This window comes from Bos javanicus, chromosome 7 (assembly GCF_032452875.1).
Source record: "Bos javanicus breed banteng chromosome 7, ARS-OSU_banteng_1.0, whole genome shotgun sequence".
NCBI classification, from domain to species: Eukaryota; Metazoa; Chordata; class Mammalia; order Artiodactyla; family Bovidae; genus Bos; species Bos javanicus.
In genome coordinates, this window is record NC_083874.1 from 9044699 (window position 1) to 9107372 (window position 62674).

Here is a 62674-nt window from a genome sequence, read left to right on the forward strand (position 1 = left end):
ATCTACCAGGCTCTTCCATCCATGGGATACTCCAGGGAAGAATACTGGAGTGGGTTGCTATTTCCTCCTCCAAGGAATCTTCCCAACCCAGGGATCAAACCTGCGTCTCTAACATCTCCTGCTTTGGCAGGTATATTCTTTACCACTGAGCTACCTGGGAAGCCTGGTTTATGGTCATATTAATATCATATCAGGCTTCTCTGATAACTCAGTAAAGAATCTGCCTGAAATACAGGAGACCCTGGTTCAATTTCTGTGTCCGGAAGATCCATTGGATAAGGGATAGGCTACCCACTCCAGTATTCCTGGGCTTCCTTTGTGGCTCAGCTGGTAAATAATCTGCCCACAATGCGGGAGACCTGTGTTTGATCTGTGAAGATTCCCTGGGGAAGGGAATGGCTACCCAATCCACAACTCTTGTGTGCAGAATTTCATAGACTGTATGGTCCATGTGGGACAAAGAGTCAGACACGACAGCAATTTTTACTTATCATATCAACATATAAATATTTTTCTTATAGTTATAAACATTTTATAATGAGAAACTAAAGGGCAGCTGTTGACCTCTGATATATCTGAGAAACTTGTAATTGGCTTGGAAAAACTAGCAAGAATCCAGGCAGTATAATACGCACAATTTTATACTGAAGGAGCAATGTTAACCACAGTTCTGAAGAGGGAAATAGTTTTAAAGATTTCCGTAGTTTTTTTTTTTGTTGTTGTTATTGTTTTCCTGTACCACAAATCAAAGCTTTGGAGACCCAAGGGACCTCGTCAAGACAAATCCTCAGTGTTATAGTTTAAAAAAGAATTAGATCTCAGGGGTTTGATGAGGTTCTGGGAGCCTTAGTGCTTTAAAAGCAGGAGAATTAAAGGGGGAGGAATGACAAAAACTGAATCACCCAACTTATAATGCAATCACCTAGTAACAGAGAATCAACAGAAAAATAATTGCATTATGTCCAGCCCAGTGTCCCCAAGGGAAATCATGTACTTGGAGGCTGGAGTAACAAAAGGAAAATATGTCCAATTAGCTGAAATGTGTGCATGCTTGCTAAGTCCCTTAAGTCCTGTCCAACTCTTTGAGACCCCAAGGACTGTAGCCCTCTAGGCAACTCTGTCCATGGGATTCTCTAGGCAAGAACACTGGAGTGGACTGCAATGCAGTCCTCCAGGGGATTTTCCTGACCCAGGGATCAAGCCCCCATTTCCTGTGACTCCTGCATTGCAGGTGGATTCTTTATCACTGAGCCTCCAGAGAAGCCCTGTGAGCTGACACAAGAAGCTGTAAATATCTCCTCTGCTGCAGCCCCTCAGCCTGTGCCACTTTGGTTGATGAGAACCTAGTCCTTAATTTAGATTTCTGAATCTGTCTGGGAGCCAATGCTTGATTTTATCCCTTCCTGTTGTCTTGTTTCGGTACAAAACTTCGGTCTGTATCGTTAATCATTTAGAAAGGAACTTGGACTTCTACAGGGAAAGCCTTCTCTCTCAATCTGCAGGCAGGTTAGAGCTCCACACACATTTCAGGAGAGGGTCAGAGAGGACGGAAGCCAGGAGCATGTACCCGAGGTAACCTGAGGACCAATCTAGCATAGTTCAGAGGCCAGAGGTCACTGTGGTTATTATCTGGCTTTCCTGATATTAGTGTATCTATTTAGGTCTAAAAATAAAGTGAAGCCTTCACTCATCAGTGTTGACAAATGGTAATAAAGGAAGTTCAGTTAGAAGAAATGGTGGTGGTTTAGCTGCTAAGTTGTATCTGATCCTTTTGCGACCCCATTAACTGTAGCCCACCCATCTCCTCTGTCCATGGAATTTCCCTGGCCAGAATACTGGAGTGGGTTGCAATTTCCTTCTCCAGGGAATCTTCCTGACCAAGGGATTGAAACTTGGCCTCCTGGATTGCAGGCGGATTTTTTACTAATGAGCTACCAAGGAAGCCCCATTAGAAGGAATGGGAGGCATAAAAGGCTTCCAGTAAAAGTAGACAATAAGTCTAATAATCTCATTTATGGACTGAAGTAAGCAAATAGGAAGACTCCTCAAGAAAAAGAAATATTCTGCTTCTTCATGTAAAATATATTCAATTTTTGTGGATTTCATTTATTTCTGATTTTGAATTGGTAGTTTATGTTCCATTTGCTTATTCTCTTGGGATAATTAAACTCTAAGATATAGCACATCATGAATATATCCCTGTTTATGTCCTTGGAAAATATATTTTTATCTTTTTTTTTTGGACTGTAATAATTTATTACTTGAAGGAGAATGTTTGCAAAACCAATACAATATTGTAAAGTAAATAATAATAATAATTTAAAAAAATAAAAGAGGGAAGAGTAGAGTATTTTTCTTTATTATTTTTTGGGCATCAAGGAGATGCCACTGGAATTGGAATATTGATGAAGCAAGGAAACTTTTCTTTGATGCATTGTCTCAGGGGTCATTTGAGTTTATTGCATATTTTCCCTCTTAATTTGCCTATGTCCATTTCATTTCTCTTTTTTCTTTCTCTCTCATGCTTTTCATTCTTCTCTAAATACTGAGAAGAAATTGGCCTTACCAACATTGATCCCCAAATTTATTGTTCTATAGGAAGCTTATAAACTGGAATTTGGGGGTGGGATGTGTAGGGAGATAGGAGGGAGGTTCAGAGGGAAGGGGATATATGTATGCCTATGGCTGATTCATGTTGAGGTTTGACAGAAAACAACAAAATTCTGTAAAGCTATTATCCTTGAATTAAAAAAAATACATGCATTTAAAAATCTTGGAATTTCTGAGTAAAAGTGATACATTCTTTTGGAGAATAATAATTTGATCTGAGAAGCTCGATGTGTTAACCATTCATTGCCTAATGAGGGTGGATCTGGGTGACCAGTTTATGATAGTAACACAAGCCAGAAACATTGTGTGTGTGTGTGTGTGTGTGTGTGTGTGTGTGTGTGTTTGCCTGTGCCTTGTGAAGAGAAACCAGTTCTTAAAGCAGAGGCATCTGTACTCATATGTTAAGATGACTTATAATACAGAGGTCAGAAGTTGGTCAATAGATGGAACTAAGTAGGGAAACTGACATAATTCACAGGATGGTTTTAAACTAAATTCATAAAGTGCAAGGAACCACATGGAAGGAGGGATTCTCTATGTGCTGAAGGTTCAGCTGTAGCAGGGAGGTCACCTTGCTCTTCAGCATCCTTGACACCATTGCTGATCACTCCTCCTCCTACTTATCCCTTTGCCCCACTGGCTTCCTTGTTTGCACTTGAACATGTGGAACAAGCATCTTTGTCAGATTCTTAGCAGTGGCAGCTCCCTCTGCCAGGCACACACTTCTTCTGACATCACAAAGACTTCTCTCTCTCTTCAGGAATCTTCAAACATCACCTAGTATGAAGCTCTTCCCTGAACACTCAGGACAAAATAACACCTCCTACCACTCTCTCCTTTATACCTGGTTTTGTTTTTTTTTTTTCAGAGCATCTGTGATATTCTGAAATATTTTATCATGTTTTATTTGAATATCCTCATTCACCATCCTTGGATTGGGAGAGGTTTAGTTTTCATCACTTTCTACTGGGTCAGCACTAAATATGTATTTCTCAAATAAATGAAGAGATATCTCTTTAGAACTCTAGAGTATATGAGCTCTTTGCCAATGTGATGAGAATGGGACAAAAATCTTTGTCAGGGATGAAATGGAGTATACTTTGGAAGAGAACTGTTCTATAAATAAGGTATTAAGTTCAATTACTTCAGGGCTAAATAGAAATTGCAGTATTTAAGCCATGTGAATTATGCCAGTTTGTATGCAAATTAGTCATGTTGTTTTCCTTTTTCCTGGTAGTCATTTCCACCCCATGGAATCAGAGGATAATACATGAATTTCAGAATTTCTTCTTCTGGGGCTTTCAGAAGAACAAGAACTGCAGCCTCTCATATTTGGGCTCTTCCTCTGCATGTACCTAATCACTGTGTTTGGAAACCTGCTCATCATCCTGGCCATCAGCTCAGACTCCCACCTCCACACTCCCATGTACTTCTTCCTCTCCAACCTGTCCTTTGTAGACATCTGCTTCATGTCCACCACCATCCCAAAGATGCTATGGAACCTCCAGACAGAGAGCAAAGGTATCACCTATGAAGGCTGCATCACCCAGATGTATTTTTACATGCTGTTTGCAAGATTAGATGACATTCTCCCGACAGTGATGGCCTATGATCGGTATGTGGCCATCTGCCACCCCCTGCACTACATGGTCATCATGAGCCCCTGGCTCTGTGGACTGCTGGTTCTGATATCCTGGATGCAGATTGCCTTGTATTCCTCGGTACACAGCTTAATGGTGTTGCTATTGTCCTTCTGTCCAGTTGTACAAATCCCCCACTTTTTCTGTGAACTTACTCAGGTGGTAAAACTTGCTAGTTCTGACAACTTTCTCAATAACATAGTGATGCATTTTTCAGCTGTCCTGATCGGTGCTGGTCCTTTTGCTGGTATCCTTTACTCATATTCTAAAATAGTTTCTTGCATATGTAAAATCACATCAGCTCAGGGGAAGTATAAAGCATTTTCCACCTGTGTGTCCCACCTCGCAGTTGTCTTCCTATTTTATTTTACAACCTTAGGAGTTTACCTTAGCTCTGCTGCTTCCCACACCCCACATACAAGTACAGTCGCCTCGGTCATGTACACTGTGGTCACACCCATGCTGAATCCTTTCATCTACAGTCTGAGAAACGGAGATATAAAAGAGGGTCTAAAGAGGTTGTATTTGATGCCAAGTATAAAAGACCAATTGTACTAGTGCTCTGGATTACATAACTCAAAGTATCAAAACCAGAAATTGTTCTTTGTTCATTGTGAAATAAAATTTGCTCCTTGCACTTATTTCCTGGGATTTCCATTTTCCTTTCCTTTTTTGAATTCAGCATCTTTATAGAATTTTAGGAATCTCTCTTTTTAAGCTTTATTCTCAGTCTATATATAGACTGTCTATATAGAGAGAGTTTTAGTTTTTTCCTACCCACCATTTTCCTACCCACCATTTTCCAACCTTTGAATCAAAAATATTTGGAAATTCCATTTCTTTGATGGAATATCATAGAATTATGAATAATTTATTAGGTGTAATATATTTTCATGAGAACATTTAGTCTGATGTTGTTCAGTTACCCTGTTGTGCCCACCTCTCTGTGACCCCACGGATTGCAGCATGGCAGGCCTGCCTGTCCCTCATCAATTCCCAGAGCTTGCCGAAGTTCATGTTCATTGCATTGGTGATGCCATCCAGCCATCTCATCCTCTCATGTCCTCTTCTCCTTCTGTCCTGATCTTTCCCAGCAGCAGGACTTTCCCAATGAGTCATCTGTTTGCATCAGGTGACCAAAATACTGGAACTTCAGCTTCAGCATCAGGTAGTTCAGTGAATATTCAGGGTTAATCTTACTTAAGACTGACTGGTTTGATCTCCTTGCTGTCCAAGGGACTCTCAGGAGTCTTCTCAAGCAGCATAGTTGAAAGGTGTAAATTATTCCACATTCTGCCTTCTTTATGGTCCAGCTCTCACAACCATACGTGACCACTGGGAAGACCATAGCTTTGACTATAAGGACCTTTGTTGGCAGAGTAATAATGTTTCTGCTTTTCAACACACTGTCTAGGTTTGCCATCTGTTTCCTGCCAAGAAGCAATTATCTTCTGATTCCATGGCTGCAGTCACCATCCACAGTGATTTTGGAGCCCAAGAAGGGGAAATCTATCACGGCTTGCACCTTTCCCCCTTCTATTTGCCATGCAGTAATGGGGCCAGATGCTATTATCTTTGTTTTAGTATTTAGTCCTAAGTCGGCTCTTCAGGAGATCATTTAATTTACTGGCAGTTAAAGAGGTTTTTTGGTAGGTATTACTTATTTCCAAATTGTTAACTTGTTTTCTGTAGTGTCTTTCTTTTTCTTTTTTGTATTTCTTATGATTTGATGATTTATTTAGTGATATGCTTGTGTTCCTTTCTCTCTAGATTTTACCTTGTATAGATTTTTGATGTATGATAAACAAAGGGTCTTCATATGATGACATACAATGTTGTCTACTTTTAAAAACTAGTTGTCTTTTAAGTTCATACACATATTAATAGCACTACATTTTCACTCCCTGCCCCACATTTTGTGCCTTTGAAATCACATTTGATACCTCCCTATTTATCCCTTTAATTCTTATTGTAGCTATACTTGATTTTAGAATTATTTTGTCTATTAAGTTTTCATACTTGCTTAAGTGATTTGATCCTCAGCCCTTCTACATGTTTGCCTTTACTAGCACGATTTTCTCTTATAGTTTCTTCCCACTTGTTTTGCCTTTTTTCTTTCCTTCTTTGAGAAGGTCCTATAATATTCCATGTAGAGTATGTTTAGAATTGATAAATTCTATTAGTCTTTGATTGGCTGAAAAATTCCTTATCTCTCCTTCAATTCTGAATGTTACTCTTTCTGAGTAGAATGCCCTAGTTTGCACGTTTTTCCCTCTCAACAGCAAGTGAGACACAGATGTATAGAACGGTCTTTTGGACTCTGTGGGCGAGGTTGAGGGTGGGATGATTTGGGAGAATGGCATTGAAACATGTATAATATCATATGTGAAATGAATCGCCAGTCCAGGTTTGATGCATGATACAGGATGCTTGGGCTGGTGCACTAGGATGACCCAGAGGGATGGTATAAGGAGGGAGGTGGGAGGAGGGTTCAGAATGGGGAACATGTGTACACCTGTTGCAGATTTATGTTGATATATGGCAAAACCAATACAATATTGTAAAGTAATTAGCCTCCAATTAAAATAAATAAATTTATATTAAAAAAAGGAAAAAAAAAAGAAATATATAATGCCTCCCCATTTTATCGTACAAAGTTTCTGCAAAAAAAAAAAAAAAAAAAAGGAAAGAAGTCAGCTGATAGACTTATGTGCTTCCATCTTACATGACACTGTTTTATTTTGTTGGCTTTAGAAAACTGTATCTTTAACTTGTGGTTTTAATTGCTGTATCTTGGTGCAGGTTTTATTGCTGTCATTTTGGGGGGACTCTTTTTGCTTCTGGTATCTGAATTTGCTTTTTTACACAGGTTTGGGAACTTTTCAGACATAAGTTTATCAGATGTGTTTTGACTACGTTTTTATCTGTCTTTTCCTTCCTGGATACTGAAATTGTTCTAGTGTTGGTGTTCTTAATGTAGTCAAACATCTCTCAAATTATTCTCATTTTTAATTTTTTTTTCTTTTCTGATGGAATCATTTCCATGATTCTATATTTCAGCTAGCTTATGCATTTTTTGGTATCACCTGGATAACTGTTAATTACTTCTAGTTGTTCATTTCATTTAATGTAATGTTCAGTTCAAGCTAGCTTTATAGTTCCCTATTAAAATTATAACTGATTCAACAGTCATTTTTACAGAAAATTAAATATTTTATGATCTTCCACTTATTAACAAAATGCACAGGGTGAATACTGGAAATAAAACTTCTTTTGGAAGATTTATTGAATCATTTTAGCTTGAGAAAATAGAGTTTTATATCTTTACTAATGCATTGATTTCAAACCTGGTAAACTGTTTGTTTCTCTTTCATTAGCTGTTTATTAGGCATGATATCTTGTTATTTAAGTTGGGACAATTCCCCTGTATTTTCATTTTACTTACCTTTGTCTGTTTTCTGAAACTATTTGCCACAGTTAATTCTCACTGTCTTAGAATGGTGTCTTTTTGTGGGAACAGGCATGTACTGTTGATGTGTGCTCAGTGGCTTTACCGGAAGAGCTAGATCTGATGTTATCACAATTCATGCCTTTCTTTGGGGTGTACTGATTGCAATCATCTTTCTAGGAGGTATGGAGGGCTTGGGCTTGAGTCAGGTATGAGATATGGTTTCCTCTTTGTTTAGAGGCCAGAAGGAAATGGCATCCCACTCCAGTATTCTTGTCTGGAAAATTCCATGGAGGTCACAAAGACTCAGATGTGACTGAGCACAGCACACACACATATAATACGCTAAGATAGTTTATGGTGCATATCAACATATAAATATCTCTCTTTATATACGTACAAACATTAGTAATGAGGCATTAAAGAATAGCTCTTAACTTCTGATATAACCGGAATTTTCTAATTGACTTGGAGAAACTATCATGCATCCAAAGAGTATATTAACTGTGGTTTTATTCTAAAGTAACAAAGTTATCCCATGTTTTGAAGAGGAGAATAGTAATGTTTAGAGATTTCAGTGGTTCTGTCCCTGCCCCAAGTCAAAGCATTAAAGACCCAAGGGACCTAGTCAAGACAAATCCTGAATGTTACAATTTAAAGAAAATCTTGTGCTCAGGGACATGATGATGCTGGGAACCTTAGGGCTTTGGAAGCAAGATAATTAAGAGGAAGGAGTAATAAAAAATGAATTCACCTAACTTATAATGCAGCATCTTAGGAACAGAGAATCAGCAGGGGAAAAAAATTCCATTGTGTCCAGAAAAGTGTCCCCATAGGAAATCATGTAGTTATAGATTGGAGTAACTGGAGGAACCATGCCTAATGAGCTGACACAGGAAGCTGTAAATATCTCCTCTGCTGCAGTCACTCAGCCTCTGCCATGTTTGTTGGGGAGGACCTGGTTCTTGCTTTTGAAGTTCTGCATCTGTCTGGCAACCAATGCTTAATTTAGTCACTTCTGTTTTCATATTTGGGGACAAAATTTCTGTCTGCATCAGTAATCATTTAGGGATGAGTTCTGAGTTCTACAGGGAAAGCTTTCTCTCTCAATCTACAGGCAGGTGATTCTGATAGTTCCACAGATGCTGCAGGAGAGCATCAGAGAGGATGGAAGCCAAAAGTGTGTACGTGAAGTCAGGAGGCCAGATCACTGTGTTTTTTTTTTTTTTCTTCTGGTTTTCCTAATGTTAATGTACTTATTTATGATCTAAAAATAAAGTGAACATTTCACTCGAAAATGCAATATTGTAAACTAATTAGCCTCTAATTAAAATAAATAAATTTAATTAAAAAAGAAAGAAAATGCAAGTGTCAATGTTGACAATTAAATGATAACAGTGGAAGCTCAGAAGGAATGATGGTGGTGGTTTAATTTCTAAGTTTCTCCAACTCTTGTGACCCTATGGACTGTAGCCCACCCAGCTTCTCTGTCCATAGAATTTCCCAGGCAAGAATGCTGGAGTGGGTTGCCATTTCCTTCTCCAGGGGATTTTCTCTACCCAGTGATCAAACCTATGTCTCCTGCATTTACAGGCAGATTCTTTATTTTCTGGCTACCAGGGAAATCCTGTTAGATGGAATAGGAGGGATAAAATGCTGCCAGTAAAAGTAGAAAATAAGTATAGGAATTTTTTTCTGAACAGGAGGAAACAAATAGGGAAAGTCCTTCAGGAAAAGAAGCCTTCTACTGCTTCATATGCTTCACATACAACATATCCAATTTCTGTTGTATCTTGACTATTTCTGATATTGAATTAGTAGTTTATATTCCAATTGCTTATTTTCCTATTAGGATATGCAAACTGTAAGATGTTCCATGTCATATCATTTTTTATGTCCCTGGACAAAAGATATTTTTCTTTATTATTTTTTTAGACATCAAGGAGATGTCACTGGAGTTGGAATGTTGATGAAGCAAGGATATCTCATTATTGCATTGTCTCAGGGGTCATTTTAGTATATTGGGTATTATTTTCCCTTAATGTCCATAGGTCCATTTCATTTCTCTCTGTTTCTTTCACTCTCGTCCTTTTAATTATTCTCTAAATACCAAGCAGAAATTAGCTATACCAAAAATGAACCCCACATTTATTGTTCCATGAGAAGTTTATAAACTGGAATTTCATGGCAAAAATTACATATCCTTTTGGAGAATAATAATTTGACCTGACCAGCTGAGCTGTAATCACTCACAGTGTAAAGAGTGTGAATCTGTCTGACCAAACATGGTAGTGACACAACCGAAAAGAACATGGTGTGGGTATGTCTATGTGTGTGTGTGTTTGTATGTGTATGTGTATGTGTGTGTGTGCATGCTTGTGCCTTGAAAGGGAGAACAATTCTTAAAGCAGAGGCACCTGGACTCATATGCTAAATGACATATATACACAGGTCAGAATTCAGTCAACAGATGGAACTAAGAATGAAATCTGATATAATTCACTGCATGGTTTTATAGCTAAATTGATAATGTGCAAGGAAGCACATGGAAGGAGGGATTCTCTGTGGACTGAAGGTTCAGCTGTAGCAGGAAGGCCACATTGTTCCTCAGCATCCCTGACACCATCTCTAATCACTCCCCCTCCTGCTTATCCCTCTGCCCCACTGGCTTCCTTGTTTGCACTTGAACATGTGAAACAAGCAGCTTCCTCAGGTTCTTAGCTTACTGGCTGTGTTTCCTTTTGGTTTTTATAAATTCAACCCCAAGGAAGGTAGAAGCAGCAGGAGAGGTGGCACCAACTGTGGCATACCAGCATCGGGTGCCTGCAGCAGAGGGAGGAGCAGAGGTGGCAGTGGGGCATGGGACCCCGCCCCCAGCTACCTAGGTGTCCATGACCCTGTGCCCCCTTCTCCCACCTCCATATCTGCAGTGTTACAGCTGGTCAACCTTTCCACACTGGACATGCCACAGCACCCCTACCACCCCAGCTCCACCGACTACCATCATCCTGCCCCATATGGCAGCAGAAGCTGTGACTCAGGAGATCTCAGAGAAGTTACACAGAAAAGCATCACAAGCATATCAGAAAACTACCTACCCTGCGTCCCAAGCAGCACGCCAGAAGCACTGACAACAGCAAGGTACCATACCCCAGAGGCACAAGAAGCAATAGTTAGGGCACAGGGTAACTCCTCTGACAGAGGCCATGGAGGGTCTGAAGTGCAGATTCATAACCATAGGCAGCTCAGATAGAATTGGGGGGAAAAAAAAAAAAAGCTATATTATGTCGCCACCTCCTGGACAAATATAGAAAAACATGAAGGTTCTAACCTGAATCCTTCAGCCTGCTGAGCCCCCAGGATGTTAAAACTCAAAGTAACATTAAGGGTATTTAAACATTTTTTTTAAAATATCACACACATAATTATATTGAACAATTCAAATATATTACCATATGCGTGTCTTCAGGTAGAGTTTCCAAGAGAACACAAGTTTGAATAAATATATTATATAATATTATACTATATATTATAATATTATAATAATATAATATATATAGAACAGTCTTATGGACTCTGTGGGAGAGGGAGAGGGCGGGAAGATTTGGGAGAATGACACTGAAACATGTAAAATATCATGTAAGAAATGAGTTGCCAGTCCAGGTTCGATGCACGATACTGGATGTTTGGGGCTAGTGCACTGGGATGACCCAGAGGGATGGTATGGGGAGGGAGGAGGGAGGAGGGTTCAGGATGGGGAACACATGTATACCTGTGGCGGATTCATTTTGATATTTGGCAAAACTAATACTTATGTAAAGTTTAAAAATAAAATAAAATTTAAAAAATATACAATATATATTTAATAATATAATATAATATTATATATAATATATAATAATATATAATAGATATGTGTGATATAAAAAAAGAATGTTTAAATACACTTAATGTTACTTGGCAAAATATTTCATTTTCATGTTGTCCATCTGTTTCTTGAAATTCCAAATGTTCAAGTTGGATTTAGAAAAGGCAGAGGAACCAAAGATCAAATTGTCAACATCTATTGGGTCATTGAAAAAGCAAGATAGTTCCAGAAAAACATCTACTTCTGCTTTATAAACCATGCCAAAGCCTTTGACTGTGTGGATGACAACAAACTGTGGAAAAATTTTCAAGAGATAGGAATACCAGACGACCTGACCTGCCTCTTGAGAAATCTGTATGTAGGTCAAGAAGCAACAGTTAAAACTGGACATGGAACAACAGACTGTTCCAAATAGGGAAAGGAGTGTGTCAAGGCTTTATATTTAACTTATATGAAGAGTACATGATAAGAAACACTGGGCTGGATGAAGCACAAGCTGGAATCAAGATTGTCTGGAGAGATATCAATAGCCTCAGATATGCAGATGACACTACCCTCATGGCAGAAAGCGAAGAAGAACTAAAGAGCCTCTTGATGAAAGTGAAAGAGGAGAGTTAAAAAGTTGGCTTATAGCTCAACATTCAGAAAACGAAGATCATGGCATCTGGTCCCATCAATTCATGGAAAATAGATGGGGAAACAGTGGAAACAGTGTCAGACTTTGTTTTGGGGGGCTTCAAAATCACTGCAGATGGTGACTGCAGTCATGAAATTAAAAGACACTTGCTCCTTGGAAGGAAAGTTATGACCAACCTAGATAGCATATTAAAAAGCAGAGACATTTCTTTGCCAATAAAGGTCCATCTAGTCAAAGATATGGTTTATCCAGTGGTCATGTATGGATGTGAACGTTGGACTATAAAGAAAGCTGAGGGTCAAATAATTGATACTTTTGAATTATGGTTCGGAGAAGACTCTTGAGAGTCCCTTGGACAGCAAGGAGATCCAACAAGTCCATCTTCAAGGAAATCAGTCTTGAATATTCATTGGAAGGACTGATACTGAAGCTGAAACTCCAATACTTTGGCCACCTGATGTAAAGAACTGACTCATTTGAAAAGACTCTGATGCTGGGAAAGATTGAAGGTGGGAGGAGAAGGGGACAACAGAGGATGAGATGGTTGGATGGCATCACCGACTCAATGGACATGAGTTTGAGTAAACTCCAGCAGTTCCTGATGGACAGAGAAGACTGGAGTGCTGCAGTCCATGGGGTTGCAAAGAGTCAGACATGACTAAGCGACTGAACTGAACTGAGCGTGATGCCTCAGGGGCTTTCCAGCTGACACTAGTGGTAAAGAACCCCTGCCTGCCAATGCAGGAGACTTAAGATATGGCGTTTGATCCCTGGGTCAGGAAGATCCCCTGAAGGAGGAAATGGCAACTCGCTCCAGTTATCTTGCCTGGAGAATCCCATGGACAGAGGAGCCCGGCAGACTACAGTCAAAAAGGTTACAAAGAGACATGACTGAGCAAAGCATGGACACACATGATAGGTATTGTGGAAACAAAACTGAATAAGGAAGAGAATCCTAAAGAGGCAAATAAAATACAGTGACAACTAGCAAGATACAGTGTATGTCAAAGTTCAAAATATCAGAAAAAGCAGCTAAAGTGATAATACAAAGGAAAGATGTACACAAACATGAAATCAATGGTCTGAAATTTTCCTTGTTATAAACACACAGATAGCGGTGAATGTCTTCAGTAGTTTTCCCTGCATAGGAGCAGTACAACTCATGACTATCCTTTATTAAAATAACTCTTGAATAAGAGGGAAATCACTAAGCTTAATCAAATGAGTTACATAAACTATATGAAAGAGGTGAGATCAAATAAATGGAAATTTCAAGAAATAAAGGACAGAGCAACATCTGCTTCCACAATCTGTTCTCAAAAATTGCAATTTCTGCCTGTGAGGTTTTAAATCTTCCAGTCATGCTCCCTTCATCAGCTTAGGACAACTGGTGTTTTAATCATTGTCCTCCTAAAGAATGCTTTCAGAGCAGTCTTTATGTCCTTGTTCCTCAGACTGTAGATGAAGGGGTTCAGCATGGGTGTGACCACAGTGTACATCACCGAGGCCGTTGCACTTGAATGTGAGCTTTGGGTAGCAGCAGAGCTAAGGTATACTCCTAAGCACGTACAATAAAATAAAGAGACAACTGAGAGATGAGATGCACAAGTGGAAAATGCTTTATACTTCCCCTGAGCTGATGAGATTTCACATATGGTGGAAACTATCCTAGAGTAAGAGTAAAGGATACCAGCTAAGGGAGCACCTCCCAGCAGGACAGTAGCAAAATACATCACCATGTCATTAAGAAAAGTGTCAGAACAGGCAAGTTGGACCAACTGTTTCAGTTCACAGAAATAGTGAGGAATTATCACCTCTCTGCTGAAGGACAAACTCAACACCATTAAAGTTTGCAAGAAGGAATGTAGGACATTGATGACCCAGGAAACAAGAACCAGCAGTCCACAGAGCTGGGCACTTATGATGACCTTGTAGTGCAGGGGGTGGCAGATGGCTACAAATTGGTCATAAGCCATCACCGTTAGGAGGAAGTCATCCAACCCTAAAAAAAGTGTGAAAAAATACACCTGGGTGATGCAACCTTCATAGGTGATAACTTTGTTCTGGGTCTGGATGTTCCACAGCATCTTTGGGATGGTCATGGAGGTGAAACAGATGTCTACAAAGGACAGGTTGGAAAGGAAGAAGTACATGGGGGTGTGCAGGTGGGAGTCTGAGCTGACGGCCAGGATGATGAGCAGGTTTCCAAACACAGTAATCAGGTACATGGAGAGGAAAAGCCCAAATATGATGGGCTGCAGGTCTGTTTCCTCTGAGAATCCCAGAAGAAGAAAACCTGAAACATGTGTTAGGTTCCTTGGTACCATGTGGTGGAGGTGACCTAAAGGAAAGGGGAAAATATCATGTCTAATTTTCACAAAAAAAGACATTGCTCACATCATTGAAAAACTATTATTTATATTTTGCCTAATTGTATTTAAATATATTTGCTTAACTAAGTTCTGCTTTGTTTATGGATTTGCTCCCCTTTAGGGAATTTCTGTGTCATCTGGAACTGACAAGGTTGTCCCACTTGCTGCTTCTTTCCTGGGATGTCATCTATTCCACATAAGAAATACTTTCATTCATTTGGGGATTATGAACTGAGTGATGATCATGTTCCAGGTGATGTCTTGGCAATGAGTATAGGGTTCTAAACAACAAAATCTCTAAGAATCCAGTCACAAAGTAAACCTAAGTCTTATATGTGTGTGGGTATGTGTGTGCTCAGGGGCTTCTTTCCCACTCCATGCACTGTAGCCCTCCAGGCTCTTCTGTCCATGAGGTTTTCCAGGCAAGCACATTGGAGTGGGTTGCCATGCCTTCCTCAGGGATCTTCCCCACCCAAACATAGAACCCCGGTCTTCTGAGTTTCCTGCATTGCAGGTGGGTTCTTTACTGCTGAGCCACCAGAGAAGTCCATATATATGTGAATATATATTGAATATGTATATATATATATATATATATATATATATATATATATAGCTTATAAGTTAACTTTTGAATGTTGACTGTTGCTATGAAGAAACCTGAAAGGTTTTATGGAAAAAGCAGAGAAGGCATGCTGTTTTTTAGATTCAAGGATGAAAGAGTAGGAGCCATGAACATATCAGGTGAAGTGTATGCTTGACAGGGAGGATAGCCAGTGCAAATGCACTGAGGGAAGTGCTTGTTTAAAGTGTTCAAGTTTAAGAGAAAAAAGGAAACCAATGTGGGGAGGGCATAGGGCAAGAGGGAATGAGGAGAGATCGTGTCAGAGGAGGCTGAGGAACAAGGTGACTTCCCTGGTGGTGCTGAAACTTCAAATCATAAGACTTTCATCCACCGCATGTAACTAGTACTTTATGAAATTGTTGCAGGGATGTCCAATGTGTTTAAATGGATCACTTTTGTTGACCTTGCTGTGCCCAGCTGCTTCAGGCATGTCTGACTCTTTATGACCCCGAGGACTACACCCCGCCAGGCTCCTGTGCCCATGGGATTCTCCAGTCAAGAATACTGGAGTGGGTTCCCATGCCCTCCTTCAGGTGATCTTCCCAACCCAGGGATTGGCCCCAGGTCTCCTGAATGCAGGCAGATTCTTGGAGTCACCTTGGAATACATGAACTCAGTACCACCACTGTGAGGACTTCTCATACTCCACCAGGCACCACACACACACACAGGCACACACACACACATACACACAGGCACACACATGCACGTGCACACACACACAGGCACGCACACACACACAGGCACACACAGTAGACACTGGCCACCTAAGCTATGTTACTTCTATGTTTTTCACCCCTCATCCCTAGCTACCTTGATTAAGTTAGAGTTTGATACAACTCCCATTGATAAGATCAGGTTATAAAAAGTGGTATCCAAAAATTCCAGTTTGTAAGTATTCTTGGTACCAATATACTTGGAATTTAATTTTGGTATGGCCATTTTACACTTGTATTAAAGATCATTAAGAAGTAGTTGAATGTGAACCTATGGTTGCCAGGGGGAAAGGTGAGGGGAAGGGACAGTTAGAGAGTTTGGGATGGACATGAACACAATGCTATATTTAAAGTGGATAACCAACAAGGTCCTGCTGCATAATACAGGGAACTCTGCTCCATGTTGTCTCAGTCTAGATGGAAGGGGAGTTTAGGGGAGAATGGATACATGTATAAGTATGGCTGAGTCCCTTTGCTGTTCATCTGAAACTATCACAACATTGTTAATTGGCTTTACTCCAATATAAAATAAAAAACTTGTTCAATGAATGTACATCTCTCTCTCTCTCTCTATATATATATATATATATTTATTTATTTATTTATCTTGTCTCAAAACTTGAATTTTAAAGTATATGTGTACATCAGGAGACAAAGAGGGATTGGGGAGGGGGTAGAAAGAGAGAGAGCAATGGACACAAGAGGGAATAGACCTAACAAACTCAAATGTCTCCTGAGAGACTGTGGTAAAGAGGTTTCTTCGGTCCTGGTGACATTTCATGTGCTGGTTTTTTTTTTTTTTTTGCTTGTTTGTTTGTTTTAATTTATTTTTTTCCTGGATATCCAGGAAAAATAATAACAAATCAAAAATATTTATTCAAATGATAAAATAGTGATATCTTTATGATTTGAAACATTTGAAGATTGGATAGCCCAACAGAAAGTGAGCAAAAGGACTGAGCCAACATTTCACAAATGGATATATAGAAAGCATAATGAAATATGGATTGAATATTGACCTTCTTTAATATCAGGCAGAAATACTTATTTTTCTGGGGTCGCTTAATACCTATTTGACTAATTGGTTTTATAGGTCTGACAGTAGACAAGGCAAGACTCTCTCTTTTCATATGTGGCATCATCTCTTTGTTATGCTTGGGTTTTGATCACTTTTCCCATAAGTCCTGTGGGCACACTCTAGTCCTACTTCTGCTTTTCATCCAACAACTAATGATCTGTATGGTCCATCCATATAACACCTACCCACAGTGTAACAATTTTACTCTTATCACTGAGTAATGTCCTTTGTATTAGTCATCTGAGGACATTGAATTATACACACAAGTGTGTGAATAGATGTGCACTTGTACCAAAAGTAATTTAGAAAAATGAAAAGCTAGGAAGTAAAAATATGACAAAGAGAATGAAACCAGGTTAAATAGTATGATTCTGAAGCAAGTGTAATAAGAAAAATTAAATGAAGTATTGAAAATTAATTGAACAGTAGATATAACAGTAATGATTCATGACATTGATATGAATTAATTACATTGACAGTGACTTAAAAATAAGAATAATATGATATATTATATTCATAGAATGTTTTAGTATGTAATCTCCCTTCCACTCACCCACCAATCTAACTAAAATATTCTTAAAATTTTTGGTCAAGAATATGCCCCAAAAATCAATTGAAAAGCAATCATTTGTTTAAAAAAAGTATTTGAAAGTCTATTTACTATAGACAGAGTGACATGTAATATATGGGTATAAAATAATAACAGGGAAATAAAAATGGTGACCACATACTCAAAGTTTTGCTCTAATCTAGTATATGACTTGAGAAAGCAACACAGAATTTCTTTCGTATCATCCTCCTGTGGAAAATATATTTGTCAGTTTGGGGCTGAGTGCTTCTGAACTAGGAGTCCTCTATGACTTCTCTGGCAGGAAATGTAAAGAAAATGTTACAACATTTTAAGGAAAAAATTGAAGATAGCAATAAATATTCAAAATACAGGTGTTCTTTAATTCAGGATTCCCCAGAGTTGGCACAACTGACATTCTAGACCAGATCATTATTTGAGGTGAGGGTCTGTCCTGTGCATTGTGGGATGTTTACAGCATCCCTGACATTTATCGAGCCCTCAATATGTCACAGTCATAAAAGACTCTGGACATTGTTAGATGTACCCTGGGGGACGAAGTTATCCACAGTTAGAGCCAGAATTTGAACTTCACTTTCTTATATTTTTGTAGTATTGATATACTAGAAATGCATAAAACATAATATCAATGATTGCTAGATTTGACCACACAAAATTTATATAGACTCACAATTCCTCTCAAATACATTTGTACCTAATAAAATAACTAAATGGCAAACAAGCAGTTGGTGAGAAAAAAAAAAAATCCCCACCATAAAAGTCGTAAAAGAATGTCTTAAATTCATTCTGCATCACTCCGAAGCTAATACCTGATATATTTAGGACTTCCCAGGTGGCACTAGTAATAAAGAACCTCCCTGCCAATGCAGGAAATGTGAGAGATGCAGATTCGATCCCTGGGTCGGGAAGATCCCTTGGAGGAGGAAATGGCAACCCACTCCAGTATTCTTGCCTGGAAAATCCCATGGACTGAGGAGCCTGGTGGTCTGAAATCCATAGGATTGCAAAGAGTTGAACAAAACCGAACCAACTTAGAAAGCACACATGCACAATATTTTTCACCCCAATTATTTAATAAAATATTGGGCATAAGTTCTACTTTTACTCAAACACTTTATGCCTCTCATCCCTCTTCTCTTTGGGCTTCCATTCCATTCCACTGAACATTGTCATTGAATTCAATGTCCACTTGTCTTTCTAGCATCATAAAATATATTGATATTTTAATCAACCAAGCAAACAGCCATAGTGGTCTCTGGACTCTGAGTTAGGATGAGTTGTTTCTAATGTACATTTTTTGGATTTCTTTTTATCTGAACATTTTTAGCAGGATCTTTTGAGGTCTCAGACTCACCTGCATGGGACTATGAACAGAGGGCTCCTTATGGAAGTCTGAATCCCTTCTGGGTGGATGATGATGGAGACTGAAGCTCTGTCTTCAGCTGAGAGAGCAGGAAGGAGGGGGTCAAGCACTGCTTCTTTACTCAGACTTAGGACTCCAAATGCAACAGTTAGTCTACTCCACGCCCAGGCTGTACAAGCTCAGGGATGCAGCAGAGGAGACATTTACAACGCTCTACATGTGTTCATTAGGTACATTTCCCTCTTGATAAATGACCTACAGGCACATGAATTCCCTGTGGGACTTAATCTGGACAAAAAGTTTTGTTTTGTTTTGTTTTTCCTGTTCATTCTCTGTTCCCAGGAGACCAGGTTATAAGCCAGGCAAATTCAGTTTTTATTAATTCTTCTCCATTATCTCTAATCCTGCCAGAGTCTAAACTCCCAGCATCTTATCCCAACCCCAACTTTGAGATTTCTCCAATAAGTGAGACTGAGGTAACTGTCTTGAATCGTTCTCTTTGCTGGTCAGTGCATTGACATTTTGTAAGGACACAGCCCATAATATTCTTATCAAAATTTTATTTCCCTTTTTATAAGAGGGACTACTTCGTTTCTGTAATCCAAAACATTGGGCAGTGCCCTCTTTGATTTCTCATGTATATGTGTGTGTGTGTGTGTGTGTGTGTGTGTGTTTGTGCTCAGTCGCTCAGTGTGTGTGCTCTTTGAGAACCCACAAACTGTAACTCACCGGGCTTCTCTGACCATGGAATTTTCCAGGCAAGAATATTGGAGTGGGTTGCCATTCCCTAATCTAGGTGATCTTCCAACCCAGGGATAAAATTCATATCTCTTGTGTCTGCTGCATTGGCAGGCAGATTCTTCACCATTGCACCACCTGGGAAGCTCAGTTAAAACCATTAAGAATTCCATATTTATATCTGAAGTAAATAGTTGTAATTTATCCCCTCATTATAAAATATTTTAACCCATCTTAGCACATTGTATGGATTGTCTGTCTAAATTTAGAGAAGCTTATTCTGTGAAGTATCAATAGCATAGCATATCCTCCAGTCCCCATTTTAGAAATGAGACTCAGATACATTTAATATTCTGCTTAAATTTTTAAAAAAATTTGAGTGTTTTTTTAAATTTTATTTTATTTTTAAACTTCACAATATTGATTGGTTCTGCCATATATAGAAATGAATCTGCCACAGGCATACACGTGTTCCCCATCCTGAACCCTCCTCCCTCCCCATACCATCCCTCTGGGTCGTCCCAGTGCACCAGCCCCAAGCATCCAGTATCATGCATCGAACCTGGACTGGCGACTCGTTTCATATATGATATTATACATATTTCAATGCCATTCTCCCAAATCATCTCACCCTCTCCCTCTCCCACAGAGTCCAAAAGACTGTTCTATACATCAGTGTCTCTTACTAACACATATATATGGAATTTAGAAAGATGGTAACAATAACCCTGTATACGAGACAGCAGTTGAGTGGTTTAACTTACATAAAGAAAAATAAAGGTAAATGATAAAATAAATTAGCAAATTATCATCATTATGATGAGAAGATTAACTTGAATTATGCTCATTGGTATGAGTAATTGCAATGGTTCTCTATATGTGGAAAAGAGAGGAAAAAGTGGTGTCAGAGATAGATTTTAAGATGCTATGATGCTGGCTATGAAAATGGAAGGACCATAAGACAAGGCATGAAGGTGCCCCTAGATAGTGATCTAGGAAGGTAATGCCTTCTTCCCTGGAGTGTCCAGATGGGTCTCAGCTCTCCCAGATATCTTCTGTTCAATCCAATGCAAGGAATATCCACATCTTATCTCTAGAGCTTTAATTTTTAAAGCCATTAGTGTAGTAACATGTTACTGAGAGACAGCTCGATTCAGTTCTTTAGTTTCCCATGGATAAAGGGATTTTGTAATGGAACCCCACTTCAACCCCATTGAAGAAGAGAATTGGAAGAAATTTGAAATATTTGTCTTATTTACTGGTTCATTGATCGGCTTCCCAGGTGGCACAGTGGTAAAGAATCCACCTGTCAATGCAGAAGACACAGGAGACTTGGGTTCAATCTCTGGGTTGGAAAGATCCCCTAGAAGAGAAAATGGCAACCCATTCCAATACTCTTGCCTGGAGAATTTCATGGACAGAGAAGCCTGGCAGGCTACAGTCCTTGGGGTCACAAAGAGTAGGACATGACTAAGCCTGTGTGCACACACTGGTTGCTGCTGCTGCTAAGTCGCTTCAGTTGTGTCCGACACTGTGTGACCCCATAGAAGGCAGCCCACCAGGCTCCCCTGTCCCTGGGATTCTCTAGGCAAGAACATTGGAGTGGGTTGCCATTTCCTTCTCCAGTGCATGAAAGTGAAAAGTGAAAGTGAAGTCGCTGAGTCGTGTCCGACTCTGTGCAACACCATAGACGGCAGCCCACCAGGCTCCCCTGTCCCTGGGATTCTCCAGGCAAGAACACTGGAGTGGGTTGCCATTTCCTTCTCCAGTGCATGAAAGTGAAAAGTGAAAGTGAAGTCGCTCAGTCATGTCTGACTCTGTGCGACCCCATAGACGGCAGCCCACCAGGCCCCTCCGTCCATGGGATTTTCCAGGCAAAAGTACTGGAGTGGGGTGCCATTGCCTTCTCCTGTGTGCACACACTGGATACATAAATGTAAATGCAGTTTTATTTTGAGAGGTTAAGATAGGAAAAGTAATTCACATCAAAGATAAGGTCTCATATTCTATTTTTTTTTTACTTTACAATATTGTATTGGTTTTGCCATATATCAACACGAATCTGCCACGGGTGTACACATGTTCCCAATCCTGAACCCCTCTCCCACCTCCCTCCCCATACCATCCCTCTGGGTCATCCCAGTGCACCAGCTCCAAGCATCCTGCTGGGCATACACACTGAAAAAACCAGAATTGAAAGAGACACATGTATCCCAATCTTCACATTCTATTTCAAATGTTATTATCTAGATTTCTACATTACTTAAAGTCCATGTTAATAAAGATATTCATTATTTTCATTTTATTACTCTCCATTTTCTGTAAAGGTTATTCTCAATATAATAAATGGGAATATATATGGGTCTGTGTGTAAGTACATGTTTGTGTGTGAGTGTGTTTTTTAAAATAAAATATATACAGATAATTGGAAAAGACTCTGATGATGGGAGGGATTGGGGGCAGGAGGAAAAGGGGACAACAGAGGATGAGATGGCTGGCTGGCATCACTGACTCGATGGACGTGAGTCTGAGTGAACTCCGGGAGTTGGTGATGGACAGGGAGGCCTGGCGTGCTGCAATTCATGGGGTCCCAAAGAGTCAGACACAACTGAGCCACTGAACTGAACTGAACTGAATGCACACATATACATACACCCCTTACCCTTCAATGTATTCTTTGGACTATACAAGTATTTTTGCAGTTTTCATTTCTTTTCTCACAGCATCCCTTTTCTGCATGGCCTTCAGAAGTAAAGAAACAGAATGTTTGGGCATTCCCTTTATAATAATTACATGACAAGGCAGAAAAACTTATTCGTATACTTCCTCAGGTTGGCTTTCTCTGTGGTAAAGAATCTGTCTGACAATGCAGGTTTGATCCCTGGGTCAGGAAGATCCCCTGGAGAAGGAAATAGCAACTGACCCCAGTGTTCTTGCTGGGAGAATCCCATGGGCAGAGGAGCATGATGGGCTACAGTCTAGGGAGCCTCAGAGTCAGACACGACTGTGTGATTAACACACAAAGGGAAATTAGAAGGAAAAAAAAACAACAACTTGGCACTCATAGATATAACAAAACTTAAGAGAGTAAATTTAAATAAAAAAAAGAGGAGTTATCTAAATTATATAAAGAGGCTAAAATCAAAATAGAAATTCCAAGAAAAAATAGAAGAGGTACGTTCTATCTTCACAGTCTGACAAAACATTGGCAACATTTGGCTAAGAATTTGAGCTCTGCTATCACAGGTACTCCTTAAGCCCTAGGACAACTGGACCCTTTATACTTACCTTTCCAAAGAACATGTTTAAACCCCTCTTTAAGTTTTTATTTCTCAGACTGTAGATGAAGGGGTTCAGCATAAGTGTGACCACAATGTACATCACTGAGGCTGTTGCACTTGAGTTTGAGCTGTGAGTAGCAGCAGAGCTAAGATACATCTTAAGCCTGTACAATAAAATAAGGAGACAACTGAGAGACGAGATGCACAGGTAAAAATGCTTTATTGTTCCCCTGACCTGATGAGATTCCGTGTATGAAGGAAACTTCCTTAGAATAAGAGTAAAGGATACACATGAAGGAACCATCAGCCAGAAACAGAGCTACAGATTATATCACCACGTTATTGATAAAGGTGGCAGAACTGGCAAGTTGGATCATCTGACTGAGTTCACAGAAAAAGTGTGAGATTTCTAAGACATTACAGAAGGTCAGTCACAACACCATTAAGTTTTCTAAAAAGGAATGAAGGACATTGATGACCCAGGACACCAGCACCAGCAGTCCACAGAGCCGGGGGTTCATGATGACCATGTAGTGCAGGGGTGACAGATGACCACATATTGATTAAAAGCCATCACTGTCAGGAGAAAGATATCCAGTCCAGCAAAAAAGTAAGAAAAAATGAACGTGGATGCACAGCCTTCATAGATGATAACTTTGCTCTGTCTCTGGATGCTCCACAGCATCTTTGGGATGGTGGTGGAGGTGAAACAGATGTCTACAAAGGACAGGTTGGAGAGGAAGAGGTCTGACTGGACAGCAATGATAATGAGTAGGTTTCCAAACACACTGATCAGGTGCATGGAGAGAAAAATAACAAATAAGAGGGTCTGCAGTTCTGATTCCTCTGAAAATCCCATAAGAAGAAATTAAGAAACTGCTGTTAGGTTCCTTGGTGCCATGTGGTGGTGTAAACTATGAGAAAAGGGGAAAATAACATGACTAATTTTCACACAAATTGGCATTACTGCATTGTTGAAATGCTATCATTTATATTTTACCATAAAGAAATTAATTTCAGTATTTTGTGCATGGATTTCATGCACTGTAGGGAGCTTCCTATGTCATCTCTAATTAGGTGTGTGAGTACAGGTGGCCATGAGGCATGGGATCCTGTCCCCATAGTCACCGACGGTTCCATGACTCTTCCTCCTAGTTCCACACGTACAGTGACTGAGGTTGTTGAATCTTACCACACTGAACATGTCATGTGTGTGCATGCTAAGTCACTTCAGTCTGTTTGACTCTTTGTGACAAGATGGACTATAGCTACCAGGCTCCTCTTTCCATGGAATTCTCCAGACAAGAATACTGGAGTGAGTAGCCACTTCCTTCTCCAGGGGATCTTCCCTACCTAGGGATCAAACCTGAGTCTCCTGCACTGCAGATGCTTTTTTTACCATCTGAGCCACCAGGAACATGCCATAGCACCCTTATAACCCCAGCTCCACCACCTACCATCACTCTAACCTTATGGCTTCATATGTCCCAGGAGTTCCCAGGTGCATCAGAAAATCTACCCACCCAGAGTACCAGGCAACATGCCAGCCACACTGTCAGCAGCAAGGTAACAACAGTCCAAGAGACACCAGAAACAATAACTAAGTCTCAGGATGACACCTCTGATAAAGGCGATAAAAGGCGATAGAAGGTGGAACGAGCAGAACAAAAAACAAAGGAAGTTCAGGCAGAAGAAATTTGTAATTGCTATACTGTCACCTACTGGACAATGAAAGTAAAACCTCAAATTTTTATGGTTGACCTTTTTTTTTTTTTAATTTTATTTTATTTTTAAACTTTACAATATTGTATTGGTTTTGCCAAATATCAAAATGAATCCGCCACAGGTATACATGTGTTCCCCATCCTGAACCCTCCTCCCTCCTCCCTCCCCATACCATCCCTCTGGGTCATCCCAGTGCACCAGCCCCAAGCATCCAGTATCGTGCATCGAACCTGGACTGGCGACTCATTCCATATATGATATTATACGTATTTCAATGCCATTCTCCCAAATCTTCCCACCCTCTCCCTCTCCCACAGAGTCCAAAAGACTGTTCTATACATCAGTGTCTCTTTTGCTGTCTCGTATACAGGGTTATTTTTACCGTCTTTCTAAATTCCATATATATGCGTTAGTATACTGTATTGGTGTTTTTCTTTCTGGCTTACTTCACTCTGTATAATAGGCTCCAGTTTCATCCACCTCATTAGAACTGATTCAAGTGTATTCTTTTTAATGGCTGAGTAATACTCCATTGTGTATATGTACCACGGCTTTCTTATCCATTCATCTGCTTTTAACTGATTCTGAACCAGGGAAAGGTAAAAGCTGGATTTAGAAAAGGCAGAGGAACCAGAGATCAGGTTGCCAACAACTGCTTAATCATAGAAAAATCAAAGGAATTCTAGAAAAGTATCTTCTTCTGTTTCATTGACTATGATAAAGCCTTTGACTGTGTAGATCACAATAAACTGGACAATTCTCAGAGATGAGAAAATCAGACAACCATACCTGTCTCCTGAGAAACCTATATGCAGGTCAAGAAGCAACAGTGAGAATATTACATGAAACAACTGACTCGTTCAAAATTGGGACAGGAGTACTTTAAGGCTCTACATTGTCACTGTGCTTATTTATATGCAAAGTACATTACATGAAATGCTGGGCAGGATGAATCCCAAGCCGGAATCAAGATTGCAGGGTTTATTGTCACCATCTTTCTAAATTCCATATATATGTGTTAGTATACTGTATTGGTGTTATTAACAGCCTCAGATATGCAGATGATACCACTCTAATGGCAGAAAGTGAAGAGGAACTAAAGAATTTCTTGATTAGGATGAAAGAGGAGAGTGAAAAAGCTGACTTAAAACTCAACATTCAAAAAACTAAGATCATGGCATCCAGTCCCATCACTTTGAAAGGTCTGGTTGCGAGCCATGAGCTACACTGGATTTACGACCTCCAGAGGAGAAGATTTTGATCCGGGGCTAAAGACAAGGCTTGATCACTCAAAGCTTTCGTGTAATAAAGTTTTATTAAAATATTAAAGAGACAGAGGAAGTTTCTGATATAGATATCAGAAAGGGACAGAAAGACTGCCCCTCTTGCTATTTTTTTAGCAAGGAGTTATATATCTGGGAGAAGGCAGTGGCACCCCACTCCAGTACTGTTGCCCAGAAAATCCTATGGATGGAGGAGCCTGGTAGGCTGCAGTCCATGGGGTTGCTGGGAGTAGGACACGACTGAGCGACTTCACTTTCACTTTCCACTTTCATGCATTGGAGAAGGAAATGGAAACCCACTCCAGTGTTCTTGTCTGGAGAATCCCATGGACGGAGAAGCCTGGTAGGCTGCAGTCCATGGGGTCGCACAGAGTCGGACACGACTGAAGTGACTTAGTAGTAGTAGTGGTAGTAGTAGTAGTAGTAGTAGTAGTAGTAGTAGTAGTATATCTGTTAACAAGTTGCTAGTCAAATAAAGAATCACCTCAAAACTGAAAGAGTTCCACCAGGCCCCTCTCCTATAGCATGCATTTTAAGGTAACATTGGCACAAGGTGAATTATCACCACTATAAAACAATTGACATGAATCTTAAAGACAGGTGGATTTCTAATCAAATAAATAGCTTCATGAGCATAGATTAGGAGAACATTTCCATGAGTAAGACATACTGGTTTGTTGGGCCATTTTCTGTTCAAGGTTTGAGTCTTAGGCTGAACCTTTTAGAAGAAAGGCAGATTCCAAGGCAAATACATAGTTCATTAACATAGCTTAAGAAAAACATTTCCATAAGAAAAATTCATTGGTTAGCTCAAGGTTTGAGAAAAGTTAAGTTTAGGGGGAACCAGGTGTCATCATAACAACAAAGATGTATGGCAAAACCAATACAATATTGTAAAGTAATTAGCCTCCAATTAAAATAAATAAATTTAAATTAAAAAAAGAAACTTCCTTTTAATTTTGTATAGAGAAGGGGAAAAAAAATCTGCCACTTGCAGTTTATTTCCTCCACTTGGGGGCACCTAGCCTTCCTACCTGTTACCCTCTCAACTTCATGGCTAATAAATGTAGGAAAAGTAGAAACAATGACATAATTTATTTTCTTGGACTCCAAAATCATTGTGGATATTGAGTGCAGCCATGAAATTAAAAGACCCTTGCTCCTTGGAAGAAAAGCTATGACAAACCTAGACAGTGTATTAGAAAGAAGAGACATCACTTTGCCAACAAAGGTCCATATAACCAAAGATATCGTTTTTGCAGTAGTTATGTATGGCATCCGGTCCCACCACTTCATGGGAAATAGATGGGGAAACAGTGGAAACAGTGTCAGACTTTATTTTTCTGGGCTCCAAAATCACTACAGATGGTGAAAGCAGCCATGGAGTTAAAAGACTCTTACTCCTTGGAAGGAAAGTTATGACCAACCTAGATAGCATATTCAAAAGCAGAGACATTACTTTGTCAACAAAGGTTCGTCTAGTCAAGGCTATGGTTTTTCCTGTGGTCGTGTATGGATGTGAGAGTTGGACTGTGAAGAAGGCTGAGAGCCGAAGAATTGATGCTTTTGAACTGTGATGTTGGAGAAGACTCTTGAAAGTCCCTTGGACTGCAAGGAGATCCAACCAGTCCATTCTGAAGGAGATCAGCCCTGGGATTTCTTTGGGAGGAATGATGCTAAAGCTGAAACTCCAGTACTTTGGCCACCTCATGTGAAGAGTTGACTCATTGGAAAAGACTCTGATGCTGGGAGGGATTGGGGGCAGGAGGAGAAGGGGATGACAGAGGATGAGATGGCTGGATGGCATCACTGACTCGATGGACATGAGTCTGGGTGAACTCCGGGAGTTGGTGATGCTCAGGGAGGCCTGGTGTACTGCGATTCATGGAGTCGCAAAGAGTCGGACACGACTGAGCAACTGATCTGATCTGATCTGATGTATAGATATGAGAGATGGACCATAATAAAGAAGATTAAGCATGAAAGAATAGATGCTTTTGAATTGTGGTGCTGGAGGAAACTCTTGAGAGTCCCTTGGACTGCAAGGAGATCCAACCAGTCCATCCTAAAGAAAATCTGTCCTGAATATTCATTGGAAGGACTGGTACCGAAGCTGAAGCTCCAATACTTACCATGTGATGTGAAGTCAGTCTTTCCCAACTCCATGTGAAAGATAGTGATGCTGGGAAAGATTGAGGGCAAGAGGTGAAGGGAATGAGAGAAGATGAGATGATCGGATGACATGAGTTGGAGCAAACTCCGGGAGACAGCTAAGGATGGGGAAGCCTGGAATGCTGCAGTTCATGTGGTTAGAAACAGCTGGACATGACTTAGGGACTGAACAACAAGTTCCCTACTTCAAATGCTCCAGTCGAGGAACAACTCATCACACACTAGAAAGAAGTAAAGTAACGCTACCACAGAAAGAAAATAATTCCCCAGAAACAAAGCCTCAAAGCACAGGATATTGCATTCTGGTGTTAGTTGCTCAGTCATGGCTGACTCTTTGTGACCCCATGGACTGTAGCCCACCAGGCTCCACTGTCCATGGAATTCTCTAGTCAAGAATACTATTCCCTGCTCCAGGGGATCTTCCCAACTCAGGGATCAAACCAAAGTCTCCCGCATTGCAGGCAGATTCTTTACCATCTGAACTCAAAGTATCTGCCATGAAGAAACTACCATTTGAGTTCAAAGAATCTGCCATGAAGAAACTTCAGTTCAGTTCAGTTCAATTCAGTCGCTCAGTCGTGTCCGACTCTTTGTGACCCCATGAATTGCAGCACGCCAGGCCTCCCTGTTCATCACCCACTCCCGGAGTTCACTGAGACTCACATCCATCGAGTCAGTGATGCCATCCAGCCATCTCATCCTCTGTCGTCCCCTTCTCCTCTTGCCCCCAATCCCTCCCAGCATCAGAGTCTTTTCCAATGAGTCAACTCTTCACATGAGGTGGCCAAAGTACTGGAGTTTCAGCTTTAGCATCATTCCTTCCAAAGAAATCCCAGGGCTGATCTCCTTCAGAATGGACTGGTTGGATCTCCTTGGAGTCCAAGGGACTCTCAAGAGTCTTCTCCAACACCACAGTTCAAAAGCATCAATTCTTCCGTGCTCAGCCTTCTTCACAGTCCAAGGCTCACATCCATACATGACCACAGGAAAAACCATAGCCTTGACGAGACGGACCTTTGTTGGCAAAGTAATGTCTCTGCTTTTGAATATGCTATTTAGGTTGGTAAAACTTTTCTTCCGAGGAGTAAGCGTCTTTTAATTTCATGGCTGCAGTCACCATCTGCAGTGATTTTGGAGCCCCCAAAAATAAACTCTGACACTGTTTTCACTGTTTCCCCATCTATTTCCCATGAAGTGATGGGACCGGATGCCAAGATCTTCATTTTCTGAATGTTGAGCTTTAAGCCAACTTTTTCACTCTCCACTTTCACTTTCATCAAGAGGATTTTTAGCTCCTCTTCACTTTCTGTCATAAGGGTGGTGTCATCTGCATATCTGAGGTTATTGATATTTCTCCCTGCCATCTTGATTCCAGCTTGTGCTTCTTCCAGTCCAGGGTTTCTCATGATGTACTCTGCATATAAGTTAAATAAACAGGGTGACAATATACAGCCTTGACGAACTCCTTTTCCTATTTGGAACCAGTCTGTTGTTCCATGTCCAGTTCTAACTGTTGCTTCCTGACCTGCATACAAATTTCTGAAGAGGCAGATCAGGTGGTCTGGTATTCCCATCTCTTGAAGAATTTTCCACAGTTTATTGTGATCCACACAGTCAAAGGCTTTAGCATAGTCAATAAAGCAGAAATAGATGTTTTTCTGGAACTCTCTTGCTTTTTCCATGATCCAGCAGACGCTGGCAATTTGATCTCTGGTTCCTCTGCCTTTTCTAAAACCAGCTTGAACATCAGGATGTTCACGGTTCACATATTGCTGAAGCCTGGCTTGGAGAATTTTGAGCATTACTTTACTAGCATGTGAGATGAGTGCAACTGTGCAATAGTTTGAACATTCTTTGGCATTGCCTTTCTTTGGGATTGGAATGAAAACTAACCTTTTCCAGCCCTGTGGCCACAGCTGAGTTTTCCAAGTTTGCTGGCATATTGAGTGCAACACTTTCACAGCATCATCTTTCAGGATTTGAAAAAGCTCAACTGGAATTCCATCTCCTCCACTAGCTTTGTTCATAGTGATGCTTTCTAAGGCCCACTTGACTTCACATTCCAGGATGTCTGGCTCTAGGTCAGTGATCACATCATCGTGACTATCTTGGTCATGAAGATCCTTTTTGTACAGTTCTTCTGTGTATTCTTGCCACCTCTTCTTAATATCTTTTGCTTCTGTTTGGTCCATACAATTTCTGTCCTTTATTGAGCCCATCTTTGCATGAAATGTTTCCTTGGTATCTCTAATCTTCTTGAAGAGATCTCTAGTCTTTCCCATTTGTTGTTTTCCTCTATTTCTTTGCATTGATCGCTGAGGAAGGCTTTCAATGAGCCATAAATGAAAGTGAAGTTGCTCAATCGTGTCCAACTCTTTGTGACCCCATGGACTATAGCATACCAGGTTCCTCCATCCATGGGATTTTCCAGGCAAGAATACTGGAGTGGGTTGCATTTCCTTCTTCAGGAGATCTTCCCAACCCAAGGATTGAACCCAGGTCTCCCACATTGTAGGCAGACGCTTTACCATCTGAGCCAACTCTGTAAGTCAATTCAGTGACATAAGAGTGAAATTAATGAACAGAAGGTGTGGTTTACCAAAAAGGTTAAAACTTTAAAACGGAACCAAACAGAAATCCTAAAGCTGAATAATGAATCTCTCTCATTCATGTCTGACTCTGTGACACCGTGGACTGTAGGTGTCCTCCTACAGTGCTCTGTCCATGGGATTCTCCTCTGTCCATGGGATCCTCCAGGCAAGAATACTGGAGTGGGTTGCCATTCCATTCTCCAGGGGATCTTCCTAACCCAGAGATCAAATCCAGGTCTCCCTCATTGTGGGCAGATTCTTTACTATCTGAGCAACCAGGGAAGCCCAAAGCTGAAAAATTAATCCAAAAACAAAACAAAATGAAACAAACAACAACAACAACAACAACAACATACAAACAGATGAAGAAAGCACTAGAAATCATTGGAAATAAAGAGAGAATACACAAGCTTGAAGATAGAAATCTAAAGATGATACAAGTAGAAGAGGAGAGAGAAATGGAATAGTCAAAATATTAGGAAACTTAACAAAATCTATCTGAATTTTTTTTTTTTTTGAAGATCAACATAAGAGTAATGGGTATCTCAGAAGGAGAAGCCAGAGAAAAGGGAACAAAAAGCTTATTTAAGCAAATGATAATCGACACCCTCTAATCCTGGAGAAGGAACAGGATATATACACTTCCATGAAGCTAAACATCATCTAATTAACTCAGTGCACAAAAATCTTCCCCAAGACACATTATATTAAAATTGTAGAAGTCAGGAACAAAAAATAATTTATAAGCAGTCAGGGAAAAAGAAAGGTAACCAACATAAAACCTTCATTAGCCTACCAGCACTTTTCTCAGAAGAAAGCCTTTGAGACCAGGAGGGAGTGAATGTCATTCTGAAAATACTGAAAGACAGAAACTGTCACCTAAGAATACTCTACCCAGCAAAGTTACCATTCAGATATGAAGGACATATAAAGACTTTTAGACAAACAAATGCTCAGGGAGTTCATCAACACTAGGCATGCCTTACATAGATGTTGAAAGGAACTCTTCTACCAGAAACAAAAAAGGCAAAAGGACACAACATTTTGAGTAAGTTGATAAATAGGAGGAATTTGAAGATTCTAATACAGTATCAGAATAGGTTTTAAGCACTTTTTTGTAGCATAAAGTGTAAAGGAGAGACAAAGCAGAAACAATAATTATAGCTACTTTGATTAGGAAACAAACTATCAACATAAAAAGGGATAACTGAGGTAACTAAAACACAGAAGGGAAAGATGAAAGTATGGAACCATATGTGCAAATGAAAATTAGATGCAATCAGTAGGAAAAGGACTATTTAATCTATGAGACATTTTAGACTAACCCATGGTAACCATAAATGTAGAGTAGAGACATGAAACATCAAGAAAGAAGAAACTGAAACATGCATCATAGAAATCCACCAACTTGAAATGGCAGACAGAAACATAAGGGAAATTTCAGAATCAAATGAGAAATAGAGTAACCAGAATACAAAAGAGGAAAAATAGCAGGACTAAGTCTTTATCTATCAATAATCACTCTAAATGTAAGCAGATTCAACATACCAATCAAAAGTCACAGAGTGCCTGGATGGATTAAAAAAAACAGACTCAAATACAATCTACCTCAAAAAGAGGCTGAAATGTATTCTTGTGTTAGACCATTTGTGGACATGACTCCAATTCTCCACCTTTATCTGCATCCATGTATTTTACAAAGTGATAATAAAACACCTTCCATCAGGTCATGGAGTTTATTTCTCCACCTTTGTAGCCACTCTGGACTGATGTTTTGTTTTAGTTTGTTGGTTTGTTTGTTTGTCTTTTCCTGCTTTTATTCATGGAATATAGAGAAAAGGATGATGTGGCTTAAATAGACTTCATGCATTTTTGCTAATCTCTTTGAGAAAATCACCTCAGAAACATATAAACAAATCCAGGTGGGCCATCCAGAGGACACATGGAGGAGAGCTTGATGGTCCCAGCCAAGGCCATGATAGATCAGCCTACTGCTAGGTAAGCTGCCAGTATATTAGAAAACTCAGCCAAGATCAATGGAGCCTGCCAAGCTGACTTACAGGTGAGTAAAGACACATGAGAATCCTAGCAGAAATCTGAACAATTCATTACCATAACCTTTTAGTAAAACTCAATGTCAAACTATTTGCTTTCAGGATACCTTCTTATACAGCAATCACTTACTAATACAACAACTAAACTGAGTAGAAGCGAAGGCATTTATAAACATTTGTTGATTCTTACTTTTGATATTTGCTTTGATATCGACACAACTTTAATACCATTCTGTTATTTCAAGTTTACTTCAGAAATGTGTATTAAGATTTGACTTCACTGAGATTCCTTTCCAGAAAACCATGGAAGTGTGGGGAGAAGTGAATATTTATGGAGAAAAATGTGTGATCCTAAAACTAGACTATACAGGAATTGAACTTCTCTTGTGTGAACTTTTCTTGTAAGTCATCCCTTATCATAATGAATGATGAGATTTATGATCATGTGAAATCACTCAGTCGTGTCTGACTCTTTGCGACCCAATAGACTGTAGCCTACCAGGCCCCTCTGTCCATGGGATTTTCCAGGCAATAGTATTGGAGTGGATTGCCATTTCCTTCTCCAGGGGATCTTCCCAACCCAGGGCTCAAACCCGGGTCTCCCACATTCTAGACAGACGCTTTACTGTCTGAGCCACCAGGGAAGTCCTATGATCATAATGGGTGATATTTATAATAAACATTCAGTGTACCTTAAATATTATGGCTATTTATAATAGAGGGATATATTTCATTTAGAGCAATAGAAGAATTCATGTGTAGGCATAACTGGAGGTTTTCAATGAGAAACAAAAATATAATCCAATATAGAACATATAAAACAAGCCATCAACACTTGAACTCCAAGGTAAATCCCCCTTTACATGAATACTGATCTTCCATAACTCAAGGAATAGATGTTAGGCATGAAAATAAAATATTTTGCAAGTAATATGAACTATATTTTAATATTCCTTTCCCCATATTTCACATATTTATTATTCCCAATGATTTATTCAAATTTGCATTACTTTGGAAACTTAAACATATGGTGTCAGGAGCCACATTAGGCATTACTGACAAAATGGAGGCATGGCCCCAACTCCCTCTCCTTGTCCCGCAGGCACGGGCCTGGGATGAAGGAGTTAGACCTTGTGATTCTGACTTGTTTTTTCCTCTCTTCAGCTGAGTTGACTGAAAAGAATATTAAGGTGCTTATTGTTCTTGAGAAGAACATGAGAAGGCATAAAGCCTTCTGCAGCTGTGCTCAGAGAATAATTCATAAAGTTAATCATTGACATTCGTTCAAGTACCTTTACAAAAGAGTGATCCAGGATGAACACATAGGGCGCAGCTTGAGGCCATGGGAAGGATTGCTATCTGAAACCTATTCGTGAGGAAAATGTTTATGGCAAAGGAGTTCGCTGAATTTAGGGTTTAGGAATAATTAAAATATTGGAAGCTAAAGATTTAAGGAATGTTGTAATGTTAGCATATTTTACTATAGCTTATAGAGATTAGAAATTTTGGAGATATTAGTGGTTAGAAGCCTTTTTAGAGAAAGTGAGTTCAAGATACTAGGAGCAAACGGGATTTAGAAAGATAAGAAATAAACTGAGGAATGTGGTATACAGCCCAGACATTAGCATGAGTTACAATGTATTCACAAGGACACATGAGAAGAAGTAGATAAGAAAATCACTGAGGCAGGAACTCCTTTTGAGGGGCAACAATGATTTATGGAAACAACAAATGTGGGTCAGGGGGAACTGAAAATGTCAAACCTCTGACCTAATGCTTTTGTAAAAATATAAAAGAGAATCTTAAGCTTGAAATATATATGCAGTCCAAGAAAACTGAGAGGCTGCATCATTTCTCACCAACACCGCCCATCCCTTTAGGCTGATTCCCTGGCTGCTGGAGCTGGACTCCGGTAATATGGAGGTTTGTATGTGATACTCTGTTTTTTTCCAGTGGCCAGATGACACTAGTGGTAAAGAACCCACCTGCTTCTGCAGGAGACACAAGAGATGTGGGTTCAATCACTGAATTGGGAAGATCTCCTGGAGCAGGAAATGCTCCAGTATTCTTGTCTGGAAAATTCCATGGGCAGAGAAGCCTGGTGGGCTACAGTACATGGGGTAAAAAAAGAGTCAGACACGACTTAACAACTAAACAACAAAAATGGTGAGAACTGTGGAAATAGAGTCAGAGAATGTAACACTGACCAGAAGAATAAAATTCAGTGACAACTTACAACACACAATGTTTGTTGAATTCCAGAATATCAGGAAGAGCAGCTAAGGTGGTAGTATACAAAGGAATGATACACACCAGTGAGAAATCAGTGGTCTGAGATTTCCCTTGTTATATACATATAAGTAACCATGAATGCCTTTGTTGTTGCCCAGTTTTCAGTTGTATCTGACTCTTTGCAACTCCATGGGCTGCAGCGTGCCAAGCATTCCTGTCCTTCACCATCTAATGGAGCTTGCTCAAACTCGTGTCCATCGATTCGGTGATGCCTTCCAACCATCTCATCCTCTGTTGTCCCCTTCTCCTCTAGCCTTCAATCTTTCCCAGCATCAGAGTCTTTTTCCAGTGAGTCAGTTCTTTGCATCAGCTGGCCAAAGTATTGGAGTTTCAGCTTCAGTATCAGTCCTTCCAATGAATATTCAGGACTGATTTCCTTTAGGATGGACTGGTTGGATCTTCTTGCAGTCCAGGGGATTCACAAGAGTCTTCTCCAACACCACAGTTCAAAAGCATCAATTCTTCAGTGCTCAGACTTCTTTAAGGCCCAGCTCTCACATCCATACATGACTACTGTAAAAACCATACCTTTGACTATATACATTTTGTTGGCCAAGTTATGTCTCTGCTTTTTAATATGCTATCTATGTTTGTCATAGTTTTTCTTCCAAGGAGCAAGGGTCTTTTAATTTAATGGCTGTAGTCACCATCTGCAGTGCTTTTGGAGCCAAAGAAAATAAAGTCTTTCGCTTAATTTTGTCTGTTTGTTTCCACTGATTTTCCTTCTGTATGCCATGAAGTGATGGGACTGGTTGCCATGATCTTAGTTCTCTGAATGTTGAGCTTTAAGCCAACTTTTTCACTGTCCTCTTTCACTTTCATCAAGAGGCTCTTTAGTTCTTCTTCACTTTCTGCCATAAGGGTGGTGTCATTTGGATATCTGAGGTTATTGATAATTCATCCAGTAATCTTGATTCCAGCTTGTGCTTCATCCAGCCAAGCATTTCACATGATGTACTCTGCATATAAGTTAAATAAAGAGAGTGACAATATACTGCCTTGACACACTCCTTTCCCAATTTGGAACCAGTCTGTTCCATGTTCAGTAGTTTTTACTTTTATTTTTTTCCACAGGAGTAGTACAGCTCAGTGGCACCCCACTCCAGGACTCTTGCCTTGAGAATCCCAGGGATGGGGGAGCCTGGTGGGCTGCTGTCTATGGGGTTGCACAGAGTCAGACACGACTGAAGCGACTTAGCAGCAGCAGTAGCAGTACAGTTCATGAGTATTCTTTATTAAAACAAAAGGAAAACATTTGGTACAATAATATTACTTGAGAATAAATTGTTTTTTTTAAAGAAATATGTCAACTAATATGATAAACCGTATTCCCTAAATTGCTCAGATTTAAGTTTGAAAACAAATTTTAGCTAGTGGGAAAGCATGAAGGCAACAATTCTTGGATACGAGAGAAGTTACAAAGCTTAATCAAGTGAGCTATATAAATTTATAAAGGAGGTGAACTCAAAGAAATGAAAATTACATCAATAAACTGGAAAGTGTAAGTTCTACTTCTAAGATCTGATCAAAATTTTCAATTTCTGGCTATGAGGCTTTAAAACTTTCAATCATGCTGCCTCCCTCAGCTCAGAACAATTGGCTTCTTTTTATAGCTGCAGTCTTAAAGAATGCTTTCAGAGCCCTCTTTACGTCTTTGTTCCTCAGACTATAGATGAAGGGGTTCAGCATGGGTGTGACCACAGTGTACATCACTGAGGCCGTTGCACTTGAGTGTGAGCTATGGGCATTAACAGGATAAATATACACTCCTAAGCATGTACAATAAAATAAAGAGACCACTGAGAGGTGAGATGCACAGGTGGAAAATGCCTTATACTTCCCCTGAGACGATGAAATTCCACATATGCAGGAAACTATCCTAGAGTAAGAGTAAACAATACCAGCTAAGGGTGAACCTCCCAGCAAGACAGCTGAAAAATATAGCACAGTGTCATTAAGAAGGGTGTCAGAACAGGCAACTTGAACCAACTGTTTGAGTTCACAGAAATAGTGAGGGATTATCACCACTCCACAGAAGGACAACCTCAACACCATTAAGGTTTGTAAGAAGGAATCCAAGATACTGATGATCCAGGACACCAGAACCAGCAGTGCACAGAGCCAGGTGTTCATGATGACTGTGTAGTTCAGGGGATGACAGATAGCCACAAACCGGTCATAGGCCATCACAGTCAAGAGGAAGTCATCCAAAACTACAAATAGTGTGAAAAAATACATCTGGATGATGCAGCCTTCATAGGTTATAACTAGGCTCTGAGTTTGGATGTTCCACAGCATCTTTGGGATGGTGGTGGAAGTGAAGCAGATGTCTACAAAAGACAGGTTGGAGAGGAAGAAGTACATGGGGGTGTGGAGGTGGGAGTCTGAGCTGATGGCCAGGATGATGAGCAGGTTTCCAAACAAAGTAATCAGGTACATGAAGAGGAAAAGCCCATATATAAGGGGCTGCAGTTCTGATTCCTCTGAAAGTCCCAGAAGAAGAAATTCTGAAACATTTATCAAGTTTATTGGTCTCATATGGTGGAGGTGACTACTGGAAAAGAGAAAATAACATGTCTACTTTTACAAAAACAGGCACTGCTCACATTGTTGAAAAACTATTGTTTATATTTTACTTAAGTACATTTAATTTTTTTCTTTTTTAAAAATTTATTTATTTTAATTAGAGGCTAATTACTTTACAGTATTGTATTGGTTTTGTCATACATCAACATGAATCCGCCACGGGTGTACATGTGTTCCCAATCCCCTGAACCCCCCTCCCACTTCCCTCCCCATACCATACCTCTAGGTCATCCCAGTGCACCAGCTCCAAGCATCCTGTATCTTGCATCAAACCTAGACTGGTGATTCGTTTCTTATATGATATTATACATGTTTCAATGCCATTCTCCCAAATTGTCCCTCCCCCCTCCCACAGAGTCCAAAAGACTGTTCTATACATCTGTGTCTCTTTTTGCCTAAGTTCAGAATGTTTCTCATGGATTTTCCCCTTTATGGAATTCCCTGTTTCATCTCTAATTCAAAAGGTTGTCTCGTGTAGATTTTTTTTTGCAGGCTATCATATATTCCAGATATTTAATCAGAAATTTTTCAATTCACTTGGGTAACAGAATTTGAATAATGGCATTGTTTCAGGTGCTGTCCAAGTGATGAGTATAGGGTTCTACAAAAGCTGTAAGAATCTAAACACACACACAAAAAATATAAGCTATATATATATGAAATTTGGCTACATATGTGATAATATATATTGCTTTTCATACGATGACTCCTGCTATGAAGAATTTTGAAAAGAGTTATAAGGTAAAGAAAATCAGAGATACCAAAGGAACATTTCATGCAAAGATGGGTTCCATAAAGGACAGAAATGGTATAGACCTAACAGAAGCAGAAGATATTGAGAAGAGAAGGCAAGAATACACAGAAGGACTGTACAAAAAAGATCTTCAGGACCAAGATAATCACGATGGTGTGATCACTGACCTAGAGCCAGACATCCTGGAATGTGAAGTCAAGTGGGCCTTAGAAAGCATCACTATGAACAAGCTAGTGGAGGGGATGGAATTCTAGTTGAGCTTTTTCAAATCCTGAAAGATGATGCTGTGAAAGTGCTGCACGCAATATGCGAGCAAATTTGGAAAATACAGCAGTGGCCACAGGCCTGGAAAATGTCAGTTTTCATTCCAATCCCAAAGAAAGGCAATGCCAAAGAATGCCCCAACTACCTCACAATTGCACTCATCTCACATGCTAGTAAAGTAATGCTCAAAATTCTCCAAGCCAGGCTTCAGCAATATGGGAACCATGAACTTCCTGATGTTCAAGCTGGATTGAGAAAAGGCAGAGGAACCAGAGATCAAATTTCCAACATCTGCTGGATCATGGAAAAAGCAAGAGAGTTCCAGAAAAACATCTATTTCTGCTTTATTGACTATGCCAAAGCCTTTGACTGTGTGGATCACAATAAACTGTGGAAAATTCTTCAAGAGATGGGAATACCAGACCACCTGATCTGCCTCTTCAGAAATTTGTATGCAGGTCAGGAAGCAACAGTTAGAACTGGACATGGAACAACAGACTGGTTCCAAATAGGAAAAGGAGTTCATCAAGGCTGTATATTGTTACCCTGTTTATTTAACTTATATGCAGAGTACATCATGAGAAATGCTGGGCTAGAAGAAGCACAAGCTGGAATCAGGGTTGCCGGGAGAAATATCAATCACCTCAGATATGCAGATGATACCACCCTTATGGCAGAAAGTGAAGAGGAACTCAAAAGCCTCTTGATGAAAGTGAAAGTGGAGAGTGAAAAAGTTGGCTTAAAGCTCAACATTCAGAAAATGAAGATCATGGCATCTGGTCCCATAACTTAATGGGAAATAGATGGGGAAACAGTGGAAACAGTGTCAGGCTTTATTTTTCTGGGCTCCAAAATCACTGCAGATGGTGACTGCAGCCATGAAATTAAAAGATGCTTACTCCTTGGAAGAAAAGTTATGACCAACCTAGATAGCATATTCAAAAGTAGAGACATTACTTTGCCAACAAAGTTCGTCTAGTCAAGGCTGTGGTTTTTCCTGTGGTCATGTATGGATGTGAGAGTTGGACTGTGAAGAAGGCTGAGCGCCGAAGAATTGATGCTTTTAAACTGTGGTGTTGGAGAAGACTCTTGAGAGTCCCTTGAACTACAAGGAGATCCAACCAGTCCATTCTGAAGGAGATCAGCCCTGGGATTTCTTTGGAAGGAATGATGCTAAAGCTGAAACTCCAGTACTTTGGCCACCTCATGTGAAGAGTTGACTCATTGGCAAAAACTCTGATGCTGGGAGGGATTGTGGGCAAGAGGAGAAGGGGACGACAGAGGATGAGATGGCTGGATGGCATCACTGACTCGATGGACGTGAGTCTGAGTGAACTCCGGGAGTTGGTGATGGACAGGGAGGCCCGGCGTGCTGCGATTCATGGGGTCGCAAAGAGTCGGACACAACTGAGCGACTGATCTGATCTGATAAGGTAAAGAATAGAGAGAGGATACTATTTCTTGTGACTCTTCAGGTAAGACATGCAAATAAGATGACATTTGACTAAAGACCTCAAGGAAGAGAGAGCAGGAACACTGAACTTAACAGGAGGAGAAATGTGTTTCTGGCAAGGTGAACATTGGTGCAACAGCCCTGGTGTAAAAGCCCTGGGGAAGGGGCTTGTTTAACATGTTCAAGTTTTTTTTAAAAAAGAAGCCAATTTGGGGAGGTTAGGGCACAAGATGAAGTGTGAGGAGAAGCAGTGTCAGGATGCTGTTGAAACTTCAAGTCACAAGGAGACCCTCATCCACACTATGTTATGTTCCTCTAGCACATTTTGAAATTGTTACAAAGGTGTCCTGTATGTTTAAATGAATCTCTTCTGTTGATTGAGTTCTGGCTTCTGTATATGAGTCATCTTGAAATATGTGAACATATTATCCTTGCTGTGAGTACTGCTCACATGATACATGGCAAGAACACACATACACACAGTAGACACTGGCTACTTAAAGGCTGTTGCTGAGCAGTGAAAGATGCCAGGATTCTTGGCCTCTGGAGGAGAAGAATTCAATCCAGGGCCAGTGACGATGCTTGATCGCTCAGAGCTTTTGTGTAATAAAGTTTTATTAAAGTATAAAAAAGATAGAGGAAGCTTCTGCCATATATATCAGCAGGGGGGCACTCTTTCTGCCCTCTGCACTCTTTCTGCACTCTTCAGAAAGTATAGTAATGCAGAGTGCAGAAAGAGTGCCCCCCTGCTAGTCTTTAGTTGGATGCTTTATGTCTGTTAGAAGCTATTAATCAGATAAGAGAGACAACTCAAGGTTGACAGAGTTTCACCCTGTCAGAGCCCTCTCCCACAATATGCATTTTGGAGATAGGATGGCAAGAAGTGTGTCATCCCCCAGCCATAAAATAAATGATATGAATACTGGTTTGTTGAGCTATTATCAGCCCAAGGTTTGAGAAAAGAAAAAAAAGTTAGTCTGAGGTGGAACCATTTTGAAAAAAAGGCAAATTCCAATGCAAATACATAGTTTCAAAAGGTTTGAGCAAAGTTAAGTTCAGGTGGAACCAGGTATCTTCACAGCAACACAGAATTTTAAAAGGAAAAAAAAAAATCCTGAAACTTCTAGTTTGTTTCCTCCTGCCACCTAAGGGAGAGAGAAAAAAATGTCTGACACTTGCAGCCTATTTCCTCCATTTGGAGAACCCTGGCCTTCCTGTCTGCTACCCTCTCATTACCTAAGTTATGTTACTCCTAAGTCCTTTTCACCCCTCCCCCTTAACTACCCTGATACAACTCAAGTTGATCAGATCTGATTATGTAAAATGGTATCCAAAAATTCCAGTTTGTAAATTTCCCAGGAATCAATAAACTTGGGACTCAACTTTGGTATGGCCTTGTATTAAATGTGTTAAAATGTGTTCAATGTATATATATATATATACACATTGTGCATGCATGCTCAGTCTTGGCTGACTCATTGTCACCTCATGGACTGTAGCCAGCCAGGCTCCTCTGTCCATGAGATTTCCTAGGCAGGAATACTGGAGTGGATTGCCATTTTCTTCCCCAGGGGATCTTCCCAACCCATGGATCAAACCCAAGTCTCTTATATCTCCTACAATGGCATTCTGATTCTCTACCACTGTGTCACAGAAAAGGATACATATATGTATGTATATATCCATATCCTTTCTTGACAACTGGATTTTAAGATATATGTATACATCTAGATACAGAGAGGGATGTGAGGGGGAGAGAAAAATCGAATGGACACAAGAGGAAATACAGACTTAAGAAGCTCAAATGGTCCCTGAGAGACTGGTAAAGACAAGCATCTTTGGTTCTGGTGATATTTCACGTACTGTTCTATTGCCTTGATGCCTGGGAAAATAATTAAAAAATCAAATATAAATGTACCCAAATGATAAAGTGGTATCTTTATGATATGAAACATATGCAGATTGAATTACCCAAAAATGAATAAAAGGACTAAGACAGCACTTCACAAAAGGATGTACAAAAGGACAATGAATATGGATTGAATTTAGACCATTTTTAATATCAAGCAGTAAAACTTATTTTCCCTGTGCCTGTTTCATATCTGTTTGAATAACAGTTTATATATGGTTTGATAGTAGACAAAAAAACAGCCTCTTTAGTGCTTTTTCATATGTGGCATCATCTCTTTGTTATTCTGGGGTTTGGGTCATTTTTCTGATAGATCCTATGGGCTCACTCTAGTCTTAGTTCCGATCTTTGTCCAAACATCAATTATCCGTGAGATCCATACTCATAAGACCTACTCGCATTGTGAGAATTCCACACTTATCACTGAGTAATGTCCCTCATATCAGTCATCTGAGGACACTGTATTCTACACACATTTCTTTCACTGTACTCTGTCTTCCTAATCATAGTGCAGGATCCAAACGAGAAGGGACTTCACCTGTTTTGCTCACCTTTGTATTTTAACAAAGTATGTGAATAGATGTTCACTTGTAAAAAAATTATGAAAAGTTAGGAAGTAAAAATATGACGAGGAGTATGAAACCAGGCTAAATAGAACAACACTGAAACAAATGTAATAAACAGAATTAAATGAAGTTTTGAAAGCTAATTGAATAAAAGATATAATAGCAATAATTTATGACATCAACATGGATTAATTACATTAACAATAGCCTAAAGATAAAATAATATAATGTATTATGTTCATAAAATTCTTTAGCAGGTAACACATATTCAGTTATTACTGTTGAATGAATCAGGAATAGGTCTCATTATATTTGGATGTTTAACATATGGCAAGGTTGTATTTCACTTTATTTGGAAAGATGGAATTGTTGATAAAAATTGGCTTAAAGGTCTATCTTACAAAAATATGAAGTTGTTCCTCCTTAAAACATCTTACAAAGAATCAGAGAGATTATGACCTCAGTGTAAGGGTAATAAACACATTATGAATGGACAGCTTGAAATCTCTGTATGAAATGATGAGTGAGTTAACCATCTTAAATAAGGCAAGGAACTCAGAGGTAAGAAAATAGACATATATAGCTGAAATATTTTTTTTTAAATTTGTGGCCCTAAATATGCTCCAAAAGCCAACTGAAATACAAGCATTTATAAAAAATTATTTGAAAGTTTGTTTACTGTAGAAAAATGGGCATATAATATGGCTATATGATAATAATAGGTAAATCAAAATGGTGATCAAATATATAAAGTTTTGCTCTAATTCAAGATATGATTTAGGAAAGCAACATGGAACCTCTCTCATATCATTCTCCTGTGAATGATAAAAAAAAAAAAAAATCTGTTGAATTAGGGCTGAGAACTAGTTCAAACTAGTAGCCCAGGAGTATGCTCTGGTTTTTCTGATAGATATGTGAAGTGTTAACATTTTAGGGAAAAAATTGAAGATAGCAATAAGTAGTCAAAATGCAGGTATTCTTTAATTCTGGGTTCTTCAGTGTTGTCACAGTTGACATTCTGGACCACATTATTTGTGGTGGGGTCTGTCCTGTGCATTGTGGGGTGTTCACAGAAACCCTGACCTTTATTGAGCCCTCAATGTGTCACAGCCACACAAGGTTCTGGACATTACTGTGGGGGACAAATTCATCCACAGTTAGAGACATAGTTTGAATTTCATTACCATAGATTTTTGTAGCAATGATATACTATCAATGGAAAAAACATACCTGATTTCTAGATTTGACCACACAAAATTTATATCGATTCACAATTCCCCTCAAATGCATCTATATCTAATAAGAAAACTAAATGGTCAGTTGGTAAGAAAAAAAATCCCATCTTTAAGTTGGAAAGAAATGCCTTCATTTCATTTTATAGCTTTCTATAGCTAATACCCAATTTCTTTACCCCAGTTAATTAATAAGATACCTGGACGTATTCTACTTTTACTGGAAGCACTTTATGCCTTTCATCCCACTTCTAGTTGGACCTTCATTCTTATCGTTTTGCTTTCTGATTTCAGTGTCTATATTTCTCTTTTTATTATTTTTGTATTTATTTTACTTCTCTCTTTTTTTTTTCTAATTTTTATTTTTAAACTTTACATAATTGTATTAGTTTTGCCAAATATCAAAATGAATCCGCCACAGGTATACATGTGTTCCCCATCCCGAACCCTCCTCCCTCCTCCCTCCCCATACCATCCCTCTGGGCCGTCCCAGTGCACCAGCCCCAAGCATCCAGCATCGTGCATCGAACCTGGACTGGTAACTTGTTTCCTACATGATATTTTACATGTTTCATTGCCATTCTCCCAAATCTTCCCACCCTCTCCCTCTCCCACAGAGTCCATAACACTGTTCTATACATCAGTGTCTCTTTTGCTGTCTCGTACACCAGGTTATTGTTACCATCTTTCTAAATTCCATATATATATGCGTTAGTATACTGTATTTATGTTTTTCCTTCTGGCTTACTTTACTTCTCTTTTTTAGCCTCCTGGTTTGCATTGATATTTTAAGCAAGTGAATGACACCAGTGATTGCCAAGCTCTGAGTTCAGCTGTGTTCGTTCTCAGGTGACGTCATGAAAACATTTTTTAATTTTATTTTATCTGGTACTTTACTGCAGTGTCTTTTGACCGCTTTGACTCACCTGAATGGAAACTGAGAGGAAGGTCCTTGTGTGGAAATCTGAATCCCTTCCTGGATGGTTGATGGAGACTGAAGCTCTGCCTGCAGACAAGATAGCACATGGAGGGTCAAGTATTGGTTCTTTACTCAGACTTTGGATTCCAAAAGCAAAAGCTTGTCTCCTCCATGCCCAGGTTGTACAAGCTTAGGGATGCAATAGAGGAACTATTTAACAGCTCTCTCTGTCTACACATTAAGTACATTCCTCTCTTGTTATTAACAGTGACCTGTAAACACATGACTTCCCTGTGGTACTTGGTCTGGACAAAAATGATCCTTTTTTTTATTCCTGCTGATTCTCTGTTCCCAGGAGACCAAGTTACAAGCAGGGTGAACTCAGCTTTTATTAATTCTTCTCCATTAACTTCTCTCCTGCCAGGGGTCTAAACTCCCAAAGCCAGTGTTATCCCAACACCAGTGTTAAGTTATCTCCAACAAGTGATACGGAGGCGATTGTCTTGAATGGATCCCTTGGATGGTCAATGCATTGACTTTTTGTAAGGACACAGCCCATGATACCCTCAGAAAAGTTTGTAAAGTTTAAAAATAAAATAAAATTAAAAAACAGAGAAAAGTTTTATTTCTCTCTTTATAAAGGGACACCTCTGTTTGTTTACTGCAAAGTATTGGGCAGTGCACACCCTGGTTTCCTGACTCTTCTGCTAAAACTGTTAGGAATTTCATATGTATATCTGAAGTTAATAGCTGTCATTTATCCCTTCATTATAATATATCTCTAAGTTGTAAGACATATATTTCATATTTTAAGTACCATATCCTACCTTAGCACATTATAGGGATTATCTGTTTAAATTTGGAGAAGTTTATTCTGTGAAATATCAATAGTAGTGTATGCCATTCATTCTCCATTCTATAAATAGGACTCAGAGGTATTTATTTTCTGATGATTTTTCAAATTTTTGAGTATGTTAGTTTACATAAAAAAGAATAGAGCTAACTGATAAAATTAATTAGTTAATAATTATCCTTAAAATGAGAAGATTAACTTGGATTACCCATGTTGCTATAAGCAATGGCAATGATTCTCAAAATGTGGAGGAGAGAAGAGGAAGAACTGGAGTCAGAGAGAGATCTGAAGATGCTGTGATGTTAGCCTTGAGGATGGAAGAGGGACTATAACACAAGGAATGCAGATGCCCCTAGAAAGTCATCTAGGAAGGTAATACCTTCTTCCCTGGATTGTTCAGATGGGTCTCAGTTTTAGAAGATGTATTTTATTCAGCCCAATGTAAGGAATATCAGTGGCTGATCTTAAATTTGTAAAGCAATTAATGTAATGTGTTATTGAGTTCAAACTTCTCAATTCAGTCATTTAGTTTTCCCTGGATAAAGATTGTGTGTGTGTGTGTGTGTGTGTGTGTGTGTGTGTGTGTGTGTTGGAACCCCACCTAATTTGAAGAAGGAAAGTAGAGGCAATTTGGAATAGTTACCTTATTTGCTGGTTCATTGAATTCTGCATTGCATTATATAAATGTGGTTATGTTTTGAATACTTATGAGAAGAAAAGTAGTTCATATCAAAAGTAATGTCTCACATTCCATTTTAAATATTTTGTCTGAATTTCTGCATTCCTTATATTCTATGTTAATAAAAGCATTCATTATTTTCATGTCTTTACTCTTTAATTTTCTGTAAAGATTATTCTCAACATAATAAATGAGATTATCGTTGTATCTGTGTGCGTGGACATGTATGTGTGTGTGTGTTTAAGATAAAATATATACAAATAATTCACACACATACACATATACCTTTTACCCTTAAATGTATTCTTTGGACTATACAAGTATTCTTGCCGTTTTCTCATAGCATCCCTCAGAAAATAAGTTTATTTTTCTGTATCACCTTCAGAAGTAAAGAAAGAGGAACTTTGGGGATTACATTTATAACAATTACATGTTGTTGTTGTTGTTTAGTTGCTAAAGTTGTTTCTGACTCTTTTGCAACCCTATGGACTGTAGATGGCCAGGTTCCTCTCTCCATGGGATTTCCCAGACAAGAATACTGGAGTGAGATGCCATACCTTCTCCAGGGGACCTTTCTGACCCAGAGATCAAACCCTCATCTCTTGCATTGGCAGGCAGATTCTTTACTGCTGAGCCACCAGGGAAGGTCAACCATTGCATAACATAGCAGACAAACTTATAGTATACCTTCTTGGATTACACATAAATAGAACCAGGCAGTATAAACTCTAAATTTTTATAGCTTTTAAAATTCTTCAATTCACATAGTTTAATGGGCACAGTTTATTGTTTTCAATTACGCTTTAACAAATTTATTAGAATTTTAAATTCTAGTGTGCACACCAGGGTAGATAATGAAGCACAGACAGGTGAGTCACATCTAATAGGGCAAGAGACATCTCTTCCAACTGGGATAAAGCAAAGTTTACATGTGGATATTATAGTAGTCATATTTAAATTAAAGCAGTTCATATTTAGTACTCATTTCACCTGAAAATTGGAAGATTAGCTTACATATATAAAAGGAGTAAAATATTATTAGTTGGTTCAAGAAGAGCAGTAAGGCCACACATATTACAGATGAGCTTTAGAAACATGCTAGAGAGATTCATGCCTGACTACAGACTCATGAACCTGGAGGGCTAGAAGCCCTAGAGAGATCAGAGAAACTCCCCACTGTATCACTTCATTTGACAATGAAGAGATTTTACTAATAATTTTATTTCAGGAAAGTTTGTATGTAACAATGCCTAACACAATAATCTAATTAAGCAGAATTGAGGACAATTGTAATAATCTGATTCTACTAATTCTAGACTTTTGTTCTGATATTTTAAAGGTAGCATTCATAATTACTTTATTATTCAAGTTCATTTCATATAACTGTGTGAAAAAGTGACTCCATCGCAGTCAGTCCCTTTGAGGTCACATGGACAGGTTGGAAGGACTTGAATGGTAGCACAGCACCTGTGACCCTTAATCACATTCCTGAACAGGAACCCAAGCTTTCTAGCAAGTCATTCTTTGATTATTAGGATGACATCTAATGGATGATACTGCTATTGTACATTTTTTGCCTCTATATTGTTTGTGACAAAATTATGAATATTGGATATATTTCATTTGGAGAAGTGAAAAGATAAAGATTTTCTGGAAGCACTCAAAATTTTCAAACAGATACAAGAAAGATATTTAATTTTAAAAAAGCTAAACATAGCACTAGTCCTTCAGTTCAATGAATACACCTTACAAATAGACAGCAATGGTGCATATTTGAAAGAATGCATTAACTCTCCAAAAAAGAAATATGCTGTATAGTAATAAATGTGTGATCTAATACTTTGCTTCAACATATTTAAGATCAGTTCTATTCTAAAACCATATTATATCATCTATTCTCTCATATTGTGTTTCGTGTAGATTATACTTGGAGAGATGTACTTTATTATCCATGATTTCAAGTATCTATGGTAGACACAGTGGACACAGGCTGTATAGAAGAATAAGATCTTAATGAGTATAAAAGTACCTTATATTAGTGAAAACAACCAGTATTGTAAAGTTTGGCTTATCAGGAACAAAAATTACACTGCATGTGTGCCTGCGTGCTCAATCGTGTCTAACTCTTTGCAGCCCCATAGACTGTAACCTACCAGGCTACTCTGTCCATGGAATTTCCCAGGCAAAAATACTGGAGTAGGTTGCCATTTCCTTTTAAAGGGACTCTTCCCAACCTAGGGATCAAAACTGAGTCTGCTGCAACTGGAAGGCAGATTCTTTATCACTGTGTCACCTGGGAAGCCTAGCAATTACAATAATGATATGCAAAGAATGACATTCAGAAAAGGGATAAAACAGTGATCTCTTCTTTAAGAGATTTTAAAACAGATTTTCTTTAAACTTTAAAACAGATTTTCTTCTTTAAGAACCTTATATAAATAGCTGTGGTTGCCAAGAGCAGTTCTTATCCTCCCCACAGGAGTAGCATAAATCATGGCAATTAATTTAGGCAAATAAAATGAAAAATGCTCAATATGATATACTGCATATGAGAAGAAATTATTCTTAAGTGATCCCTGCAGTTCCTTGAGATGAATGGAAATTTCCAAATACTTCACATCCAATACTGGGATTACAATTGGTAGAGGAAAAAAATCAAAATGGAAAAAAAAACAAAACAAAAAAACAAAAAAAACTTGAAATTTCACAGATATCACAAAACTTAAGAATGAGTTACATAAATTGTACACAGAAGTTAGTAACAAAATATAAATTCGAAGAAAAACAGAAGAGACATTTTCTATCTCCAGAAGTCTGACCAAATGAGGACAATACTGGGCTCAGGCTTTGAGCTCGCCTATCACTAGTACTTCTTAAGCCCTAGGAAAATAAGACCTTTTATACTTAACTTTTCAAAGGACATTTTCAAACTTCTCTTTAAGTGTTTATTTCTCAGACTGTAGATGAAGGGGTTCAGCTTGGGTGTGACCACAGTGTACATCACGGAGGCTCTTGCATTTGAGTGTATGTAACTCTGAACAGAAGCAGAGCTAAGGTACACACCTAAGCCTGTGGAGTAAAATAAGGAGACAACTGAGAGGTGAGATGCACAGGTAGAAAATGCTTTATACTTCCCCTGAGCTGATGAGAGTCTATATACGGAGGAAACTATCTTAGAGTAAGAGTCAGATCAGATCAGTCGCTCAGTCCTGTCCGACTCCTCGCGACCCCATGAATTGCAGCACGCCAGGCCTCCCTGTCCATCACCAACTCTGGGAGTTCGCTGAGACTCACGTCCATCGAGAGAGTGATGCCATCCAGCCATCTCATCCTCTGTCGTCCCCTTCTCCTCCTGCCCCCAATCCCTCCCAGCATCAGAGTGTTTTCCAATGAGTCAACTCTTCGCATTAGGTGGCCAAAGGATTGGAGTTTCAGCTTTAGCATCATTCCTTCCAAAGAAATCCCAGGGCTGATCTTCAGAATGGACCGGTTGGATCTCCTTGCAGTCCAAGGGACTCACAAGAGTCTTCTCCAACACCACAGTTCAAAAGCATCAGTTTTTGGGCGCTCAGCCTTCTTCACAGTCCAACTCTCACATCCATACATGACCACATGAAAAACCATAGCCTTAACTAGACGAACCTTTGTTGGCAAAGTAATGTTTCTGCTTTTGAATATGCTATCTAGGTTGGTCATAACTTTCCTTCCAAAGAGTAAGCGTCTTTTAATTTCATGGCTGCAGTCACCATCTGCAGTGATTTTGGAGCCCCCCAAAATAAAGTCTGACACTGTTTCCATTGTTTCCCCATCTATTTCCTATGAAGCGGTGGGACCGGATGCCATGATCTTCGTTTTCTGAATGTGGAGCTTTAAGCCAACTTTTACAGTCTCCACTTTCACTTTCATCAAGAGGCTTTTGAGTTCCTCTTCACTTTCTGCCATAAGGGTGGTGTCATCTGCATACCTGAGGTTATTGATATTTCTCCCAGCAATCTTGATTCCAGCTTGTGTTTCTTCCAGTCCAGGGTTTCTCATGATGTACTCTGCATAGAAGTTAAATAAACAGGGTGACACTACACAGCCTTGATGAACTCTTTTTTCCTATTTGGAACCAGTCTGTTTTTCCATGTCCAGTTCTAACTGTTGCTTCCTGACCTGCATACAAATTTCTGAAGAGGCAGATCAGGTGGTCTGGTATTCCCATCTCTTTCAGAATTTTCCACAGTTTATTGTGATCCACACAGTCAAAGGCTTTAGCATAGTCAATAAAGCAGAAATAGATGCTTTTCTGGTTCCTCTGCCTTTTCTCAATCCAGCTTGAACATCAGGAAGTTCAGGGTTCACATATTGCTGAAGCCTGGCTTGGAGAATTTTGAGCATTACTTTACTAGCATGTGAGTTTGAGCATTCTTTGGCATTGCCTTTCTTTGGGATTGGAATGAAAACTGACCTTTTCCAGTCCTGTGGCCACTGCTGAGTTTTCCAAATTTGCTTGCATATTGAGTGCAGCACTTTCACAGCATCGTCTTTCAGGATTTGGAATAGCTCAACTGGAATTCCATCCCCTCCACTAGCTTTGTTCATAGTGATGTTTTCTAAGGCCCACTTGACTTCACATTCCAGGATGTCTGGCTCTAGAGCAGTGATCACACCATTGTGATTATCTGGGTTGTGAAGATCTTTTTGTACAGTTCTTCTGTGTATTCTTGCCATCTCTTCTTAATATCTTCTGTTTCTTTTAGGTCCATACCACTTCTGTCCTTTATCGAGCTCATCTTTGCATGAAATGTTCCTTTGGTATCTCTGAGTTTCTTGAAGAGATCCCTAGTCTTTCCCATTCTATCGTTTTCCTCTATTTCTTTGCATTGATCGCTGAAGAAGGCTTTCTTATCTCTTCTTGCTATTTTTTGGAACTCTGCATTCAGATGTTTATATCTTTCCTTTTCTCCTTTGCTTTTCACTTCTTTTCTTTTCACAGCTGTTTGTAAGGCCTCCACAGACAGCCATTTTTTTTTTTTTTTGCATTTATTTTCTATGGGAATGGTCTTGATCCCTGTCTCCTGTACAATGTCATGAACCTCATTCCATAGTTCATCAGACACCCTATCTATCAGATCTAGGCCCTTAAATCTATTTCTCACTTCCACTGTATAATCATAAGGGATTTGATTTAGGTCATACCTGAATGGTCTAGTGGTTTTCCCTACTTTCTTCAATCTAAGTCTGAATTTGGCAATAAGGAGTTCATTGTCTGAGCCACAGTCAGCTCCCGGGTCTTGTTTTTGCTGACTGTATAGAGCTTCTCCATCTTTGGCTGGAAAGAATATAATTAATCTGATTTTGGTGTTGACCATCTGGTGATGTCCATGTATAGAGTCTTTTCTTGTGTTGTTGGAAGAGGGTGTTTGCTATGACCAGTGCATTTTCTTGGAAAAACTCTATTAGTCTTTGCCCTGCTTCATTCCATATTCCAAGGCCAAACCACTTCAGTATTCTTGCCTTGAGAACCCCATGAACAGTATGAAAAGGCAAAATGATAGGATACTGAAAGAGAAACTCCCCAGGTCAGTAGGTGCCCAATATGCTACTGGAGATCAGTGGAGAAATAACTCCAGAAAGAATGAAGGAATGGAGCCAAAGCAAAAACAATACCCAGCTGTGGATGTGACTGGTGATAGAGTAAGAGTAGAGGATACCAATGAGGGAACCACCAGCCAGCAGCACAGCTCCAGAGTACATCACCACATTGTTGAGAAAGGTGTCAGAACTGGCAAGTTGGATCATCTGATTTAGTTCACAGAAAAAATGAGGGATTTCTAAAACTGTACAGAAGGACAGTTGCAACACCATTAAGCTTTCTAACAAGGAATGCAGTACACTTATGATCCAGACACCAGAACTAACAGTCCACAGAGCCAGGGTTTCATGATGACCATGTAGTGCAGGGAGTGACAGATGGCCACATATTGGCCATAGGCCATCACGGTCAGGAGAAAGACATCCAGTCCCCAAAAAAGTAAGAAAAAGTACATCTGGATGATGCAGCCTTCATATGTTATGACTTTTCTGGGTTTGGATGTTCCACAGCATCTTTGGGATGGTGGTGGAGGTAAAGCAGATGTCTACAACGGACAAGTTGGAGAGGAAGAAGTACATGGGGTGTGGAGGTGGGAGTCTGAGGTAACGGCCAGGATGATGAGCAGGTTTCCAAACAGAGTGATCAGATACATGTAGAGAAAAAGTCCAAATATGAGGTGTTGCAATTCTGATTCCTCTGAAAATTTGTTATTTCCTGTTAGGTTTCTTGGTGCCATGTGGTGAAGGTGACTATGAAAAAAGGGGGAAATAAAATGACTAATTTTCACATAAATGGGCATTACCACATTGTTGAAATGTTACCATTTATATTTCACCATAAAGAAATTACTTTCAATATTCTGTTCATGGATTTCATGCACTTTAGGGAGCTTCTTTGGAGAAGGCAATGGCACCCCACTCCAGTACTCTTGCCTGGAAAATCCCATGGACGGAGGAGCCTGGTGGGCTGCTGTCCGTGGGATCGCTAAGAGTCGGATACGACTGAGCGACTTCACTTTCACTTTTCACTTTCGTGCACTGGAGAAGGAAATGGCAATCCACTCCAGTGTTCTTGCCTGGAGAATCCCAGGGACGGGGGAGACTGATGGGCTGCCGTCTCTGGGGTCGCACAGAGTCAGACACGACTGAAGCGACTTAGCAGCAGCAGCAGCAGGGAGCTTCTTGTGCCATCTCTAATTAGCAAACTGGTTCAAGCTTTTCCCAGAAAAACTATCAGAGTTTTTTCCAAGATGTCAGATATTTCACAGTTTTAATGGGACATTCTTTCACATACTTGATATGAATTGAATCGAGACAATGTACCAGGCACTATATATGCTATCTATGCAGGGAGCACACAGTGTTCAACAATAAAAGCTTCTAACATCTGGCTATGGAGACAGAAGATAAGAAAATAAAAATTATATGGCATGTCACTTGTTACCATTGTTATGAAGGAAAAGAAAGGAGGTAAAAGGGAGATGGAGAAGCATGACACCTGTTGTACACACATGTTAATCAAGACCTGTAAACAAGGGGATAACTGGAAAGACCTCAAGGGAGAGAGAACCAGGGCCATGAGTACACCTGGAAGGTGTGCTCCTGGCAAGGGGACAGTGAGTGTGAAGGCCTAAGGAAAGTGCTTGTTTAAGATATATCAGTCCAAAAATGAAGCCAGTCCCATGAGGGAAATGAACAGGATGGAGAGTGAGGACAGATAGGGTCAGAAGATATTGAGGAACAAGAAGGTCTCCATGTTGGGCTGAAATTTCAAGTCATAAGAGCTCCCTTGCCCACATTATTTATCTTCAACACTTTGTAATATTCAATGTTAATTAATAGATGAAACAAAATTGAAGGGACATCCAAAACCAACTTATGAAAGATGCACATTTTTTAAAAATTTGGTAATACCAACTTTATCAATTTTGGAAATGTCCTGGAAATAAAATAATATGACAGAAAATCTTTTAAAATATTGGGAGGAAATGGTACTTAAGTTGTCATTTCCTCTTACACAGGGACGTATGAACTCAAATACAAATATAGGAGATAAAGGAGATCTTAAGCTAAATGCAAAAAAAGTCTTCCATATGTTGATTGAACATGATGCAACTTTTATAAGTAAATCTAATCACAATAGAATAAATTGAACAATGAGGAATAAGATGTGGGAAATAGTGGGGAACACGTATAAAGCATGACTTATTAGCTCATAATATGCATGGGAACATTCATTTTCATTTCTGTTTAAAGCAAGGATTTGCAAGTAAAAGTATTTAAGTAAGAATATTTCATTCCAGTTAAATCTTAAAAGTAATGATGGGAAGGAACACAAGGTGACACATATTTTACCACATAAAATTTATAAATTCTGGACATTCTGAACAAATTCTTCTATACATATATGAAATAACTTAATGGCAAACATCTGCTTCATGTTAACAATTCTAATTTTGGAACAATACAATTATTTAAAAAATAATAAAAATATGTTGTAATTGCTGTACAAAAGTAAAGGAATTGAACAGGACAATCACTACTTTTTCAATGGAGAAAGTAACTGGTTAACTACACATGTATTCAACCTTAGTGGAAATAAAACAATTGCAAATTAAATTCATTAATACAGTCCTTCCCATATATTTTTTTTTATTTGAATACTGAGAGACATATTATTCTGAAATCTATGTCTCATGAGCTATTGTTGCAAGGTAATGTGTGGCAACATTGCCTGGTCTGTATATTTCTCATCAGTAGTCAAATATGCTCTGTATTAAAAATAGTCCTTACATCTCTGTACATCCCAGCACAGCTAATACACTATTCTCTACTCCAATTAATCTCAACTCCTGGACCTAGGTTCTATTTTTAAGAGGTACTTTTCATATCTCATTCCCTCTTCTAATTGGGCTTTTATGATGACCATTTAATGATCAACATTGACCCTTGATTGTAGATTTCAATATGTCCTTCTATTTTGAGCATCATAAATTAATATAGTCATAACTAATCAAGCAAACAAACAACTACAGAAATCATAGCTCTGGGTTAGTCTGCATTGGCTCTCAAGCGAACTCAGGTAAACATTCTTGCCTGCCATTCCCTTTGATCATATCCAGTATTATTTCCTGGGCTCTTGGACTCACCTGGTTGGAGTCTCTAAGAGGAAAATTTGAACATGAATGTCGAAAATTCTGTTGGTTGGTTGATGATGGAGATAGACACTCAGTTTCTAGGCAAGACTGGAGGATGGAGTGAATCATTGGTTTCCCAACCAGAGTTATAATTCCACAAGCAACAACCATGCACCATCCAGCCCAAGGATGGGCAGGCAGAGGGATGCAGCATAGGAGATATTTACAGCTCCCAGTGTCTGCTTATTAGGTACATTTCCCTCTTGTATCACCACCTCTAATAGCTGATTTCCCTGAGGGACAGTGGTCTGGATAGATAGGAAAGTTTTACTGCTCATTCTCTGTGTCTAGGAGACAATGTTACAAGGCAGATGAATTCAGTGTTTATTACTCCTTCCATGACGTCTCCTGTTTGGCTACGGGAATAAACCTTAAAGTTGCAGTGTGTGTGCTAAGTCACTTCAGTTGTGTCTGCCCTTTGCAACCTTATGGACTGTAGCACTTCATCCCAATTCTGAGTTCAAATTTATCCAGAATCTCAGTCTGAGGATTCTGTCTTGAATAGGTTCCTAGTTAAAGCATTGATCCTGATGAGTCCCCACTCCTGCTACTTCTAGAAAATGACTATTACCATCTTCAAGCAGTGGGATAATTTTGTTCCTTTAATACAAAACCTTGGATAGTACACTGCATCAATTCATAATTTTGCCAAAACATGTGAAAATTTAATACTTACAACACAAGTTAAAACTGGTGGTTCAGTCCCTCATTAAAATATTTGTTAATCATAGAAGACATTTTTGGATCATAACACCATATAAGGATTATATAATAATTTAATTTTATTAAAGACCATTCCATGAGATGGCACTATTATGAAATCAGTTTTTAGTTGCAGAAATGGGCTTCATGGGAATTAGTGATCTGCCAGTTATAATCTGAGAAAGGCATGAGGCTTTTATTGGAATCTTGTCAGATAGCTTCCAGTTTTCAAACTCTGCATCAGTTGTTCTCAACCAGAAATGTCTTTGGCCTCAATAATATTTAGCATGGTCTGAAGGGATTCTGCTAAACAACTGCAGTGTTCAGGATGTATATGTGTGTGTGTGTGTGTAGTCGTTTCAGTTGTGTCTGACTCTTTTTAACCCTATGGACTGTAGCCCTCAAGATTCCTCTGTCCATGAGATTCTCCAGGTAAAAATACTGGAGTGAGCTGCCATTCCCTCCTCCAGGGGATCTTCCCAACTCAGGGACTGAACCCACATCTTTTATATTTCCAGGACTGTACCACACAAAAGTAATGACCCTGCTGCAAAATGTCAAGAGTGGGAAAATTAGTAAACCTATTCTAGACTAGCACTTTTCCTACTTCATTGTGCATATCAATCAACCTTTGCGTGTATGCTGTCACTTCAGTCGTGTCAGAATCTTTGTGGCTCACCAGACTCCTCTGTCCATGGGATTCTCCAGGCAAGAATACTTGAGTGGGTTGCCATGCCCTACCTCCTGGGGATCTTCCCAACCCAGGGAATGAACCTGCACCTCCTGCATTGCAGGCAGATTCTTTACCACTGAGCCACTGGGAAAGCCCTTCAATCAACCTGATGAGAGTTCAAATGAAGTTTCTGATTCTGCTCATCCCTGGTGAACCATAAGACTTTATTCTTCTACAAGGTCCTGAGAGGCGCTGATGAAGCAGGTACTGGACTGTGGCCATTCTGTGAGTAAGCCAGGCTGTGGTTATGTTTTTTTTTTTTTTTTTTTTTAAACTTTACAATACTGTATTAGTTTTGCCAAATATCGAAATGAATCCGCCACAGGTATACCTGTGTTCCCCATCCTGAACCCTCCTCCCTCCTCCCTCCCCATACCCTTCCTCTGGGTCATCCCAGTGCACCAGCCCCAAGCATCCAGTATCATGCATCGAACCTGGACTTGCCACTCATTTCATACATGATATTATACATGTTTCAATGCCATTCTCCCAAATCTTCCCACCCTCTCCCTCTCCCACAGAGTCCATAAGACTGATCTATATATCAGTGTCTCTTTTGCTGTCTCATACACAGGGTTATTGTTAGCATCTTTCTAAATTCCATATAGGTTATGTTTTTGAGTCATGTGTACAGAGTTTTACATTTTTCCACCAAAAATTAACTTTCCATGAAATTCTTAATGATTTTTTTGCTTGAAATATGTGATGAAAACTGTATGGGTTAATTCCAGACTCTGTGATACTTTCTATGTACAATTCTTTTAAGGGCCCTTGAATCATAATAGATAATCTACTTACGAAAAATACATGTAGTGTACATAATAAGGGCCTCCAAAAGATGTGATGATCTTTGAACATTGTATTTTATACCAGCAAGGGATGATTAAGGATGTAAGTAGACTAGAGCTTCTAATGAGCTCAGCCAGGATTATGCAGGTGGGACTAACTTAATCACAGTGGCTCTCTAAATGTGGATGAGAAGTGCTGGAGTCACAGAGGGACTTGAAAACTTGAAGCTGCTAACTTTGAAGATGCTGCCATTAGCCAAGCAATACAGGTGGCTTCTAGAACCCGAAAGAGGAGAGGAAGTGAATTACTACCTTGAGCCTCCAGGAGAAAGCCAGCCATGTTCATCTCATTATTTTAACTCAAAATAAACAATTTTAGGCTTCTGCTATCCAGAAACATGAGTATGAATTTGTTTTAAATCACTATCATAGTAATTTTTTTTAAATGGAAGCAATAGGAATTTAATACAGATGTATATCCAATAAAATTTTGTTACTTGTTGTCACCACCCTGTCTCTTAGATCTTCAAAATTTATTCATTTTCTAACTGGAAGTTTGGACCCTTTGACTAACATTCCCCCAAATCCCTCACACCCCTATTCTTGGAAATCACCATTATACTCTATATTTCTATAACTTTTGCTTTTATACATTCCACATAGATGTGAAACAATGCAGTATTTAGTTTTCAGTGTCTAGATCATTCTTGTTAGCATGATGACCTAAGTGTCCAGCCATCTTGTCACAGATGGCAGGATTTCCCTTTATTATGGTCAAATACATTCCAATATTTAGTTTTAAGCCAGCTCTTTCACTTAAAACTAAATATTAAAACAAAATAAAACTAAGATCATGGCATCTGGCCCCATTACTTCATGGCAAACAGATGGGGAAAAGGTGGAAGTAGTGGCAGATTTCCTCTCCATGGGCTCTAAAATCACTGCTGATGGTGACTACAGCTATGAAATCAGAAGACATTTGCTTCTTGGAAGGAAAGGTATGATGAACCTAGACAGTATGTTGAAAAGCAGAGACATTGCTCTTCCCAGTGGTTATGTACAGTAGTGAGAGCTGGACTTTAAGGAAAGTAGAGCACCAAAAATGTGATGCCTTTGAACTGTGGTGCTGAAGAAGACTTCTGAGAGTTTCTGGGACAGCAAGATCAAATTAGTCAATCTTAAGGGAAATCAACCCTGAATACTCATTGAAGGACTTATGCTAAAGCTGAAAGTACAGTATTTTGGTCATCTGATATGAACAGCTGATTCATTGGAAAAGTCCCTGATCCTGGGAAAGATTGAGGGCAAAAGGAGAAGAGGTCGTCAGAGGATGAGATGGCCAGATGGCATCACTGATGCAAGGGAGGTAAACTTGGACAAACTTGGGAAATTGCCAGAGTCCAGCTCCAGCAGCCAGGGATTCAACCTGAAGAGATGGATGGTGTCAGCAACGATGATGTAGTCTCTGACTCATAGAACGGGACTACATGTTTATTTCAAGCTTCAGGTTCTCTTTTATACTTTGACAAAAGCATTAGGTCAGAGGTTTGACATTTTTAGTTTTCCCCACCCAGATTTACTGTGCTTAACTTGTGATTACACTGTAACTCATGCTACATTCCTGTTTATTTCTTATCTTTCTAAATCCTATTTTCCCCTAGCATCTTAAGATTATAATCTCCTAAAAAAAGCTTTTAGCTATTCTTAATTAATCCTAAACCCTAAACTCAACAAACTTCTTTTGCCATAAATATTCCCTTCACAAACAGGTCTCAGACAATAATCCTTCCCATGGCCTCAAGCTGTGGCCTACATGCTCATTCTGGAACATTCTTTGTAAAAATCCTTGAACAGATTGTTTTCTGGGCACAACTGCAAAAGTCTTTGTGCTTTCTCATGTTTCTCTCCAGGACGATAAGCACCTTAACATTCTTCCCAGTCAACTCAACTGAAGAAAGGAAAGAACAAGTCAAAATCACAAGGCCCAACTCCTTCATCCCGGGGCTATGCCTGCGAGATGAGGAGAGGGGGTTGGGGCCGTGCCTCCATTTTGTCAGTAATGCCTAACACAGCTCTCAACAGGAAATGGTGAGGGACAGAGAGGCCTGGCGTACTATAGTTCCTGGGTGCAAAAAGTTGAACATGACTGAGTGACTGAACAACAACATTCCAATATATGCAATATTTTAAAAAATCCATTTACAAAATGGGGTTCTCCAGGTGGCTCAGTGGTAAAGAATCTGCCTTCCTGTGCAGGAGACACAAGAGACCTGGGTTCCGTTTCTGGGTCAGGAAGATCTCCTGATGTAGAAAATGACAACCTGCTTCAGCATTCAGCCTGGAAAATTCCATTGACAGAAAAGCCTGGTGGGCTACAGTCCATGGGGTTGCAAAGAATCAGACAAGACTGAATGACTGAACACAACAGTCAGAGGCATTGAGGCAACAATTAATACTTTGGTTGTTTCCATATGTTTCATCAGGAAGGATAATGTTGCAATGAAAAGGGGTGCATATATTTTTATGGAGAGTTCAATTCTTTGGAAATATACCCAGAAGTAAAATTGTTGTAACATATTCCCATTCTATTTTTTTTTTTTTTCATTTTTTGAGTAATTTAGGTACTGTTTTCCATAGGGACTATACCATAAATTATATCAACACCAGTACTGTACATGTTTAACTTTTCTGCCCATTCTCACCAATACTAGTATTCAGGTCTTTTTTTTTTTTTTTCCTTTTTCTTTTTATTGAAGTAATATTGTCTTATGGGCTTTGCTGGTGGCTCAGATGGTAAAGAATCTGCCTGCAATGTGGGAGACCTGGGTTCGATCCCAGGGTTGAGAAGATCCCTGAGAAGGGAATGGCAGCCCACTCCAGTATTCTTGCCTGGAAAATTCCATGGACAGAGAATCTTGGTGAGCTGTAGCCCATGGGGTCCCAAAGAGTCAGACCCAGCTGAAAGACTAACACAGTGCTGTTGGTTCACAGCATTATATATGTTTAATATGTGCAACCTTATATTTTGAATTCTCTGTGCACAGCAAGTATTCTCACCACAAAACATTTAGTGTCCTTTTGTCACTGTACAGCTGGCCCCCTTGACCCATTTTGTCCTCCTCCATACTTTTCCTCTAGTAACAACTACTCTCTTTTCTGTATCTATGTGTTTATGTTTGATTGCTTCTTCATTTATTTTTTTAATAATCCAAATATAAGTGAAATCATGTGGTTTTTTCCTCATTTATTCCACTTAGCATAATATTTTCAAAGTTTATATCCATATTGCTGAAAATGGCAAAATTTCACATATTTATGCTTAAATAGTATCCCATTGTATAGATATACAGAGAAGGCAATGGCACTCCACTCCAGTACTCTTGCCTGGAAAATCCCATGGATGGAGGAGTCTGGTAGGCTGCGGCCCATGGGGTAGCTAAGAGTCGGACACCACTGAGCAACTTCACTTTCACTTTTCACTTTCATGAATTGGAGGAGGAAATGGCAACCCACTCCAGTGTTCTTGCCTGGAGAATCCCAGGGACGGGAGAGCCTGGTGGGCTGACGTCTATGGGGTCGCATAGAGTCGGACATGACTGAAGCGAATTAGCAGCAGCAGTACAGATATAACATATCATTTTTATCCATTCTTCTGTCAATGAACACTTAGGTTGAACCCATATGTTGGCTACTGTTAACATGAGATAATGAATATAGGGACATATTAATTACTGTTTTCATTTACTTTGAATAAATACTCAGAAGAATAATTTCTGGATCATGTGTTAGTTCTGTTTTTAGCTTTTGAGGAACTTCCATACTGTTTTCCACAATGCCTGTACCAATTTACATTCCTGCCAACAGTTTGCAAGGGTGCCCTCTCCATGAAATCCTCTTCAACATTGTGATTTGTAGATGTTTTGATGATAGTCATCCTGACAAGGATAATATGACACTTTTGTTTTGATTTTCATTTTTCTAGAAATTCATGATATTGAGTAACTTTTCATGTGCTGGTTAGTCATCTATTTGTCTTCTTCAGGAAAAAAAGTTATTCCAATCTTCAGCTCATTTTTTGACTGCGTTGCTTTATTTTTAATTGAATTGTATGAATTGTTTATATATTTTGGATACCAAGTCCCATCAGTGATATTACCTGAAAATATTTTCTCCAATTCCATAGGTTGTCTTTTTACTTTTTAATTGGTTTCCTTTGCTATGCAAAAAAAAAATTAAATTTAATTAGGCCTTCCCCCCGCTTTTTCCCTTGCTTTTATTTATTTCTCATTCTGATAGTTGATTATTGATTACTGGTGAATAGAAAAGTCACAGATATCTATACAGTAATCTTTTATCTTGTAGCTTTTCTGAATTTACTTTAATAGTTCTAATATACTTTTGGTGGAGATTTTAGGTTTTCTATACAAAGTATCTTATCTTCTATATCATGGCTAATGAAACGTTCCTTTGTCTCTCCCTGTCAACCAACAAGAAAACATCTACAACTCAAGGAAGGTGCCTCTGTACAACATACCAAGATATCAGAGAATTCCATAATTGTGTACATCTAAGAAGGGTCCATATAGTATGGGGACCTGAGGGAAAGCAGAGGCACCTCTGTGACCCCAACTTCTCCATTCACCAACCCCCGACAGGAGGGTGGCAGAGCCTGTGACTCAGGAGATCCCATATAGGCGGGAAAAGCCTCCATTCCAGTGCCTCAGGCAACACTCCAATAATACCAGCAGCACCAAGGCATCAACAACCCCAGAGGCCTAGGAAACTATAACTAGGTTGAAGAATGACACATTTGACAAAGGTGGTGTAATTTGCAAAGTGCAAATTTTCAAATGATAAACAAATGCTGCCTCTTTAAGAGATGCAAACAAAAAGTCCAGCGCCAGCTACGGGACAACAAAAGAAAGGCAACAAGCATCTCCTGCATCGGCAGGCAGGTTCTTGACCACTGCACCACCTGGGAAGCCCCTACCATTGAATGGTTAGAAGCAAATAGAAAAGTGCTCCTTTTCAAATGCACCAGTTGAAAAACAACTCACCAAACACTAGGAAGAACCAGAAAAACACTATCACAAAAATAAAATAACAACTCTCCAGAAACCAAATTTCAATGTATGGAATACTAATAGAGACAGGTAGCTCTCATGAAGAAGCTCAATAGGCAGTTCAATGGAATAAAATGAATGAATAGAAGGAATGCTTCTTCAAAATATTGAAACTTTCAGATAGAATCAAACAGAAATTCCACTGCTTGGGGCTAGTGCACTGGGACGACCCAGAGGGATGGTATGGGGAGGGAGGAGGGAGGAGGGTTCAGGATGGGGAACACATGTATACCTGTGGTGGATTCATTTTGATATTT

The 62674-nt window shown here is 39.3% G+C and overlaps 1 protein-coding gene and 3 pseudogenes across 1 annotated transcript; 1 reads left to right on the forward strand and 3 right to left on the reverse strand.

Moving 5' to 3' along the window:
* The first annotated feature begins 3860 nt into the window (after positions 1–3860).
* On the forward strand, positions 3861–4861 carry LOC133251948 (olfactory receptor 7A10-like; annotated as a pseudogene).
* An 8741-nt stretch (positions 4862–13602) lies between these two features.
* On the reverse strand, positions 13603–14431 carry LOC133251949 (olfactory receptor 7A10-like; annotated as a pseudogene).
* Positions 14432–36669: 22238 nt separating this feature from the next.
* Positions 36670–38001, reverse strand: LOC133251818 (olfactory receptor-like protein OLF4). Its single transcript, XM_061424606.1, has one exon. The coding sequence runs from the start codon at positions 37618–37620 to the stop codon at positions 36670–36672; it is 951 nt and encodes a 316-aa protein (XP_061280590.1). The 5' UTR covers positions 37621–38001.
* An 11159-nt stretch (positions 38002–49160) lies between these two features.
* On the reverse strand, positions 49161–60404 carry LOC133251819 (olfactory receptor 1571-like; annotated as a pseudogene).
* Between the last annotated feature and the right edge of the window lie 2270 nt (positions 60405–62674).

Bases quoted from the DNA above. Each gene is read 5' to 3' on its own strand.
- LOC133251818 (XM_061424606.1), bottom strand. From the start codon at position 37,620: ATGAGACCAATAAACTTGATAAATGTTTCAGAATTTCTTCTTCTGGGA.